This window comes from Onychostoma macrolepis, chromosome 24 (assembly GCF_012432095.1).
Source record: "Onychostoma macrolepis isolate SWU-2019 chromosome 24, ASM1243209v1, whole genome shotgun sequence".
NCBI lineage: Eukaryota > Metazoa > Chordata > Actinopteri > Cypriniformes > Cyprinidae > Onychostoma > Onychostoma macrolepis.
The window spans coordinates 1365471-1430685 of NC_081178.1; the positions used below are offsets into that span (position 1 = coordinate 1365471).

General features: G+C 39.9%; 2 protein-coding genes and 1 pseudogene across 2 annotated transcripts; all 3 read left to right on the forward strand.

The window, feature by feature from the left end:
- Nucleotides 1–5317, forward strand: part of LOC131533114 (tripartite motif-containing protein 16-like) — a 9743-nt pseudogene extending 4426 nt beyond the window's left edge.
- A 5764-nt stretch (nt 5318–11081) lies between these two features.
- Nucleotides 11082–30870, forward strand: LOC131532809 (uncharacterized). Its single transcript, XM_058764599.1, is given in 16 exon segments — nt 11082–11704; nt 12041–12136; nt 14434–14667; nt 17622–17781; nt 17921–17968; nt 19596–19700; nt 20327–20853; nt 22268–22372; nt 22556–22635; nt 23204–23320; nt 26435–27074; nt 27726–27821; nt 27902–28135; nt 28466–28625; nt 28762–28809; nt 29028–30870. Coding segments are annotated over 16 exon segments (3783 nt in total). The 5' UTR covers nt 11082–11131; the 3' UTR covers nt 29588–30870.
- Nucleotides 30871–36807: 5937 nt separating this feature from the next.
- Nucleotides 36808–59742, forward strand: LOC131532935 (tripartite motif-containing protein 16-like). Its single transcript, XM_058764822.1, has 6 exons — nt 36808–37425; nt 55688–55783; nt 55864–56097; nt 57537–57696; nt 57837–57884; nt 58110–59742. Exons 1-6 carry the CDS (start codon nt 36853–36855, stop codon nt 58625–58627), a joined length of 1629 nt encoding a protein of 542 aa, XP_058620805.1. The 5' UTR covers nt 36808–36852; the 3' UTR covers nt 58628–59742.
- Nucleotides 59743–65215: the final 5473 nt, after the last annotated feature.

Sequence of the window (65215 nt, forward strand, 5' to 3'; positions counted from 1 at the left end):
AATGTATACTTTCATAGATATTTTGGAGCACCTTACCCTGCCCCCACCCTAAACCTACCCACCTCTGAACAATATAAAACATGTAACAGGCAAATAAAAGTACAGTCACAGGTATTTATTCCAAAAAGTGACCATAAAAAAAAGTAGTACAAAAGTATTACAAACAAGTTGTGTTGCATTCCAAGTCTTCTGAAGCCATACAATGTTTATGAGAAGAACTCAATTGACATACATTCACAAAAATGGCATCTTCTCTCCTTCCCTGCATACCGACAAAGCTGCAGCGTTAATGTTATGGTTTTTTTTATTTTATTTTTTTTATTTTTTTATTACTAAAGGCAGCAGGCTTGCCTTTCAGTGGCATTGAACTTGCTTTAAAGACTCACAGACATGCCTGCTTTACACACGTGACTCAAACACAGAACCAGGAAATACATGAGTTCAGGGAAAGAGAAATTTAAGTGCAGTCGAGCTGTTGTGTGTTTGTGTCTCTGTATTCATGCAGTAAAATGGCAGAAGCCAGATTTTCTCAGAATAACTTCACATGTCCGCTGTGTGTGGATCTCCTGAAGGATCCAGTGACCATCCAGTGTGGACACAGTTACTGTAAGAGCTGTATTACAGGCTTCTGGGATCAGGAGGATCAGATGAGAGTCTACAGCTGCCCTCAGTGCAGACAGACCTTCAGGCCAAGACCTGATTTAGAGAAAAATACCATTCAGGTTGAACTGGTGGAGAAACTGAAGAAGACCAAACTACCTGCTGACTGTGACGCTGGAGCTGGAGATGTGCAGTGTGACGTCTGTACTGGAAGAAAATACAAAGCCGTCAAGTCCTGTCTGATGTGTCTGGAATCTTACTGTCAAACTCATTTTAAACATCATGAGGAATTTCATTCACGTAAGCCACACAAAGTGATTGATGCCACTGGACGACTGCAGGAGATGATCTGCCAGAAACATGAGAAGCTCCTTGAGGTTTTCTGTCTCACTGACCAACAATACATTTGTGTGCTGTGCACGATGGATGAACATAAAAACCACGACACTGTATCAGCTGCAGCACAGAGGACAGAGAAACAGGTATTTAAAACTAGCGATCAAGTTAATACTCAGTGTAGTGATGTAATAAGTACATTTGTTTTCTGTTTAGAGTCACAGCTTAATTACAGACACAGAAACACTGTCAGTGTGAAGCTCTACATCTGTCAGTTTCACTTTTACAATACTTAAACTTGAAGTGTTAGACAGTCCTTATACTTCACAATAATTAATGTACATTGTTTGTAACCGATTATCACTTCTGGAGTTTGAACCTACATTCATTGGTTATCAGATAAGTGACCTTTAAACTGCCTCACCCTACATTTACTGATTCATCTGGTCACATGATGATTTAGTGCCAGAAGTTTTCTGTGAGATTTACTATCATCTGTTTGTCCTGCAGAAGCAGCTGAAGGAGATGCAGAAGACGTTCCAGCAGAGAATCCAGCAGAGAGAGAAAGATCTTCAGCAGCTGAGAGAGGCTGTGGAGTCTCATAAGGTGAGTCTGGAGAAGAAGAGAAGTTTGTCTCAGTCTCAGTTCAGACTCACTGAAGTCTGAATCACTGTGTGTCCTAACAGCGAAGCTGCTCTGAGCTGATACGGCTGATCAGAGATCAGGAAAACGCTGCAGTGAGTCGAGCTGAAGGACGACTGGAGCGACTGGAGCAGGAGATCAGTGATCTGAGGAGGAGAGACGCTGAGCTGGAGCAGCTTTCACACACACAGGATCACATCCAGTTCCTGCAGGTAACAGAGATCTAGAAGAACAGGGTCATAGTGGACTTGAGCAGATCCTGCTGTGACACGAGACTCACAGAGAAACATTTCATGAGTGTCTTATTATATAATCATCAGTCAGACTCTGATCATCTTCATTTGAAAGAGATGCTGCTTACAAAATATCTCTGGAAATCTCTTAGGAATAATTTCTCTGAGCTCTTTCTTCAGGAAGATATATTTGGCTGTTAAAAACCATTTGTGTCACCAACAGTTCAAAACTTCACTAACATTTAAACGTTTTACCCAATGTTTTCATCATCATTTACTTAACACAATGATGAATTGAACCATCAAAATTGGTTCAAGTGATCTTCAAACCTGATGAACTTGATTTTTATTTGCCTGTAACACATTGATGAATTTGACCATGAAGACCCCGAACATGAAGTGAGACTGTATATTAGCAATCAGTCCCACCAGGATTGCAGTCAAAAATGCAAAATAATGCAGTGTTTGCTTGATTTTGCATTGAATTCTGCAATCGAAGATTTGTGAAATCCAGTAGTGACTGAGCAATGCTTCAGTGTATTCAAACCAAACCAAACCTGATTGTGTCTTAAGGGTCCTTGTGAATTTTCAGTGTCTCTAACTGCTCTAAGGTTATAAATAATGATCAATCAAATCATAGCCTTTGAGCTGCTTTTCCTGAGCAAATTTATTCAACCATACAATAAGACTCCATTGATGTTCTTGAGCTGTTAGATAGACATTTATGTTCTTAGCAGATGTTTTATCATCCAAACTATTTCCTAGAAAGTTCACATTTAGTGTAAGTGGCAAATACTAGAATCAGTAGTTGTAATCTGATATAATGAATATGAGAAGAATGAAGCTGCTGAGAAAGTGCTGGATTTGAGGTGATTAAATAAAGGTGATTTGTGACCCTGGACCACAAAACCAAAACTGAAATTTATACATAATCCATTGATGTATGGCTTGTTAGGATCGGACAATATTTGGCTGAGATACAACTATTTGAAAATCTGGAATCTGAGGGTGCAAAAAAATCTAAATATTGAGAAAATCACCTTTAAAGTTGCTCAAATGAAGTTCTTAGCAATGCATATTACTAATCCAAAAATAAGTTTTGATATTTATCTTGAGAAATTTACAAAATATCTTCATGGAACATGATCTTTATTTAATATCCTAATGATTTTTGGCATAAAAGAAAAATGGATAATTTTGACCCATACAATGTATTTTTGGCTATTGCTACAAATATACCCCAGCGACTTAAGACTGGTTTTGTGCTTCAGGGTCACATTTAATAAACTCAACAAAAGCCACACAAATCTGATGTTCCTGCAGGTTATTGGGTGAAGTGTGGAGCTGATGAGTTTGATTTGTGTTTTCTGTAGAGTTTCCAGTCTCTCTCAGCACCTCCTGAATCTACAGACATAAATGATGATTCCTTAATTTCTCTCGTCTCTTCTGACCTGAAAGAATCTGTCCATCAGCTGAGAGACAAACTGGAGGATTTTTGCAAAGAGGAGCTCAAGAAGATCTCAGACAGAGGTAAAGTCCTGGAGATTCATCTGCTCTCAGAAACCAGTCCATCATCATCTCATATCATGGAGAACATCATATTAGAATTGTCTTAGGAATGAATGCAGGATCATGAGAATCACATGTTCATGTCTGTTGATTTCCACAGCCATATTCACCAACATTGTTTCCAGGACCAGGAATGGCTTCCTACAATGTAAGTCAGTAAGAAAACAAGCAGAAAAACTCACTGAGTGTGTTCATGTTCTTCTGTAGAAGGTGAAAGAAGAGTTTTATAATTGATGATGTAAATGTTGATATCTGGTCATATGTACTGAGACACTGATGATACACTGAACATGAAGAGTTCAGCTGCATGAAAAGATCAAACAGATTCATAATTCCTGATTCTGATGTGTTTTATCTCCATCAGATTCCCATCAGCTCACTCTGGATCTGAACACAGTGAATAAACGCCTCCGTCTGTCTGAGAGCAACAGAGTGATTACTGACACTGACACAGTCCAGTCGTATCCTGATCCTGATCATCCAGACAGATTTGATTATTGGCGTCAGGTGTTGTGTAGAGAGAGTGTGTGTGGACGTTGTTACTGGGAGCTGGAGTGGAGTGGAAGAAAAGTGTATATATCAGTGTCATATAAGAGCATCAGCAGGAAGGGAGGAGGTAATGAGTGTTTGTTTGGAAATAATGATCAGTCCTGGAGTTTGTTCTGCTCTTCCTCCAGATACTCATTTAGACACAATAACAAAGGGGATCCTCTCCGTGTAAAGTCCATCATCAGGAGAATAGGAGTGTATGTGGATCACAGAGCAGGAACTCTGTCTTTCTACAGCGTCTCTGACACAATGAGCCTCATCCACACAGTCCAGACCACATTCACTCAGCCGCTCTATCCTGGGTTTTGGATTAGTTCTGGATCATCAGTGAAACTGTGTTGATGAAGTCCTGCTCAGTGACGATGTGTTTCTGTGCTTTTGTGTTGACTGAAATGTCACATCAGTTATTTTAATTATTACTATCATAATTATCTTTCAAATCAAATGATCACACACAGTAAATAAATCATTTTCATTATTCACCTTATGTAGCCCCGGCCCTTTTCAGCATTTTGTATTCATCTGTTTTCCGGTGTCACACGACACTGTTTTTACTGTCATGCATTTTTATTTGTGTGTGTGTGTTCAGTAGTTCAACAATCTTTTGTAGTATCTGATTATATGTCATCTGGATTGCATCATCAGATTCCAAAAATTCATTACACTCTATTTTAAGGTGTCCTTGTTATGGTGTAATTATATATTATTAATTATATATTACTTAGTAATATTAATAAACTACATGGTTAGGATTAGGATTTGGCTTAGGGTTACTTGTATATAATTATGCATAATTAATTGTTATTATAATAGTAAGTACATGTAACGTGTAACAAGGACACCTTAAAATAGAGTTTTACCCAAAAATTAAGTACTTGTAATTACAGTATATTACACTTTAAAATGGTAATAGTCAGTTTACAGCTACTTTTTTTATGGATTACATGATTATATATTATTCACACACAGGGAGTGAATTATTCATAGTTTATTGATTCTCCCTAATTATTCTTTTTCTCTTTTAAATGTTCCTCTCTAAGAATCCTATTGTGTGACATACCATTTAGCTTGGACTATATTCACCAATGTCATGTAAATAAATTTGCAAATCATGCTTCTGAATTTAAGGGATAAAGCACCTCTCAAGCAATTATGAAACATAATTATGCAAGTAACTAAACACGGGTGATGTCTAGCGGTCTTCATCATATCCAGTGACCTTCAGTAACTATTGATTCTGGAAGTCTGGACAAAAATATTTCAAACCGGGAAGACTTTGGGCATGTAATGTCATTGTTGTTTTCATGTTTATTAATGTTTGTTCACATAATGCAGGTATTATCGATTGTTTTTGTCAGCAAAACCCTTAAAATAAAATATTTACTTGAGATATCTCTGAGAAAGTTAATATTTCAATAATTTAACAACACATTTGCATGTTTATAGTTCTCTTATGTCAGTTTTTGCCTATTGCTTACACACTTTTTGCAGAATTTGGCTCATTATGTCAAAACTCTACACACAAGCCAATCAGACATAGCACTCGGAGATTAACAACTCACATCTATGCCAAAATGAAACACTGCAATCAAAACTTAATACTCCTTTCTAAAAATGAAATTCTTGCAAAAAAACCATACACACAAGCACCATTTGAATTACTCTTTCATATCACCAGAAACACACTGATGGGCTTTATATAAAACACTGCATTCTTTGTGTTTCTATTTTTATTGTCATTTTCTCAGACTCATTCTTCTGTAAAACTCCAAAAGTAGAATTTCTGCAGTAATCAAACAAGAGTTTATAAAAAAAAAAAAACATTCTTACAGAAATAAAGAAAAATATAATCACAAATCATCAAATTTAGCAACAAAAAAGTAAAGAAAACAAAAAAAAAAACAATTACTGGATAAATTGGTATTGGGGAAAAAAACTAACATTATCCCAGATGACAACAAACCTGGGCTGCTGTGGTCTGTCCTGCACAACTGCACGTAGTGCATCTAGAAATGCAATGATCTGTCCTGTATTGTAGGGACCTAGAGTGGCATGGTGATGCAGGACTCCTTGGACACTAATTGCAGCACACAAGGTGATATTTCCCCCACGCTGCCCAGGGACATTTACAACAGCCCTTTGTCCAACTACGTTACGGCCCTGACGCCTGGTTTTGGCCAGATTGAAGCCTGCCTGATCCACACAGATGAACTCATGTGGCAGTTCGCCGGCACCAAAATCCAGAACTGTCTGTAACATAAAATATTGAATAGCGTTACTGAAAACACATACAGTAACTACAATGTCTATATTTTCACACAAGTAGGGGCTGGGTTGGGTCAGTATAGACGAAAACTACAAGCTACAGGCAAGGCAGGTGGCAGCATAAACCCTCATTCCCACAACACAATATATAGTCTATAAAGTAAAGTGACACATACCTGCGCATAATCATGGCGCAGATCCTTGACCCTGACACTGTTGTGACCCTGTTTCTGTAGGATGCGACTTAGTGTAGAAATGCTGACCCTGTTGATATTGTTGAATACATTTCTATTTGCAATTATGGGTTGCATTATTTTCTCGCACCATTTCAATGATGGCAAGCTCTTGTTGTTGAGTGAAGAGCCGTTCCCTTCCACCTTGAGGAGGTCGGCCAACCATTCTGTAGAAAATGCCACCATAAGATGTTATTGGTTAGGTTCTTTTTCACATACTGTACTTTCAAACTGTACACAGTATTGTAACATCACAATGGTATTCCTTTACATATACTTCACAGCACTACCCATTTTTGTATAGAGTTAGTACGGTAATACTGTAATATGATCGTGTGACACATACAGTAGGTACAGTCTGGAGAAGAAACTTGAAGATATACCTGTTTTCCTGTCGGAATGTCCTTATTATCGATGCTACTGTGTAGCGACTAAGGTTAGGATGGACTCTTTGCCCAGCCTCCCTCATGGACAGGCCATGATTTTTCACATGGTCCACCAGAGTAGCCCTGATGTCATCTGATACACGTCTCCGCACTGGTCCTCGTCTTTGTCCATTGCCTGTATAAGAGGCATGCGTGCATGTGGTTGGCGGTCATATACGCGCCATCTCCAAGCGGAAAAAAATTATTCTATAGGGTTTAGAAATGGCAAGTAAGGGGGCAAGTATACAACTTCAAATTGATCATGGGTGGTGAACTAGTCCCGGACCACAGCAGCCCAGGTTTGTTGTTGTCTGGGATTATGTTAGTTTCCACCGGGCTGCTGTCCCGGGGCAGTGTGGTGTAGTAGCCCTCGAAGGCTTATGGCGGCACACATTGTGATATTTCCCCCACGCTGCCCTGGGACGTGCACAATTGCCCTTTGGCCAATTATATTACGACCCCGTCGTCTAGTTTTGCTGAGGTTGAAACCAGTCTCAATGTAAATCAATTCATGAGGCTGTGTAGCTCCATCAACATCCAAGATTTTCTGCAACAAAAAATACATAGCATGGATGGCTGGCATTACTCAAAACACACAACTACAGTACTACACATACAGACCCCCCCACCCCCCAACACACAGGTACCTGTGTCCCTCTCTGCATGTATCTATGTGGTACTGATACAATGGTACATATTCAGCTATTACTGTACTGGATTACATAAATACTGTATTGTAAATGTAAAGGACTGCAACACTTACCTGTACATATTCTTGTCGAAGTCTTTTGACCCTGATACAGTTCCTCTCAAAAGGGACCTTGTACAATTGTTTCAATGTGATTTTGTGCTTTACCAAGACACGTCTGATCGTGGCAATGCCTACTCGATTGATGTTGATGAATGTAAATCATGATGATGGCATGATGGTGTAGTAGCCCTTGAAGGCTTATGGCCTATCTGCAAGTATTTGTTACCATAGCTGGTGGAGACGGATTGCATTGTTTGCTCTGACCATTTCCACAATGGCAAGTCCTGCTGTTGGGTGAACAGGCGTTGCCGACCACCCCCAGAAGGTCTTCTAGTCATTCTGTAGAAAAATGCAACCACAAATTGTTATTGGTTTGGTTCTTTTTTACAGTACTGTATACTGTACACAGTACTGTAACATCTCAATGGTACACTGCTATGTACTATACTGTACTGCATGTTCCACAAAACTACCATTTTTTGTTACAAAAGGAGCACTAGCCAACTTGGAATACAGTATATGTGATACAGTAATGTGATATGGTACAGTACTGTAAATACTGTAGATACAGTCTGGAGTGGAGAGTTGAAGACATACCCGTTTTCCAGTCTGAATGTCCTTATGATGGATGCAACTGTGAACCGGCTTAGATGTGAGTGGACTCTCTGCCCAGCTTCCCTCATTGTCAGGCCATGATTTATCACATGATCCACCAACGTTGCTCTAATATCATCTGAAATATTGTTCCGTGCATAGCCTCTTCGGCCATGTCCTACTCCTCTCTCTCTTTGTCTTCCTCTTCCTCTTCCTCTCCCTGCCTCCATGCTTGCAAAGTTCTCAAAATGGCTCAACTGAGGCCTATTTGTGGTTGGCTGATTGGTGATCAGTTTTGTAAGTAAGTGTTTTCAGGTGTGTGTCTAAGTGTTAAGGTGTAGTAACAAAAGCTTCAAGTTTTGTTACTTTGGTCTAAGCATGTGTCTATAGTGTTCAAGCAATAGGCAAAAACTGCATATTTCATCAGCAACAAATGACCTTTCACCTCATCCCCTTCATTTTTCTTTTCTCCTCCTATTCCTCTTTGTCTCCCACTACCAGGATTCATTTTCCAAAACACATAATCAGCTGTGCTCTTGTTCATATCATCCTGAGATTCTGACTGCTGTGTCATCAGTTTTGCTACTGAATGTTCACACATCATGTGTGCTATTTGTGTTCATTTTGTGATTCTTGAAGTAGTTATATTGTGTGTTTGAGTTTTCCGAATGAGAACATGGTTAAATCTGTGCAAAATGATGCTGTTCTTGTGTAGAGTTTTGCAGAAAACACTGAGCAAATTGGAGCATGTGTGAAAACAGGTGAAATGTGTTCAAAGTTTTGAGAAACGTGTCTTTGTTTCAAGAACTGTATGAATGGTTTGGAAAATTGTGCCGAATGAATCAGTTACAGTGTGTTAGCAATCGAGAAACTGTAATGATGGCATAATTGTGAAATGACATGAATATGAACATGAAAGTTCAAGCTTTTGCACACAATGTACTGTGGACACAAAGGGACTTTGATCATAACTTTCTGCTTTATTCTTAAACAGTATAACCCAGTTAAATCAACAGCAATGCCTGGGAGGAGCTGAGAATGAATTCAGTACATGAACTATGAACTTTAAGTGCCTGTATATCTGAAAACTCTTTATAAAACCATAAAGCTGGTTTACAAAACCATAAAGGATTTACAAAAAAAAATATATATATGAATAATGAAACAAGGTTTCACAAACAGCTTGGTCTTTTTTAAGGTAAGGAGACAAGCTACTGATGTGGACTCCTCATTAAATATTTAATGTTGAACAAAAATAAACTGATCAAATAAATGGCACAAACATGGCAGTACATATACAAACTTGTCCTTTGTAGGGTATAGAGTGCAGAAAATGGATTTATATGTTAGTTGCAGGGGTTTTTGTGAGCAGGAGCCTACAGCTTCAGCTATCTTAAAGAAAAAACGTATGGTTTTGTTAAGAGTTTTCAGATATAAAGGCACTTAAAGTTCATGGTATATGAAGTTACCACTTTAGTTAAGGGGTCACACACATGATGAAGTCATGAGAGGCTAATGCTTAGTTAATAACTTCATTCATAAACATGGAATATGGAGTATTTTATGGGACGGTACCTATATATGTGTCCTTTTAATGCGCTATTTTGCTGGTCTTTGGTCCGTGTGCAGTTGTTGGCATTGGGGAAACGATCGACCCTGCTGGTACTCCAGTGGTAACTTCACCTTCATAGGTGTGGGGATCCTGTGTGGGGATCAATGATAACAGCCTTCTGAGCCTACCAGTAGGTGCAGCGGACCTCTTCTGGCCCATATTTATGACCTGATATCCACTGATAACGCTTATTCAATAGAGTGATAACATCCGAAGCGGGTAACAGATTACTTTTTTGGCACAGGTACAATAATGGAGGATTTAAGGCAAACAGGGACAACGCTGAGCTGCAGTGAAAGTTTAAAGATGTCCTGAAACACTCCTGCAAGTTGGTCTGCACATAATTTCAATGTCCGACCTGGCCCCACGGCCTTGGTGACGTTGATTTTCCTCAGTGCAGCCTTCACCTGATGACACTGAAGTACGAGGGTCTGCTGCCGCTGTTCTTCAAACTGGGACAGCTGGGCTGTCACTTCACCACCTTGTGAATCGAAGTGGGCAAAGAACTGATTCAGGGTGTCAGGGAGTGCCTGATTCTGACTGATCATCTGCTTGATGCCCCTGTAGTCTATTATGGCTTTAATACCTCTCCACAGGTGCCGGGGTTGTTGTTTTCAAAGTGTCCATCAATACGTAACTTGTACCTGTGTTTAGCCTCCCGTATGCCTTTCTTCAGATCTGTCCGGGCTCTCCTGTAGGCCAACAGGTCACCTGATCTATAGGCAAAATCTCGGGCTTTAAGCAAAGACCGCACCGTACTGTCCAGCCACGGTTTCTGGTTAGGAAATAAAGTAGTCAGAATACATTATCTAAAATGAGTAACCTAAACTTTGTTACTAACTAGTGTTTTCATCATGTAATCTGTAATCAGTAACAGACTACAATTTGTTAGTAATCTATCCAGCACTGCCTAACATTGGATGGTGGCAGGTCATGTGACTCATCAGTAGCGGCTCCTGCCAAGCAGCTGAAGATTAAACCCATATTCCTTTTAGAAAACAGATCCATCAGTGTGACCATGAAGGAACTGTAAATCTGGACACAGTTTTCAGTCCTGCAGTACAAGTGTAGTAATTAGGATGCAGCATTACTGCAGTGTTTAAGGCTGTTGTTCTGCTTCTCTGTAACTTGTATTCTTTGTGTGTTTGCTGAGACTGACATCTAGTACACATTTCATGCTGTACAGACTTACAGACATGCCTGCTTTACACACGTGACTCAAACACAAAAACAGGAAACAGGAATCACATGAGTTCAGGGAAACAGAAACTGAAGTGAGGTTGAGCTGCTGTGTGTTTGTGTCTCTGTATTCATGCAGTAAAATGGCAGAAGCCAGATTTTCTCAGGATGAGTTCACATGTCCAGTGTGTCTGGATCTCCTGAAGGATCCAGTGACCATCCAGTGTGGACACAGTTACTGTAAGAGCTGTATTACAGACTGCTGGGATAAGGAGGATCAGATGAGAGTCTACAGCTGCCCTCAGTGCAGACAGACCTTCAGTCCAAGACCTGCTTTAGCTAGAAACACCATGCTGAGTGAACTGGTGGAGAAACTGAAGAAGACCAAACTACCTGCTGACTGTTACGCTGGAGCTGGAGATGTGCAGTGTGACGTCTGTACTGGAAGAAAATACAAAGCCGTCAAGTCCTGTCTGATGTGTCTGAACTCTTACTGTCAGAATCACCTTGAACAGCATGAGAGTTTGTTTAAAGGAAAGAGACACAATTTCATCGACGCCACTGGACGACTGCAGGAGATGATCTGCCAGAAACATGAGAAGCTCCTCGAGGTTTTCTGTCGCACTGATCAGAAATGTATATGTGTGCTGTGTACGATGGATGAACATAAAAACCATGACACTGTATCAGCTGCAGCACAGAGGACAGAGAAACAGGTATTTATAACTAGTGATTAATGTTCAGTGCAGTGATCTAATAATCTGTTTGTTTTCTGAAAGTCCCTGCTTAATTACAGAAAACACAGAAACACTTTTAATTTAAAGCTCTACATCTGTGTCAGTTTCACATTTATAATACTTACACTTGTAGTGTGAAATAAGCCTTACAATTCATGTGAATTCATGTACAATGATTGTAACTGATCATCAGTTCTAGAGTTTGAACCTACTCTATTAGTCATCAGTTCCACTTTTACTGGAATCATCTGTTCACATGATGATTTAGCGACAGTAGTTTTCTGTGAGATTTACTATCATCTGTTTGTCCTGCAGAAGCAGCTGAAGGAGACGCAGAAGACGTTCCAGCAGAGAATCCAGCAGAGAGAGAAAGATCTCCAGCAGCTGAGAGAGGCTGTGGAGGCTCATAAGGTGAGTCTGGAGAAGAAGAGAAGTTTGTCTCAGTCTCAGTTCTGACTTATGGTGACCGGGAGGGGACGTCTTCGGTTCAGTTAGTTTTTTCGTGGCCATATTAACTCGTGGGAACGTGATATTATGTTGCGGCCATGACATAATTTTGTCATTTTGGTAAAGACATCCTTATGTCTTGGCCTTGAGATGTTATGTTTAGGGAACAACATCCATTTCTCGTGGCCACAACTTCTTATATTGAGGGAACGATATATTTTTCTTGTGGCTACGAGTTTAATGCATAAACAAACCTACGTGACCATAGCAACCCGGGATTATCAGAGATGGATTCATTAATATTTTATTTTGAATTAAGAAATTATTATATTAATTTTTATAGAAATTATTACATAATTAAATTATTATATTGACCATAGGCTCCTGGACTGTAGGCAATTGCACGCGATGTAAACAGCATTCAAATTAAGTTTATCACGAATAGGCTAAATGTTACATAAAGTACATAAAATAAAATAGACCTACAAGAAAACATTTGTGAGCCGTTCTGGTGAAAGGAGTCGGAAGTTGTTCCATTTTAAGATACGGGCAGATAATGTGGAAAAACAATCAAAAAATAGATTTTTCTTTTTTTAACTAATTTCAAAGAACAGACATTCAAAAATAATCTCCCAAAGTTTCGTAGTCCAGATAATTGAGTAAAGGTATTTAAATGACTATTAAAGTTGACTTAAAGTTTTACTAAATTCGCTGGAAATGAACAACTCCTCTCATCACTTCTGAGCATTTCCCTATATTCTGGGTATCCCCTGAAACGTCACTATCTCTGCTCTACAAATATGGTGTTAAACGTTGTATAAAACCAATCAAAAAGCTTAGAAATGTACACAAAGAGTAACATAAACGCGGATTATGGGAAGCCCCGTTTCGACTGACCGGCACGCGATTGGTCCAACCATCCTCCTGTCAGACTAGCATCGCTCTGTGTAAACAAGCTAGCAGATCTCCTCAGAAAGATAGTTCAATACTGTGTAGTGTAGTGTAGTATACTGTGTGTAGTTCTGTTAATTAATTTGAGAAATGTCGCTGTCAAAAGAGAGCAAAGTCATGTGTACGCGAGAGGTGACAGTCAAGGATGCAGACACACACACACACACACACACACACACACACTGACACACCCTCTCTCTCAAGCAAAAATGTAGCACCTCTGTTCAATCTTTCTGATTTTAGTAAATCTTTGTAAAAGTGCCTTTTAAAATATTTCTCAATTTTGAAATTTGGGTCACTGTGACTCATTTTGCTGGATCAGGTCACATTTTTATCTATCCCACAGTCTTGCTAGCTGTGTGTATCCATTAACTGATCGTCTTTTTCTGTAATATTTGTATATTATTATTATTACTATTATTATCATCATCATCATGATCATCATCATCATTATTATTAGCCTATTATTATATTCGTTTTTCCCCTTCATTTCGATCTCTTTACATAACGTTCTGACGTTATGAACAGTATAAGCCTACTGTAAATGCTCGACATGCCAATAAAGCTTTGATTATGCTGACTGGAATTTATAACCTATTGGAAATGCAGTTTAAAGGTTGAATTTAACATATATTTCATTTTTTTCTGCAAATTAATAATTATTAATATTATAGCCTACTGCCTAGTGTTTCGTTGAGGAGTGAATCATTCACATAGTTTCATTTGTAAATGAAAACACAGCACGCTCATTTATTATCATGCACTTGCATAAATAGACTACAATCATAAAGGATTGGCATAATTTTCAGGCGTTTGCAGTATTTGCAAAATATATGGTAGCAAATAGCATAATTATACAGAATGTTAATTAGGTAAAGTGATACACAAATTGAAAGGGCAAATAATAAAACATTATATTTATATGAAATAAATACAAAAATATAGCCCTCACAAGTTAATATAACCAAATAATAATAATAATAATAATAATATACAAATATTAAATGAAATGTTTAATATTAATAAAAATGTTTTATCCATCTCTGATAATCCTGGGTTGCTATTGTCACGTAGGTTTGTTTATGCATTATGTTCCCTCAACATAACATCTCAAGGCCACGACATAAGGATGTCATTACCTCGACAAAACAATCTTGTGGCCATGACATAATATCACGTTCCCACAAGTTAAAATGACATTTCCACGACTAAATATGTTGTGGCCACGACAAAACTAACTGAAACGAAGACGTCCCCTCCTGGTCACCATATAGACTCACTGAAGCCTGAATCACTGTGTGTCCTAACAGCGCTCTGCACAGACAGCAGTGGAGGACAGTGAGAGGATCTTTAATGAGCTCATCCGCTCCATTGAGAAAAGCCGCTCTGAGCTGATACGGCTGATCAGAGATCAGGAAAAGCAAGCAGTGAGTCGAGCTGAAGAACAACTGGATCGACTGGAGCAGGAGATCAATGATCTGAGGAGGAGAGACGCTGAGCTGGAGCAGCTTTCACACACACAGGATCACATCCAGTTCCTGCAGGTAACACAGATCTAGAAGAACAGGGTCATAGTGGACTTGAGCAGATCCTGCTGTGACACCAGACTCACAGAGAAACATTTCATGAGTGTCTTATTATATAATCATCAGTCAGATTCTCATCTGATCATCTTCTTTTGAAACAGACTGTGCTTACAAATGGCTTTGAGCTGTGGAAATCTCTTAGGAATCATTTCTCTGAGCTCTTTCTTCTGGAAGATATATTTAGCTGTCAAACACCTCTAGCGCCACCAACAGTTCAAAACTTTTCAACTTTTTACATCATTTTTCCTCCTGGTTTATTACGTCATGATGAAATCAGTGAACTCAATAGTACCGATTCTGAGTAATGTTCATCAAGATTGAGTCAGGTGATCTTCAAACCTGATCAAATTGATTTTTATTTGCCTGCAACATGTTTTATATGTAAATTTAACCAAGAAGACCAGAAACATGAAGTAAAGCTGTATATTAGCAATCAGTCACAAAAGGATTTCACTGGACTTTTTTTTTTTTTTTTTTAGATTTTTGCAGCATAAAATGACAAAATTTGTTGCAGGTTTTCTTAAAAACGGTGGCGAATTGTGCAGCATTTGTTCAGAAGTCAGAAGACAGAAAGATCTTTATTACCAAGTATGTTTGCACATTCAAGGAATTTGTTTTAGTGTCACAAGCTTCCAGTACACAGTTACAACAACAACACACAGATAATAAAAATAAGATATGAATAAAATATACATATGCATAAATATAAATAAAAACATTTTTAAAAAATAAATATGTACAGGTGTGCTATAGATAAAATAGAATATGAACAGAACAAAAAATAAAGTTGTAGGGTGATAAATAAGTACAAGGTTATTGCACATATTTTTTATTACACAATGGGAGAACATTTAACAGTTTATGAGGTAGATTGCCTGGGGGAAAAAAAACTGTTCTTGTTCCTGGCTGTCCTGGTATTCGGTGCTCTTTAGCGCCGACCAGATGGCAAAAGTTAAAAAAGTAGATGGCTTGGATGTGAAGGATCCAAAGTGATTTTCTGTGCCCTTTTCCTCACTCTGGATGTATACAGTTCTTGGAGGGTGGGCAGGGGAGCACCAATAATCCTCTCAGCAGTCCGAATTGTTCTCTGTAGTCTTCTGATGTCTGATATTGTAGCGGAGCCAAACCAGACAGTTATTGAAATGCACAGGACAGACTCAATGACGGCTGAGTAGAACTGTTTCAGCAGTTCCCGTGGCAGGTTGAATTTCCTCAGCTGGGAAGTACAACCTTTGTTGGGCCTTTTTAACAATGGAGTCAATGTGAGTGTGCCACTTCAGGTCCTGAGAGATGGTGGTGGCATCACGGAATCGCCGAAAATTCCGTGATGGGCTCACAGAAGGCATCAGCCGTGGTCCATGCACGGATTCACTGGTTCAACACCAGTACCATGTAAAAAGAGTGACTCCGATGCAGTTATGCTTTCACTGGAGTACCTGACCCCACCCCTACCCTAAACCTACCCAGTTCTGAACAATAATGATGACGATAAATTATCGCGTCGGCATATTGATGCTAAGGGTTTCCTATTTAAAGTGTTGAACCAGTGGATCCGTGCGTGGAGCACGGCTGATGCCTGTCACTGACTTACATTGGTATCACTTCTGTGAGCCCATCACGGATTTTTTTTTTGTGAGCCCATCACGGAATTTTCGGCGATTCCGTGATGCCACCACAGATTCGGGGTTAATTAAGTCCGTGAACATTACACGGAATTCTGTGAGATCATGTTGGTTTCGCTGGTCCATCTCTTTACAGTCTTTACTACAGGTTTAGCAGATTTAAGTTTTTGTAAGTTGGTATAAGACTTACAGGCAAACTGGGCATTACAAGCCTGATCGAATGCACTGAACCAGGCAGTGAATCAGAGAGTCCTACAGCTGCTCTGGGGATGGAGCGAAATGCATGCCGGCTCACTTCCCCAGTCTGCGCTTCCTAAAGCACTTGATCAGTGCCGCTGCTCCGCCAAGTACAACGTTCAGCAAAACATCTGAATAAATGAAATCCGGTAGAAGATTGTTTGGTGTGTTCTGCCAAATGTTCAGCAGTTCATCCCTAGTAAAACCGATCGTGTTTGAGAAACAAAAAACAGGAAAAACTAACAAAAACAGTACAAAAACTGGAGAACCAAACACAGAGGCTGCCGTCTGCGGTGCCGTCTTGTACAGTCTTTGTGTTGTAACGCCATCTTTGTTTTGTTTTGCAGTGAAAACTCAATAATCATCAGTAATCATGATGTATTTATGTAATTGATGTCAGTGACAGCAAGAATACAATTACCTTGAGCATAATTACTGAAATTATGTTTGTCAATGGTCACACCAGCATAGAAATACTCAAAATTCTGCTTTGCTGAAAATACATAAATAAGACACAATAATTTGCACATTCTCTCTGAATCAGTATGTAATCAGTCAAATTATTTCATGTTTTTACAATTTAACAATTGTATTGTCTATTGTGTAATATTGTTTTTCGTTTTTATAGTGATGATTAGTGATTGCATTGTGAATATCCAGTAAAATAATGTACTTATTTAAATCTAATGTCGGCTACTGATCAGGTATTATGGGGACTAGCAAATAAAAAATGCTATTCATTAATTTATTTAAATCATTAAAGCTCTAGTCTAGAAATGTTCATTTCGTCCCATGTGCTGAAAACGAAAATATAAACAAGATGTTTGATCGTTTGCATCTCTCACTCATTTCAAAAACCAACAGATTAAAAAGAAAATAGATGTGTACGTTGTGAATGAATGACTGGAAGAGATTACTTGGAAATATTAAAAATTATTACCCTGTCCATCACTCAAATGGCTCTCATGTCAGAACTTTTCTTTCCTTTTAAATCACTCGTATTAGCGATGTCCCCGTGTGGAGCTGATGAGTTTTGATTTGTGTTTTCTGTAGAGTTTCCAGTCTCTCTCAGCACCTCCTGAATCTACAGACGTAAATGATGATCCCTTCAGTTCTCTCTTCTCTTTTGATGACCTGAGAGAATCTGTCCATCAGCTGAGAGAACAACTGGAGGATTTCTGCAAAGAGGAGCTCAAGAAGATTTCAAACAGAGGTAAAGCTCTGGAGATTCATCTGCTGTCAGAAACCAGTCCATCATCATCTCATATCATGGAGAACATCATATTAGAAATGTCTTAGGAATGAATGCAGGATCATAAGAATCACATGTTCATGTCTGTTGATTTCCACAGTCACATTCACCAACAGTGTTCCCAGGACCAGGAACGACTTCCTACAATGTAAGTCAGTAAGAAAACAAGCAGAAAAAGTCACTGAATATGTTCATGTTCTCAGTGGCGGATTTAGCAAATTGGGGGCCCAAGGCGAAGGTATGGGGGGCCCCCCCCCCATCCAATCTTTAAAAAGAAAGTACTGACTAAATGGTGGATAGGCAGGTAAAGCTAATCTACGGGGAAGTAAAGGTTGGAGAGGAGAAAAAAAACCTTCCCCTTTAAACCCTGCATACACTTTACTCCAAAATGAAGATGGAAAGCAGAGAACACAGTGTAGCACAATACAAACTAACAGTCACGATGGAACCCAACAGAGAATAAGGTTTCAGATAACACGTCTTTGCCAAAATGCCAGGAAACCAGCACTGTTTATTCTTTTTTTTAAGATCAAATCAATATAACCAGCAAGAAAAGTTAGGGTAAACCCCCACAAACAGTCATATACTTAACAAATACTGTCAAGACGAATAATTTACTTTGTATGTGTGAGTGAGTGAGTGAGGTTGCAGTTGGTATTACTTGAGATTGACATTTCAAACATTCTACAAACAAACCTATGTACAAGATACATGATATTTTAAGTGAATTGACATTACATTTGAGATTGAACATTTCAAACATTCTACAAACAAACCTATGTACATGATAGTGTGTGTGTGTGAGGGAGAGAGGGCTGAAGTTGCAATTGCCATTGCATAAGCAGACCCATGTACAGGATGCAGGGTATGACAGAAAGTGTGTGTGTGTGTGTGTGTGTGTCTGTCTGTCTGAGTGAGTGAGTGAATGAGTAGTGAGTGAGAGGGGGTAAGAGGGGCGAACTGGGGAGAGGTGAGGTTGCATTTGGCTCCAAGCAAATCCATGTATATCCACGTGAGTGTATGTGAGTGAGTGAGAGAATGAGACCGTTTACATGTAGAAATTACATGTTTTTCTGTAGTATTTACTTCACCACAAAATAATTTTTATTAGGGTATGGCTAGGGCTATTACTAGCAGAAGTAGGCATTTGACTCACCAAAGCCCCATCATCGTCATCATCGGTGTCAAAATGGCCATCACTGGACAACTCTTCCACCTCATCTGTGTCAAAGTCGATAACACTGTCGGTGACGGCGGGCGGCAACAACGTGATGTCCTTTTCATTGATTTCTTGGTTAATGTTATCCTCAACTACAACTAGCGCCACTTCACAGCTAGCTGTTGCTGATGCTGCTGTAGCGGCATGTTCAACGCTTTGGGCTGTCTGCATCCCCAACCCCAACAACAGTAGCCGTAAAAAAGTGTGTCATCTTCGGCAGCGTTGCCAAATACTTATCTGTGTCTTTTCGTTTTTTTCTCTTATTTGAGCCGCTTGGGTAACATCGTTTCATTTTCGCGTCTTGCTTCGTCTCTGTTTGTGTACTTCCCAGTCCTCCTGTCACTGTGTGTTTATCTTTCGCGCCGCGCACCGTCACGGACTGGTCCATTTCATTATGAAAGTAGGGGGTGTATATGTGTAGGGACAGATAACCATGAACTGGACATTTTAACTACTACTTCAATGTTTCAACGTATTTCTTAAGAATCTTAATACAATTCACCATGCTTTTGAAGCGTTCATGATGATAAGGTTTTTTTGTTTTGTTTTTTTTTAGGTTGGTTGGGGGCCCCCCTACTTCGACCGCCGGTAGGGGGCCCCAAGCAACCTCCTACCTATGCCTCTATGTTAAGACCGCCACTGCATGTTCTTCCTGTAGAAGGTGAAAGAAGAATTTTATAATTGATGATATAAATGATGATTTTCTCAGGATATCTGGTCATCTGTACTGAGACACTGATCATACACTGAACATGAAGAGTTCAGCTACATTAAGGCCCTGTTTACACTAGTGCGTTTTTGTTTTAAAAAGCTTAACTTTTGCTATGGTTACGCCTGTCGTTTACATTACTCCGGCATTTTCAACCCTCGAAAACAGAGAATTTTGAAAACGCTGCAGACCCCGTTTTAGTTTGAAAACTCTGGGGTTACGTTTCAGTGTAAGCGGAGCAAAACAGAGACTTTTGAAAATGATATCCTTGACGACAGTGTAAACGATAACATCATGCTCATTCTTGTACCCATAGATACAGTATGTATAGGTAGATTCCCCATTCGACCGCTTCAAGCACGCAGACGCATCCAGCATCTAAATAATAGGGAATCTACCTATTCCTATCTATGGTTGTACCTGCATGAATGGTCATGTGACATGCATTTTTGGGTGTAGACGATGATCATTTTCATTTTAAAACGCTGCTTTAAAACGAAAACACACTAGTGTAAACAGGGCCTAAAAGATCAAACAGATTCATAATTTCTGATTCTGATGTGTTTTATCTCCAACAGATTCCCGTCAGCTCACTCTGGATCTGAACACAGTGAATAAATACCTCCATCTGTCTGAGAACAACAGAGTGATTACTAACACTAGCACAGTCCAGCCGTATCCTCATCATCCAGACAGATTTGATGTGTGTCGTCAGGTGTTGTGTAGAGAGAATGTGTGTGGACGCTGTTACTGGGAGCTGGAGTGGAGTGGACGTAATAATGGTTTGCGTATATCAGTGTCATATAAGAACATTAGCGGGAATGGACAAGGTTTTGAGTGTTTGTTTGGATTCAATGATCAGTCCTGGTGTTTGTTCTGCACTCCCTCCAGATACTCATTCATTCACAATAACATACGGACTGATCTCCCTGTAAAGCCCATCAGCAGTAGAATAGGAGTGTTTGTGGATCACAGAGCAGGAACTCTGTCCTTCTACAGCGTCTCTGACACAATGAGCCTCATCTACACAGTCCAGACCACATTCACTCAGCCGCTCTATCCTGGGTTTGCTTTTGGTTCTGGATCATCAGTGAAACTGTGTTGAATCAGAAGAGACTGACGAGAGATTTTACCCATAATGAATTGAGCTATATGATAAATCAGTAACAAAGATGTTATAGAGTCTCTTTTTTCTCATCATTACATTAATTCTGCAGCTGAATTTCTGTCACTTAAACAACATATCCAAATAAATGTGTGTAATAAATCCTCATATAGACAGTAAGATCAGTGTCTGAGTCCTGCTGACTGACCATGTGTTCCTGTGCTTTTCTCAATCTTTGTTTGTGTTGACTGTAATGTGTTACGTCACTTATTTTAATTATTACTATCATAATTATCTTTCAACTCAAATGATCACACAGAGTCAATAAATAATTTTCATTATTCACCTTATGTAGCCCTTTTCAGCATTTTGCAGGGGTTAAAGCAAAAAAAAAAAAACTTTTTCCTCAGCCAAACTCCTAACCATAGCCATACGTCGCACACCCAGTATAAGATCAGTTTTTTTCTTCTTGTAATTAGAGCACTTATTCTGATCAAAAATTAGCCTTCCTAATACGAGGTGACATTTTACTCAAAGTGATTTAGAGGGGCATTTTCTTTTTACCTTTGTAAGTGCATTTTTCTAATTTATTAAATGTATGCAGTGTTTCCTCTAGGATTTTTTCCAGCTGTGGTGGCAGGACTATTTCTCATGGACTTACGCCCCTGTCACGGATCTGTCTGTCTTTCCTCACCACGTCATCACATAAGCATCCTCACCTGAATGCAAAGTCTTAGATCTTTGAATTCAGCTCATGAAAAATGGGGGAAAAAACAAAAGTGTTGCGTTTATAATTTTGTTCAGTGTATGTAATCTGGATTGTGTCATCAGATTCCAAAAATTGGTTACACTCTATTTTAAGGTGTCCTTGTTACAGTGTAATTATATATTTAAGTACTAGATATAAGCATAGGTGAGGCTACCTGCTAGGCATTTCTGCCAGACGCACTTCCGCCAGTGCCGTTTGGGCAGCTGCAGGGTCGTCAGCCGGGAGCCACCCTTCCTTGATGTTTTGCACCTTTTATCCCCGAACATCTCCAGGTGGTGGAGCAGCAGCAGGGACATGGGATCGGTCTCTTCCCCCAAGCCTTGTCTTTTCTGCATAGCCAGAGCTGAAAGCTCTGAAATGCCAGCAATGCCTCTGAATTGGCTGATGTCACGGGAGTCTCTCTTTCGAGATGAATATGGTAACTGCCCTTCACCATGCTGCTGGAATGGTTTAGATGTGGTTTTCCAACTCCTGCTTGGTGGTATACAGTGTTCCATTTTTCTTCTCTTCCAATAGGCTGCGGGCATACTTGAACGGGTCCCGAAGGAAGCTCGACCTTGCTTTTTCCTTTCAGCTTCTTCGTTTCCTGATCCTCTGTGCTCTCCTCAAAAGATGTGTGAGCCTAATTCTGATCTGGTTCCACAGGTTCTTCAGGCCCTTCGTTTCGTGGTCCTTGGCTTTTCTCCACGACTTTCAGAGGAAGCAACTAGCTTAACAGGATCTCCTCCCGTCTCCTACTCTATTTGGAAGGTGCCTTTCTCTGCTGCAGCTCTCCAAATCTCTCCGCCTTCATTGTAGATGATGTCTCTGATGTTTAGTTTGGTGATTATGCTGCCTCTCAGGGAGTTCTGAAGCATTGTTTGTAGGCTCTGGTAGAAGCTTCTTCATTCTTCCTTCTCACTGACTTTTGGCAATTTGATCTTGGCTTTCCAGCTTGGCATCTCGGCTGTGGGTCTTGCGGGTTCCCTGCTCACTGTTTCATTGGAAAGAACCTGTTACGGGGCTGACGAGACGTGAGACGTGCGGATCCATCTGCAGACTTTTATTGACAAGAGACGTGGTCATAACAGGCAGGGTCAAACAGTGGCAAACAGGTATAACATTGGCGAGACAAAGAGTAAACCGAGACAAGCGTGGGTCGACGATCGGCAAACAGTATCCAAAGGGGCGAGACAGGAGAGGTAATCCAAAACGTCAGCGATAGTCCAGGCAGGGGAAAACACAATCCGACAAAGGCTAGGCGAGACAAGGCAAGACTAGGAAAACTAACGGGGCTCTGTAGGGCAGCGATAATGCATACAATACTCGGCCCCGACGGAAGGAAAGTGCAGGGTTTAAATAGAGTGTGCGTAGGATCGGGTGTGATTAGTGCAATGAGTGATTGGTGACAGCTGTGATCAGTAATGGGTGATGGGAGTTGGAGTCCATTGTGATGTGTGGTGTGAAAGTCAATGTGGTGAGCGAGTGACCTCTGGTGGTGAATGAACGGAAGTGCAGACCAGATTCGTGACAGGACCAGCTGCAAGGTTCGGGATTGATGCAACACCTCTTGTAGGGGCTACTCTTGCTCCTTTCCGCTAGGTGCAATGGTGGGCTAAGTAGCACTGTGGTGCTAAACCTGGATACAGTTCCTCCAGAGCAAGTTTGCACCTGGGTGTTGCAAAATTTTGCTTTCCCCTGGTGGATTCGCAAGCCCTGGTATGTTGTAATTTTAGTAATATTAGTAGTAATATTAATAAACTACATGGTTAGGATTAGGATTTGGCTTAGGGTTACTTGTATGTAATTATGCATAATTAATTGTTATTATAATAGTAAGTATGTGTAACAAGGACACCTTAAAATAAAGTGCTACCCAAAAATTAAGTACTTGTAATTACTGTATATTACACTTTAAAATGCTAATAGTCAGTTTACAGCTACTTTTGTATGGATTACATGATTGCATATTATTCACACACAGGGAGTGAATTATTCATAATTTATTGATTCTCCCTAATTATTCTTTTTCACTTTTGAATGTTCCTCTCTAAGAATCCTATTGTGTGACATACCATTTATTAAACAGACAGTTTTCAGTTAAAGGCAAGTTTAGTAATAACAAAGTAATCAAAAATAATTGAAATGGTTGTCAAAATAAATTACCTTAAATGAGTAAACATTACCTTACTAACTACCATTTTCATCATATAATCTGTAATCAGTAATGGACTACAATTTGTTAGTAATCTACCCAACACTGTCTATCATTGGATAGTGGCTGGTCACGTGACCTGTAGTAATTATATGCGGCATTACTGCAGTTTTTAAAGTTTAAAGGCATGGCTTCGACCCAATGTGGTAATCAATATATGAATTTACTTCATTACGTAATAAAATAAGTTATTAGGTAACTAATACATTATGACACATTTAACTAATAAGAATTCGTAGTGGAACTAACTGTGCCTTGGGAGGATACAGTTGGTGAAGCGAATGAAAGTAAAAGGCTGAATTATTCAGATCTAGCAGCTGAAGCAGTACAACAGGGTTGGCAAACCCAGCTGTTCCCCGTAGCGGTTGGTTGCAGAGGTTTCGTAGCCACAGCAACATCCAGGCTACTGAAGGGGTTGGGATCAGAGGACAGGCCTTCTGACAAGCCGTTAGGATGCTGTCAGAAGCTGCTGAGCAAAGCAGCAATTGGCTCTGGCTAAATCGGAAGGATCCCATTTGGCACCAAGGAGGCAGGTTGGCCACCTGAAGATGTCAATGAAGTAATTACCCCTACTCCCACTCAAGATCCCAAGAAAATGATTATTTGAAAGGGCTGGGATATCAAGTTCAATACACTCAACAGTCATTTAGTTTTTAATGTCGAGTCACATCAGTCATTTTTATTATCAAAATTCTTTCAATTCAATAAATCATTTTCATTATTCACCTTATGTAGCTCTGGCCCTTTCCAGTGTGGTTTTTTTTTTTTTTGAGCCACTGTTTTTATTGTCGTATATCAGCACGATCACGCATGCTGTGCAGAGCAAGAATGGCAGACAAACATCAACAACCTGATCTTCCTTCCTGGTATTGTAGTACTTTTACTAACTGTACTATAAAATTTTCTCATCGGTGAATGACATATGATTTATTGTAGTAATGTTGTCTCTGGCCATCTGCTCGGTGTGCGTTCATGCATTCAGGGGGCATGACTTTGGACATTGATTTGCAGGGAGGGTGGGACGTACGCTTTCAGTGCTTTTCAGTGCCCAGTTGGAGAAACTATATAATGTAATGTTTAATGCATTTTATAATATTGATATTTATATCCATATGGTATGTTTAATGTTTAAAGTTTTAAACAATTTTGATTTAAAAAAAAAAAGAAATCTAAAAAGTCGGTAGTAAATGACCTTGTTACGGTTTTCATTCAGTTTGGTCTTTGTCTTCGTTTGCCCCATTCCCCTGCCCGCATTTGTCATTATGGTTACTGATTTGATTTTTTTCAGATTTTCAGCTGTCACCTCATTATCCTGTGTATTTATGTTCCTGTGTTTTCAGTTCTAGATGTCCGGTCTTGTCGATGTTACTTCAGTGTTGTGGTCTATCTACCCTGTGTTTGGCTTGCCTGTGTTTTGGATTAAAGACTTTTGAGACCTTCATCTTCCTCAAGCTGAGCTCACACTGTGCGTTTTTTTTTTTTTTTTTTAAATAGTACTTTACGATTGATGATTGTCTGATTCTACAAACATGATGATCATGTCACACTGTGGGATCTCAGTTGTCATTAATGTCACTGTACGACAGTCAAGATGTGTTAAAAAATGGGTGCTCGCAAGAAAACTTGTCTGGAGGATTACATAATCAGCCCATACATGTTCAGTGACTGTGGGCTGCATTGCACACAGGGCTGAAAATCATGAAAAGTACATGAATGGGGGCAATAGCGGCGTATTTAAGAAGAATAGTGTAAGCAGCACCATACCCACATAAAAACAGCGGTGCAACCGGTGTTTATCATTGCAAAGGAAATATATCATATGAATTCCGTGACCGGAGGATGGGAGTGCCAGAGTTTATGGCGGTAGAAGAAATCTCTAGCATTAATTTTGATCATAATTGTCTTGAAAAACGGAGACAATTTGATGTTCATCATAGAAGTCACACTGCAGGACAGTGTGCCAAATCTTCTGACACTGCCAGAATTTCACCTGAGGTAAAATTTGGATTTGGAAAATGGATTTTTTTCCCTTTTTCTGTCACCATGTATGTCATTGTTTTAGTTCAGTTTGGACTTCATTTGTGCCATTCCCCTGCCCACATTTGTCACTATGGTTACTGATTTGATTTGCTATCACGTTCAGCTGTGTCCCCTCGTTAGCCTGTGTATTTAAGTTCCTATGTTTTCAGTTCTAATTGTCTTGTCTATGTTCCTTAAGCTCTATCTACCCGGTGTTTGGATTAAAGAAACTTTCATCTTCCTCCTAGTGAGTTTGTATACAGTGCAGTTGTGACAGGCCTAAAATGAGTAACCTAAATGTTACTAACTACAGTTTTCATCATATAATCAGTAACAGACTACAACTTGTTCGTAATCTACCCAGCACTGCTTAACAGTAGTGGCAGGTCAGTTGACTTGTAGTAATCCTGTAGTTATCTGGATGCAATATTACTGCAGATTTTAAGGCTGTTTCCCTGCTTCACCGTAACTTGTATTCTTTGAGTGTTTGTCTGAGACTGACATCTAGTAGACATTTCATGATTTAGACTCACAGAAATGCTTGTTTTACACACGTCACTCAAACACAGAACCAGGAAACAGGAAACACGTGACTTAAGGGAAAAAGAAAGTGACAAGGTAGTTGAGCTGTCAAGTGTGTTTGTGTCTCTGTATTCATGCATTAAAATGGCAGAAGTCAGATTTTCTCAGGATGAGTTCATGTGTCCAGTGTGTCTGGATCTCCTGAAGGATCCAGTGACCATCCAGTGTGGACACAGTTACTGTAAGAGCTGTATTACAGGGTTCTGGGATCAGGAGGATCAGACGAGAGTCTACAGCTGCCCTCAGTGCAGACAGACCTTCAGTCCAAGACCTGCTTTAGCTAGAAACACCATGCTGACTGAACTGGTGGAGAAACTGAAGAAGACCAAACTTTCTGCTGACTGTTACGCTGGAGCTGGAGATGTGCAGTGTGACGTCTGTACTGGAAGAAAATACAAAGCCATCAAGTCCTGTCTGATGTGTCAGGAATCTTACTGTCAAACTCATTTTGACCATCATGAGGAATTTCATTCATATAAGCCACACAAAGTGATTGATGCCACTGAACGACTACAGGAGATGATCTGCCAGAAACATGAGAAACATCTGGAAATGTACTGTATTCCTGACCAACAATACATTTGTGAGCTGTGTACAAAATATGAACACAAAAACCACGACACTGTATCAGCTGCAGCACAGAGGACAGAGAAACAGGTATTTAAAACTAGCGATCAAGTTAATACTCAGTGTAGTGATCCAATAGTCCATTTATTTTGTGTAGAGCCACAGATTAATGATGCAGAAACATTATTTGAAGCTCCCCAGCTAACAGGGAACGTTCCCAGAACATTCTTTAAAAGTTGTGTTAATGTTAGTACAAAACGTTATTAAAATAATGTTTTTGGAACGTTCTTATAACGTTGTTAACGTTCTTGTAACGTTGATAGAAAATGTTCTTAGAACAACGTTCTTGGAATGTGTTTAGGACGTTATTTGTACTTAATGAACGTTCTCATAATGTTGATAGAAAACGTTCTAAAATCAGCATTCTTGGAATGTGTTTAGGACGTTATTTGTACTTAATGAATGTTCTTATAACTCTGATAGAAAACGTTCTTTAGTTTTGTTAACGTTCTCTACGTCTGTGTTAGTGTCACTTTTATAATACTTACTCTTAGTGTGAAACAGGCCTGAATCTTTATATTAGTTCATGTACAATGATGGTAAATGATCAATAATCCCTTCTAGAGTTTGAAAATACAGCCATTAGTTATCAGTTCCACTTTTACTGGATTCATCTGTTCGCATGATGATTTAGTTCCAGTAGTTTTCTGTAATATTCACTATCATCCATTTGTCCTGCAGAAGCAGCTGAAGGAGATGCAGAAGATGTTCCAGCAGAGAATCCAGCAGAGAGAGAAAGCTCTCCAGCAGCTGAGAGAGGCTGTGGAGTCTCATAAGGTGAGTCTGGAGAAGAAGAGAAGTTTGTCTCAGTCTCAGTTCAGACTCACTGAAGCCTGAATCACTGTGTGTCCTAACAGCGCTCTGCACAGACAGCAGTGGAGGACAGTGAGAGGATCTTTACTGAGCTCATCCGCTCCATTGAGAGAAGCCGCTCTGAGCTGATACGGCTGATAAGAGATCAGGAAAAGACTGCAGTGAGTCAAGCTGAAGAACGACTGGAGCGACTGGAGCAGGAGATCAATGATCTGAGGAGGAGAGACGCTGAGCTGGAGCAGCTTTCACACACACAGGATCACATCCAGTTCCTGCAGGTAACACAGATCTAGAAGAACAGGATCATAGTGGACTTGAGCAGATCCTGCTGTGACACGAGACTCACAGAGAAACATTTCATGAGTGTCTTATTATATAATCATCAGTCAGACTCTGATCACTTACAGACACCACTTACAAATGACTTTCAGCTCTGGAAATCTCTTAAGAATGATTTCTCTTTCTTCTTTCTTGGAAAAAATGCAATATTATTTCCCTGTCCATCACCCAGATGAGTCTCATGTCAGAACTTTTCTTTCACTTTAAATCACTTCTATAAGCAGTGTCCCCGTGTGGAACTGATAAGTTTTGATTTCTGTTTTCTGTAGAGTTTCCAGTCTCTCTCAGCACCTCCTGAATCTACAGACGTAAATGACGATCCCATCAGATCTCTCTTCTCTTCTGATGACCTGAGAGAATCTGTCCGTCAACTGAGAGACAAACTGGAGGATTCCTGCAAAGAGCAGCTCAAGAAGATCTCAGACCGAGGTAAAGTCCTGGAGATTCATCTGCTCTCAGAAACGAGTCCATCATCTCATATCATGGAGAACATCATATTAGAAATGTCTTAGGAATGAATGCAGGATCATGAGAATCACATGTTCATCTCTGTTGATTTCCACAGTCATATTCACCAACAGTGTTCCCAGTACCAGGAACGACTTCCTTCAATGTAAGTCAGTAAGAAAACAAGCAGAAAAACTCACTGAATGTGTTCATGTTCTTCCTGTAGAAGCTGAAAGAAGGGTTAATTGATGATGTAAATAATTTGCACAGGATATCTGGTGATTTGTACTGAGACACTGATACATTTAACATGAAGACTTCAGCTACATGAAAAGATCAAACAGATTCATAATTCCTGATTCTGATGTGTTTTATCTCCATCAGATTCCCATCAGCTCACTCTGGATCTGAACACAATGAATAAACACCTCCATCTGTCTGAGAGCAACAGTGTGATTACCAACACTGGCACAGTCCAACCGTATCCTGATCATCCAGACAGATTTAGTTATTGGCCTCAGGTGTTGTGTAGAGAGAGTGTTTGTGGACGCTGTTACTGGGAGCTGGAGTGGAGTGGAGATAATGGTGTGCATATATCAGTGTCATATAAGAGAATCAGCAGGAAGGGATCGGGTACAGTGTTTGTGTTTGGATTTAATGATCAGTCCTGGAGTTTCATCTGCTCTCCCTCCAGATACTCATTCATACACGATAAGCTAGAGACTGTTCTCCGTGTAAAGCCCATCAGCAGTAGAATAGGAGTGTATGTGGATCTCAGTGCAGGAACTCTGTCCTTCTACAGCGTCTCTGACACAATGAGCCTCATCTACACAGTCCAGACCACATTCACTCAGCCGCTCTATCCTGGGTTTTGGGTTTCTAGAGGATCATCAATGAAACTGTTGATAAATCAGAATAGAACTGAGCAGAGATTCTACCCATAATGATTTGAGCTGCATGATAAATCAGTAACAGTGAGATGTATAGAGTTCTCTTCATGACATTAATACGACAGCTGAACTTCCTGTCTGTGAAACATGTCAGTATACATGTGTGTAATAAATTCTCATATAGACAGTAAGATTATTTTGTGAGTTGTTTTCCTTGTTCAAAATAAACTGCTCTAAGGAGGTTTTGAATTCAGATAGACCTTTATTAAGTTAACAAAAGGCCGAGTGGATGTTCGAACAGCACTACTGAGTCTTGTCTCAAACTCGCATATATACATCCTGAAGTTTTCACAGCATTCCATATATGCACCGTTGTATATTTGGACAGTTATCTTTTACCATATATGAGTTCTTGAAGTATGATCAATCAGTCATGTATGCATTTCTAGGTCCTGATCAGATTCTTTCCATATATGAGTGACTCTCCAGACCCAAATTGTTTACTCTATTCTAGGCTCACTGCAACCCTTTATACACAGTTGCTTCACACAATCAAACTAGATAATAGTAGATAATAGTAGGCATAATTCTATTAATTGTATTAATTCAAGATTAATGAAAATCTTCTACAGAGTCCTGCTGAGTGATGATGTGTTTCTGTGCTTTACTCAACCACTGTGTTGATTGAAATCATTAAAGAGTACAAATGCCACAAAGTGAGACTGGACACGACCCTGGTTGAGTCTCAGGAAGCTATAATCAAGCGGCTGCTCCCAGACTGGTAACTGGGAGGAATTGGACTCCAACTGAGGCCATACAGCAAACAAAATCTGCTCTCAGGCACAGATATGCTGAAGGGCAGGTCCAGCAGGGAAGACCCAAAGCAAATCTGCCCAGAGAAAAAAGCTGGTAGAAGCCAAAGTCTGGCAGCAAGAGGAGGCAGTCCAGACAGGGACAATGGAGTAACAGAAAATGGAGAAACGTAAGCTCACCTGGAAGGATCTTTTGGAGATGGAGGGAAGTACAGTTTCATAATCAGAGCCACCTATGATTTTCTTCCCACACCCAAAACACTAAGCCAGTGGATTTGAGAAGATCCATCGTGTCCTCTTTGTCAAACCCTTGCAATGTTAACCCCCTGAGGTCGAAGCCCACACTGGTGCGGTCTGTCTCATATTTTCTTAATGACCGTGAAAATAATTAAATTACTCAGTTTTGATCGTACAGATAAGAATAATGTATCAAACTGCAAAGGGTCTACTTTTATTTGTGTATAGTCATCATGACAACAAAACAATGTTCTTTTGTAAAATAAAGAAAATATACAGAGTGTGTTCTCTGCCGGCTCAGTCTCTGTCACCTCTCTTCACAGACACGTAAATAAAACAACATGAATTTCCGCGAATACTTGCCTCAAAGACATGAGAAATATATGTATAGAAAGCTTGAAATGACTACTTTTAAATGAAGTCACGTCTAAAAAAAATATTCTCTTTTAAAGTAATCCATAAGAAACCAACGCAATGTCCAGTTTTCCCAACTCATATCTAATGTGGGCACGAGCTCAGCAGCTTGCGCTTTTCAGATTGTAAACATCCATGTGAGACGCATGCGCGTGTAAATGCCCACATCACCTCCGCATAAACAAACAAGTTCATCATGGCTACTTTTTGTTTCTGGAAGAAGATGCACTGAGTGGAATAACTGAGAATTTACCTCAAAAGAAGAAGAAGAAGGATCCAGTGGAGGATATCACTCTGATGAGTAGCCTAAGATTACTTTCATCTTTTGTTATCAGAGTTTTCCCAAACTATAATTCCCGATTTCATGAATGAAATCAAGTGAAACATTTTGAAATATGTGTCATTTCATTGTCTAAATGTCTCACAATGCCCGGATGCTTGTTTAATGTTTTATAACATATAAAACCACAAGATATAAAAGTAGTGTGAGTGTTAACACTATGAATGAATGTTTGGCACAAAGGTGTGTTACTTTTCAAGTCTCAGTGTTCAGATCAGTATGCTCAATCACGTGTCCTTGATCTTCACTGTGTATATTTTTATTATATTGTATTGCAAATAAAATACAAATAATAATCAAAATCCCACATTATTTCACTCTCCTCACACTCTTTCTTATCAGCCTCGGCTCAGTCACATTCATATTGATGGCCCATTATGGGAGGCCCTTCGTCTCTCACGTGTGAATCACTAAATATTCATGGTCATTGTCACTCCCTCGCATAAGGGCATTCTATCACAAAACATGTTTTGCAAATGTTAAATCAATATATTGTTTTCTGTGAAGGAGTAAACAGGATAATTTTCACATCATTTTGTAGCAAAAACTCTAGTCTACCACATTCAGTTCTCAAAAGTGTTGTGAACAAATATTCTGTATGTGTTTTATGGCCTTATTTCAGTGACTTAAAAAAATTAGTTTTTCACTAACCACGCATAAACATTGTTTTCTCAAACAAACATGCACTTTCATGCTGCTCACATATTATTGTAGCCCAGTTTGTGCTAAATGCAGTGTTATCAGACTTTAGCCATTAATATTTTTTAAGATACTGAAAAAAACACAAATGTCAGGGCATATCAAAACTTCTCCAGGGCCCCAAAACACCCTCAGACCCCAGAGGGTTAAGGTTCATCCTTGTCGGGTGCAAAACCAGTCTTTCCCAAGTCTTTACACCTGGAGGCTCAATCAGTTCCTGAGACAAGTGGTGATTATCCTCGATGGAAGGAGAACCACCACCAATGTCCTCTGTCCTCCAAAGCCTGGAGTCTTCTGACCTATCAGAAGCAGTGACAGCGCTACACCAGGGCTAAGGGGGGCTATAGCCCCGTCAGAATTTTGAATAGCCCCAGTTTAGCGCCCCCAATTAGGTGATCAGATGTCCCATTTTTTCCAGGACAGGCCCATATTTCAGCTCTATTTTTAGTGTCCCCTGAGAACAGCCTAACCAAAGGCAAGCAAGCTCGTCGTAGAATGAAATTACCATCCAATCCACAATTCGTTATAGATTAACTTGCAGTAAGTGAAGCCGGGATAGGCGGAATCACGCTGAATGACACAAGTGTAAAGCCTAACCCTAACTATCTCACGTAAATACAGTCGGTTATGGCTTAAGTTAAAGTAAACAGGTGGGCGAAATTCGTTTAATGTTTAATTTAAGTGTAAAGTATGCACAGTTCTGATAATGCATACATCTGAGTTTTTGTTTTGTTTTGTTAATGCTGAGTGCATGGTTTCTGTCCAGTTCTGAAGTCTTTCACCTTTGAATGACCTTCAGTAACTGTTGATTCTGGAATTTTAGACAAATATATTTCAAACCTGTAAAGGCCCATTCCGTCTTGCGCACTGCGTGATGAAGCTCATTAGTATGCAGTTAGAATACCCTTATAATTCCAGCAATGAAACAAAAAATATCCATGTATGAGTTTTTACGTTTTTATATTCATTGCACAAGCAATGTACTAGAATCGTTCAAGAATGACCCATCACTAATAGGGAGCGGCGATACTGAGGGAAAGACAGATACATCCCATATATACACATTTGTAGAATGAGACGGGATACTCATATTGTTAGACCGGAGACTGGATCCGGTGGGTTGAGAATTAGACAAAAATATGTACTGTTCAGGGACATGATAGCGCCAGCGTAGACGAGGAATGACATCCCTTGTTCTGAAATTGAAACATTTCTTTGTTTGCCTAAACAACAAGAGGTGAAACTTAAAATTGGAATACCATCATCCAAATTATATTCTGGTACTCAACAGTCATAAATTAGAACGTAAAGTTTTAATCTGCAAACTGCCTTCTCTATTGTTTTATTTGCTTCATTGCAACAAATGAGCAACATTTTAATGAGAATGAACAAACAGAATACAAATTCCAAATTAATACAAAATTGGAAAACTTGTGATTGGATAAATAGGAGGCAATTTAAAGGGATAGTTCACCCAAAAATTTAATTAATTTGTTTCTTCATTTGAACACAAACAAAGATTTTTAACTCAAACCGTTGCAGTCTGTCAGTCATATAATGGCAGTCAATGGTACTCACGGCTTTGAGAGACAAAAAACATACACAGACAAAACCAAATTAAACCCTGTGGCTCGTGACGATACATTGAGGTCTTAAGACAAGAAACAATCGGACTGTGCAAGAAACTGCACAGTATTTATATCATTTTTACCTCTGATCCACCGCACTGTCCAACTGTCCTGAGCGCATTCACAACATCTGGCGCGTGACGCGTCAACGTGCTCTGGCATAGTAGACGCATGCGAGGAAGCGATCTTCTTCTTCTTCTTCCTTGATGTTTAATGGCAGTTGGCATCCAACTTCAGTGGTGCATTACCACGACCTACTGTACTGGAGTGTGAACCGGAGCTAAACAGAGATAAACTATAACTAGAAGGGAGACTTCCATCTCTCTTCTTCCCCTTTAATTAATAATAATGATGTCCAAAACTGTATTCTATATCCTATCTGCTATATCAGTGTCCTTCAGGAAACTAAATAAATGCGGAAGCGATCTAAACAATGAGTGACGTATACGAGCAACAGATCGCTTCCACGCATGCATCTACTATGCCAGAGCACGTTGACGCGTCACATGCCGAATGTTGTGAATACTCTCTCTCTCACCTTTTTGGTCACAGCTCTCACAGGACCTGTTATGTTTGTTGGGTACTGAGATATGTTTGACTCCACGCCATTTTTTCATGAATGACTTTTGGGACTTCACCTTGTCCATCCAACAAAGTTTCACAGCAGCAAAAAAATTGTTAGTCAACCGTTGGAATCCTCCGCACACAATGGACAGATTGTGTATTTGTTGGACATCATCTCGATGGAACTCTCAACTTCTCGTATACATGGATCTAATGTGGAAACTGTAAATTTATGGCATTCAGCTTTTAATGTTGTGTCATCTTTTCTAATAACCCTTGTAAAAATAACACTTTACAATAAGGTTTATTAGTTAACAACATTAGTAAACATGAACTAAGAATGAACAATACTTCTACAGCATTTATTAATCTTAGTTAATGTTAATTTCAGCATTTACTTATGCATTATTAAAATCATTAACACACACAAGTTGTGTGTGTTAACATTAGTTAATGCACTGTGAACTAACATGAATAAACAATGAACAACTGTATTTTCATTAACTAACATTAACAAAGATTAATAAATAGTGTAATAAATGCATTGTTCATTGTTTGTTCGTGATAGTTAATACATTAACTAATGTTAACAAATTACACCTTATTGTAAAGTGTTACCAATTATTTTATTGTGGGTTCTAAATTTGCACAGTTGCTTTTTGTTTTTTACTGTTCTCAGATGAAAATTGAATAAAAAGTTAAAATAAAAACAAAACAAAAATCTTAATTTGTGTTCTACTGAAGAAGCAAATTCACCTACATCTTGGATGCCCGGGGGGTAAGCAGATAAACATCAAATTTTCATTTTTGGGTGAACTATCCCTTTAAGTTGATACATTTGTATATGAAAAGCAAGTTGGGCAAAACAGTTTGATACAGAGTGATATAATCACAACACAGATAAAAGAGTCTTAAAGGAGAGCTTCATTTAGGCCAAAATTATACCTCAACTTTTGAGGACTACTGCTACAAAGCAGAACTCCTCTTGACTGAAGTTAAACAAGAGATGCTGAACTCCAACTGATACACAGAATGAAAGTGATGATGTTGCTATATTTCATTAAATAAAACAAATGACTTCTGAGGGTGGCTCAAAACTGAGTCCGAGGGTACACCCACTCAGAAGACATGCTTTTCCAGTCAATGTCCGTGTCCAGGGTCTTGAACTTGGCATATCTGACTATAAACTCATTGACTTTAGTTTCTGTCTCCCCCTTACTAAACTTAAAGTCAAATCTACAATATCTTATCGAAATCTGAAAAACATAAACACTCACAATTTCTCTAGTGCTATAGCTGCTTCCTCTTTGCCTCTCTCTGTTAATTTATCCAGTCCTGGTGAGATAGTATCATTATATAATGATATTACATCTAACGTCTTAGAGGCTTTGGCCCCATTAAAGTCCAGAACTGTCCCCTCAGCCCATTGGTTTACACCGGAGCCCAGATTAATGAAAGTGAAGGGTAGATGTCTTGAACGGCTATATAAGAAGACACGTATTCTCGTTTGTGCTACCCTCTACTCAGAATTCATATCACAATATAAAAAAGCACTTAACCCTGCACGCTTTTGCTACCTGTCCACTATTATTGACAGAGCAAAGTGCAAGCCCAAGACCCTATTCTCTGAGATCAACAAACTTGTTAAACCACCAACACCCCTTCTTAACGGTTCTTCTGACCTTTGTGATGATTTTCTGAAATTTTTTTACACACAAAATTGACAATATCTATCAATCCTTCTCTTCTGTTGTTCTTCCAGAAACTGCTACTTTCCAGATACTTTACCCACTCTCAAACTTTTCACTCACTAATACATCTGTGGTTGAACAGCTGATTATGAACTCTAACTTCTGCACCAATCCTGGATTTTAAGTACCGTGAAAGTGGCTTGGCTTTTAGCTGCATTCATTGCCATAGTAACTTACACTCCACAGCTAACCTGCTCCAGGTCAGGTTATGTTCTGAGTTAGAGATCTCAAACTGAAATTGGACCAATCAGATGTGAGCAAAGTGACACATGTCTGACACAAAAAAGTCACTCTCCCAGTGACTGCACTGATAATTTATTTATTTGTCTTCTTTCATGAACAAGTACTTTTTTCATTGTAAATGCATTTAAATTCATCATATTCTTCAATCTCTTAACCTTTAGCAAAACCTTTAACCTTTAACCAAGGCTCGTGATTGGCTATTTGCCAGTGATGTCACACATGTGCTCCAAAAACTCAGGATCAAAGCCTGAGTTGACAAAGAAAGTTGATGATCAGCATCATGGTACCAACAAAGCCGGATTGGAGTGGTTTGGTTTAGTTCCTGGAGGGCAACAGCCCTGCAGAGTTTAGATTCAACCCTAATTAAACAAACCTGATCCAACTATTCAAGTCATTTAGGCTTATTTGAAAACTACATGGTTGGTGTGTTGGAGCAGGGTTGGAACTAAACTCTGCAGGGCTGCGGCCCTCCAGGAACTGAGTTTGACACCCCTGTAGTAAACATTTGATGATTTGAAACACATCACTCAAACACGGAAACAGCAAACAGGAAACACATGACTTAAGGGAAAAAGAAACTGAAGTGTAGTCGAGGTGTTGTGTGTTTCTGTCTCTGTATTCACGCAGTAAAATGGCAGAAGTCAGATTTTCTCAGGATGAGTTCACGTGTCCACTGTGTCTGGATCTCCTGAAGGATCCAGTGACCATCCAGTGTGGACACAGTTACTGTAAGAGCTGTATTACAGGGTTCTGGGATAAGGAGGATCAGATGAGAGTCTACAGCTGCCCTCAGTGCAGACAGACCTTCAGTCCAAGACCTGCTTTAGCTAGAAACACCATGCTGGCTGAACTGGTGGAGAAACTGAAGAAGACCAAACTACCTGCTGACTGTTACGCTGGAGCTGGAGATGTGCAGTGTGATGTCTGTACTGGAAGAAAATACAAAGCCGTCAAGTCCTGTCTGATGTGTCAGCAATCATATTGTCAAACTCATTTTGGCCGTCATGAGAAATTTCATTCACGTAAGCCACACAAAGTGATCGATGCCACTGAACGACTGCAGGAGATGATCTGCCAGAAACATGAGAAACATCTGGAAATGTACTGTATTACTGACCAACAATGCATTTGTGAGCTCTGTACAAAATATGAACATAAAAGCCACAACACTGTATCAGCTGCAGCACAGAGGACAGAGAAACAGGTATTTATAACTAGCGATCAAGTTAATACTCAGTGTAGTGATCCAATAATCTGTTTGTTTGCTGTGTAGAGCCACATATTAATGATGCAGAAACACTTTAGTAGTCATTATGCTGTTGCTTATGACAAAATGATTGATTACTTTGACCTTTCGTGACCTCATAATAATATTAATAATATCCATATGTGACCTTTGATCTCATAATGAGTTTCAGATGTGGAAATCGGGCAAGTGTGAAACTCCGACGTCATCCGGGATGAGATATGTTGTCCGGCCGGTGGTAAAAACCATAAATGAGCTGTCGAGTAACGTTTTTGAAGATTTTATGGTGCGTTTTGAATCTTCCACATAGGAACATCTGTGGTGTGCCCCTTCCAAAAAGTTATCTGGCTCACCTATTTTTGCAATGTCTATTTGGGTGTTAGCGTGGAGACGGACCTTTTGCTACACGCATGTTTCGGTTCTAGCTGTGACAAAGTAAATATTTCTAATTAGACATGATTGTCCTGGTTATTTTCACAGACTTTCAGGTTCTGTTTATGTTTACCCATGTGCTAGTAATTTGGAAATGTATCTTCTTTTTTCAGTTACAAAAGTTCTCTCTCTCTCTCTCTCTCACACACACACACACACACACGTTTGTTTAGCCATCTAAAATGGTAATATTACACAGAATCCTGATGTTTTTATCTACAGATAATTATACATGTTACAACTCATCACAGAAAACTTGACATAAATATAAGGCCAAGCATGATATTACAAAAGAACCATGTTGACAAATGTGTTACAACTCATCACAGAAAACTTGACATCTTAGAAAATAAATAAATAATTAATGTGCTTTATAAGTAATTTACTCATGGGCTCAATAAAATGTTCCCTCTCTCTGAGAGGACACTTGCCCCACACCATAGATTAAACAAGCACACAGACACACATTCAATTGTCAGAGTCTTATTCTCGTCTTTTAAATGAATTGAATATAAATAAATTATGCGATCACACACGATATAAAACAAAGCAAAACATTGACACTAGTTTTAGGTAAAAAAATGTTGTAATGAGAAACCAGCAACGTCGAAATAAGTAAAGGGAAAAAAATATATATATTTTAACAGGCCAAGTGCTACTGGGGGCCCTGACATGTCCGTTCATGTTTTATGGAGGCTTTCCATAGACATATTTCAATTCAGTTCACGTTTATTTGTATTTGTATCACAGAAAATTAAAGTTTCTACATTACTGTGTACCTTTAATATTTATATTTACATTATATTAATTAATTTTAAACAGTATCATCCCCTAAACCTTCCCATCACAGTAAACTTTCGACATTTTATATTTTCATAAACATCATTTAGTTTAATTTATAATGTAAAAGTTGTTATGATCATGGGACAATTATTTATAATTGTAGTATTACTATACTATATCCATAGATACTCCACTGTGACACTCCATAGACATAATGATTTTTTACTGTACAAGCTGTACACCTACCAAAATTCTGCATACAACCATTTTTAATAAAATATTGTTTTTATGTGATCTGAATTATGAGGACTCAAGATATTTTATCACAAACCACATTTACGTTGTTATAGCAGAGTAATACCCACATCATTATTACAATTTGTGTTCTGATAAATCATATAAACACACATACATAAACAGTCATGCTACTCACATATTATTGTAGCACAGTATAATCAGACTTTGGCCATTAATATGTTTTACAAACTTATAAATAAATAAGATCTTACAAACTTAAGGCTGTTTAAATGAAATCTTAAAAGTTTTAAATAACATCTTATACTGTTTTATTTGCAAATTTAACCTAAATTATGATTTTTATTCAACAGTACCTGTTCAAAACTTAGTTTATCATTTTAAAAGAAAATTGTACTTGGTTTATTTTATTTCAAAGCATTGTCCCACTTAAAAGGCTAAACAAAAAAAGTGTCCATATCTTAGATTATTACTAGGGTGAGCCTGTGATATAGTTCTACACTTATATAGTTGTATATGATCATACTTTTTTTTCTGAACCAACCTTTATCAGCGTCATAAATATCTGGGTGAAACATAGCCTTTGCTGAAAATATAATACATGTAGACAGACCATATGTTGATGTAACCGCTTGTCTGCTGGTCTTTGAAGAGTGAGTTTATGACTTCACCAGGATTCTACCTCATAACTTTCTGAGTCATTTAAAACAAATGTTTAAAGAACCACTTCTGGGGCAAAAGACTGCTACAGACAAAAAGGCATTCCAGTTGCATTCCATGATGCACATTCTTTGGATAACCACTTGTTGTAGTATTATATTTACAAGTAAATATAAGGCCAAGCATGATATTACAAAAGAACCATGTTGACAAATGTGGTTGTTGCAGTGTTTTTAAAAATAGGTAATGCCAACTCCAAACAGATCCTCACACCCACACACATACACACTCAAGGCCACCGTCTGTGGTGAAGTCAAGGCCGCTGTTCACGGGGAAATCCAGGCTGCCTTTCGCGGCTCACTCAAGACCACCATCTGTGGCTCACCCAAGCCCGCCGTTCACGGGGAAATCCAGGCCGCCGTTCGCGGGGAAATACAGGCCTGGCGCCGTCCGCGGGGAAAGCAAGCCCGCTGTTAGCGCCTCACTCAAGCCCGCTGTCCGCGGGGAAATCCAGGCCGCCATCCGCGGCCCACCCAGGCCTGCCGCCGTCCGTGGCCAACCTCAAGCCCGCCGGTAGACGCAGATGTGCCCCTGGGATTACTGGTAGCATACGAGGATATGAGTTGGAGCCCAGCTCCAGAGCCTGCTCCTCGACAGCGCACTCCAGAACACCCCCCGGACTCCTTAGACTTCCCCAAGAAAATTTTGGGAAAAGTTCCGCCATGGCCTATTGGGAGGTGGGGATAAGGTCAGGGTTCTGGATTCCGTGTTCTTTGTGTTTCCCCTGTCCTTCCTGAGTTTCCTTATTTGGTTATTTTCCTGTTCTTCTTAAGTTGATTATTGAATTGAATTGAATTGAATTAAATTGATTATTCCTAGCACCTGTTTCAGTTTTCCTTGATCACCTCCCATGTGTTTAAGTCCTGAGTTCTCCCTCAGTCTTTGTTCGTTCACTCATCATTTTATGTTGTATATGCCTTCTAAGTTGATTTATTAAAACAAAGAACATTTACTCACCTGCTGTCTCCTTCATCCTTCCCGCAACACACCCCTACCCGTGACAATAGTATAGTAATACTACAATTATAAATAATTGTCCCATGATCATAACAGCTTTTACATTATAAATTATACTAAATGATGTTTATGAAAATATAAAATGTCAAAAGTTTACTGTGATGGGAAGGTTTAGGGGATGATACTGTATAAAATTCATTAATATAATGTAAATATAAATATTAAAGGTTCTAAATATAATGTAGAAATTAAAATGTTCTGTGATACAAATACAAATATACAAATAAACGTGAACTGAATTGAGATATGTCTATGGAAAGCCTCCATAAAACATGACCGGACATGTCAGGGCCCCCAATAGCACTTATCGTTTGGCCTGTTAAAATATACAGGTGCTGGTCATATAATTAGAATATCAACAAAAAGTTGATTTATTTCACTAATTCCATTCAAAAAGTGAAACTTGTATATTATATTCATTCATTACACACAGACTGATATATTTCAAATGTTTATTTCTTTTAATTTTGATGATTAGAGCTTACAGCTCATGAAAGTCAAAAATCAGTATCTCAAAATATTAGAATATTAATTAAGACCAATACTGTAACATGGCTGACGAGACGTGAGACGTGTGGATCCATTCGCAAGCTTTTATTAGGCAGAGACGTGGTCGTACAGGCAGGGTCGAAACAATGGCAAACAGGCATGGCAGGGACAAGACAAAGAGCAATCCTAGAGCAAGCAAAGGTCGACGATCGGCGAACAGTGTCCAGAGGGCAAGGCAGAGAGATAATCCAGGGAACGCGGGCTAGAAATCAACACGGGAAACCAGGCAGGGAAAACTATCCAGGGCTTTGTAGAGTAGCTACTACTAGGAGAGCGGTAAATGCATACAATACTCGGCAGTGTGGCAGAGAAGGTCCAGGGTTTAAATAAGGTGTGTGATCAGTGTGTGCGTGGGATCAGGTGTGCGTGTGATTAGTGCCTGCAGCTGTGTGCTCAATTAGTGCAATGGATGATGGGAAATTGAGTCCAGTGTGCTGTGTGCTGTGAGAGTCCATGTGGTGTGTGGTGACCTCTAGTGGTGAATGAATGGGAGTGCAGACCAGATTCGTGACAAATACAAAGAAAGGATTTTTAGAAATCTTGGCCAACTGAAAAGTATGAAAATGAAAAGTATGAGCATGTACATCACTCAGTACTTAGTTGGGGCTCCTTTTGCCTGAATTACTGCAGCAATGCGGCGTGGCATGGAGTCGATCAGTCTGTGGCACTGCTCAGGTGTTATGAGAGCCCAGGTTGCTCTGATAGTGGCCTTCAGCTCATCTGCATTGTTGGGTCTGGTGTCTCTCATCTTCCTCTTGACAATACCCCATAGATTCTCTATGGGGTTCAGGTCAGGCGAGTTTGCTGGCCAATCAAGCACAGTAACACTATGGTCATTGAACCAGCTTTTGGTACCTTTGGCAGTGTGGGCAGGTGCCAAGTCCTGCTGGAAAATGAAATCAGCATCTTCATAAAGCTTGTCAACAGAAGGAAGCATGAAGTGCTCTAAAATTCCCTGGTAGATGGCTGCGTTGACTGTGGATTTCAGAAAACACAGTGGACCAACACCAGCAGATGACATGGCAGCAAATCATCACTGACTGTGGAAACTTCACACTGGACTTCAAGCAACATGGATTCTGTGCCTCTCCACTCTTCCTTCAGACTCTGGGACCTTGATTTCCAAATGAAATGTAAAATTTACTTTCATCTGAAAAGAGGACTTTGGACCATTGAGCAACAGTCCAGTCAACATGATCTCACAGAATTCCGTGTAATGTTCACAGACTTAATTAACCTCCGAATCTGTGGTGGCATCACGGAATCGCCGAAAATTCCGTGATGGGCTCACAGAAAAAATTCCGTGATGGGCTCACAGAAGTGATAGCAATGTAAGTCAGTGACAGGCATCAGCCGTGCTCCACGCACGGAAACCCTTAGCATCAATATGCCGACGCGATACTGGGAAATTTATCGTCATCATTATTGTTCAGAACTGGGTAGGTTTAGGGTAGGGGTGGGGTCAGGTACTCCAGTGAAAGTATAACTGCATCGGCGTCACTCTTTTTACGTGGTCTGATGCAGCGCTGGTGTTGAACCAGTGAATCCGTGCATGGACCACGGCTGATGCCTTCTGTGAGCCCATCACGGAATTTTCGGCGATTCCGTGATGCCACCACAGATTCGGAGGTTAATTAAGTCTGTGAACATTACACGGAATTCTGTGAGATCAGGTTGGTCCAGTTCTTTTTCTCCACAGCCCAGTTAAGATGCTTCTGACGTTGTCTCTGGTTCAGAAGTGGCTTGGTAGCCCTTTTCCTGAAGACGTCTGAGCGTGGTGACTCTTGATGCACTGACTCCAGCTTCAGTTCTCTCCTTGTGAAGCTCTCACAAGTGTTTGAATCGGCTTTGCTTGACTGTATTCTCAAGCTTGCGGTCAACCCTGTTGCTTGTGCACCTTTTCCTACCCAAATTCTTCCTTCCAGTCAACTTTGCATTTAATATGCTTTGATACAGCACTCTGAGAGAGAGAGAATTGTTTTTTTACTTTTTAAGACTACTTTATTTAATAATTTTAACAATCATCCATACAATGGATCTTAATTAAAATCCACACAAACCACCAAATATATTATTCAATACAACTTGAAAAGAATAAATCATCATCTATAACAGTACACAAAACATCTTCATAACTCCATACATCTTTAAAGCCTTGAATATTATTCACTAATTTATAAAACATGTCTTATTCTTGCTTTACCTAGACTTCTGAAAGTGCCATCAACATCATTTCCTTCCTTCCCTTCTACTTTTTTCCTTCTAGTTAGAACAATTGCAGTCTTTGCTTGGCCAACAATAAAATTTAATAAACGTCCCTTTCTTCTACTTTCTTTCCAATATTTAAAACCATAAATAAAAACAACATTTGAAAAAACAACCTTGAAACCTACAAAAATGTCTTGAAGTCTTAAGAACAGAAGACTCAATCTATTACAATATAAAAAACAATTAAATATTGTTTCTGTATTTTCACAAAAAGGGCACTTACTTTCAACAGATCGATTAATAATGCTTACAAACGCATTTACAGCAACAATTCCATGTATTAGTTTCCATTGTAAATCTCCAGTAATTTTGATCAATGGTGGTTTATATAATATTCTCCATTCAGGCTTACAATTCTCATCAACCCCAAAATGTAATTTCCAAGGGATATCTGTTTTACTCTTAAGCTTTTCTTTATTCAAAACTTTATCACTCATTTCATAAAGTTTTTTTCCCGCAGCTGAGCATATTTCCAAACCCTTTACTCCCATATCATTAAGAAAAGGGTGAACAAGCTCTTCTTCTACAAAACCTAATGAAATCTCCATATTTGGGAAAGAGTCATTGTTATCAAGTACACATCCATTGTTGTCTCTTGTTATTAGACTCATCTCCTCTTCAGTTAAGAGTCTTTTAACTCTGTCCAAGAAAGCTCCAACTATCCTCCTTGATTTTATTCCCAGACGCTGGGCCGTTGTATCCACTTTATCAAAATCACATCCACAAATATCCAACAATTGTCCCAAGGTGATCACTTTCACATTTTTCAAGCTTTGGGTTATTGCAACGAAAGACTTTTCACCAATGTCCAATCTTGCTCCTCCCACTAAAGGTTCCTTCAGGAGCCAGAACAATGACAAAACAGGTGTCTTCCTTGATATTTTCATAAGACCCCATGCTTTCAAAACACTATAATAATACAAGGGTAACTCTTTCAACTCTTTGTCCACACACTTTGTCAAAAAAAAGATTTTTAGCAAGTCCCATTCCCCCCACTCTCTCCTATATGAGACTTGTTCCAGCCTTCCGTACATTATTTTCACCATAAAGAAACTTTCGTACAAACTGTAATCTGAAGGCTGTTTTTCTGCTTTCTAGGTGAACAAGCCCTTGCCACCCTTCATCTCTTGGTAAAAGCAAAATACATTGTGGAACCCAATGCAACTTATTCCAAAAAAAATCAACAATTAATGCTTGTATCTTTGATAACAAACCCATAGGTGGTTCAAGTGATGCCAAACGATGCCACAGCGTAGAAGCCACCAAATTATTAATTATAAGTGTACGCCCCCTGTAAGACACTCTAGGTAGTAGCCATTTCCACCTTCTTCATTTTCCTTCAATAATTTCTACTACCCCCTCCCAATTTTTTTAATATGCTACTCATCACCCAAGAAAACTCCTAAATACTTGATTCCACCTGAAACCCACTTTAAACCTCCTGGCAACTGGGGTTTCCCCTCCTTCCACCCACCTATCTCTAAAGCAGTACATTTACTCCAATTTACTTTGGCTGATGACATATTTCCATACCTGTCAACCACCATTCCCATTCTTTTAACATCCTCTTTTCCAGTAACAGCCACCATTACATCATCTGCATATGCAGACAAATATCATTTTTGTTCACCATACAAAGTGACACCCATTCAAACCTTTTTCAGTTTGAGTAAAAAAGGCTCAATTGCTATAGAATATAACATCCCTGATAGGGAACACCCCTGTCTTATCCCTCTATTAGCTCCAAAAGGAGCACTTAAACCACCATTAACCTTTACAATACTTTTCATGTCACTATATAGCATCTTAATCAACTTAATAAATCCATAGGGAAAACCAAAACATTCCATAAATACTTGTGCTCTACTTGATCGAAGGCTTTCTCCTGGTACAAGGAAATGAGACCAAAATTCTGACCCATCAATTTTGCCACTTCAAAAACATCTCTGATTACAGCTATGTTGTCAATTATCGATCTTTCAGGCACACAATATGACTGATCATTATGTATTATTTGCCCCATCATTTTCTTTAGACGATTGGCCAAAGCTTTTGACAGTATTTTAAAATCAACACACAAAAGGGATACTGGTCTCCAATTCTTAATTACCTTCAAGTCACCCTTCTTCGGTAACAAAGTTAACACTGCACGCCTACGACTCAAAGGTAACTTCTCCCTTAATATACTATCACAAACAACCTTCAAAAGATCACCGCCTAAGATGCCCCAGTATGCTTTATAAAAGCCTACTGTAAGGCCATCAATTCCTGGAGCTCTTCCATTATCCATACTTCGCAGAGCTTCATATAATTCATTCTTAGTTAACTGTGCCACTAATTCTGCCTTAGCATTTTCCTCTACTTGTGGTAAATCACTCAGGAAATCTTCACACAATTTTTTGTCTTCCACATATTCACTTTTATATAGCTCCCCATAGAACTCAACAATTCTCCTACGTATATCTGATGCTTCACTTAACTCCTGTCCATTAATGTCTTTTAGGCAATGAATAGATCTATTTTGGCCATTCTTCTTTTCTAAACCAAAAAAAAAAAAACTTTGAAGGAGCATCCATCTCAGAAAAATCCTGGAAACGAGATCTAATTAAGGCCCCTTGTACTTTATATCCCAACAGGTTTTCCAAGACCTTCTTTTTCTCTTTTAAAATCTTAAAATGCTCATTTTTCCCTGTTACTTCAGACCTTGAATTTCAATATCATTTTCAATTACTTTGATCTTTTTGGCCATGCTCCTAGTGACATTGAAATGGTATTGTTTACACAACTGTTGTATTTGTTTTTTCCCAATTTCCCACCATTGTTGCATACTTGAAAACATACTCTTTTTACCCCTCCATTTTTCCAAAAAAACTCAAAACACTCTTTAAAATGTGAATCTTCCAACAAGACACTGTTAAAAACCCGTCTGGAGTCTAGCAGTTCATGCACTCGATACGCCTCCTCGCCGTCGACCAGAATGGGTGGGGGAGTCTGCGGCTCAGCTCCCTCCTCCGGTACCCCTCTCGGACCACCAGCGGGTTTAAGCAGAGATACATGAAAAGTGGGAGAAATGCGGTAGTTAGAAGGCAGTTCTAACCGAAATGATACAGGGGTAATTTGTCTGGAAATCTTGAAGGGCCCTACATACCTGGGACTGAGTTTCTTGCATGGAAGTCGGAGGCGAAGATCCCGGGTCGAGAGCCAAACCCATTGCCCCGGCTGGTAGACGGGACCTGATCGTCGATGGGTGTGAGCTCGGTCCCAGACCTCCTCACTGCGTTGAAGCCATTCAGTAACAGAAGGCAACTCGGTGGGTTCTCCTGACCAGGGGAACATTGGTGGTTGGAATCCGAGGATGCATTTGAAAGGGGTCATGCCTGTTGCTGGTTTGGTCAGGGAGTTTTGAGCGTATTCCGCCCACATCAAATATCGACTCCACTCTGTCTGTTGCTGTTGGCAGTAAGAGCGAAGGAAGTGAATGACCTCTTGGTTGAGACGCTCGGTTTGACCGTTAGATTGTGGATGGTAGCCTGAAGTGAGACTGATATTGACATTTAGATTTTTAAAGAAACTTGACCATACCCTTGAGGTGAATTGAGGGCCTCGATCGGAGACGATGTCGTCGGGCAGACCATAATAGTGAAACACCTGGTTGCACAGTAATTCGGCTGTCTCAAGAGATGTAGGCAGTTTAGGCAATGGTATGAGGCGGCAGGCTTTGGAAAATCGATCCACAATGGTGAGAATGGTGGTGTTACCGTGGGAGTTGGGTAGATCCGTGATGAAGTCAATAGCAACATGAGACCAGGGACGCCGAGGCGTGGGCAGTGGCTGCAACAGGCCGGCTGGAAGTTGTCTGAGTGATTTAGTGGTGTTTCAGATATCGCAATTGTGAATGTAATTGGCTGTATCAGTCAAAAGCGTGGCCCACCAGAAGCGGTTCCGCAGGAGTTGTTCCGTAGCCGAGATCCCAGGGTGGCCTGAACTGGGGTTTGTGAGCAATGAACTTGAGTGAGCAATTGCTGACGGAAGGGTTCTGGAACGAATACACGGTCGACAGGGCATTCTGGAGGAGGTTGAATCTGTTGATTTGTGTGGCTGATCTCGGCCATTATATCCCACTGAACGGGAGCTAGTAGAATTTTTTCAGGAATGATATTCTCAAAGGGGCCTGAGAGATCTCCACCTTCAGCTTGACGGGAGAGTGCATCTGCTTTGGTATTCTTGGTACCAGGTCGATAGGTTACTGTGAAGTGGAAACATGTGAAGTACAGCGCCCATCTGGCCTGCCTGGGGTTTAAACGTTTGGCTGAGCGCAGGTATTCGAGGTTTTTGTGATCGGTGAGAACGAGAAATGGGAGTGTAGTCCCCTCCAGCCAATGCCGCCACTCCTCCAATGCTAATTTCATGGCCAGTAGTTCGCGATTGCCCACATCATAATTCCGTTCGGCAGGAGAGAGTTTGCGTGAAAAGAAGGCACAAGGGTATCATTTAGAGGGCTCACCATGGCGTTGGAATAATACAGCTCCCACACCCGTACTTGAAGCATCGACCTCAACGGTGAATTGGTGTTCTGGGTCAGGGTGTCGAAGGATGGGAGCGGAGGTAAAGCGAGTCTTTAGATCTTTAAATGATTGGAGGGCCTCAGGTGTCCATACTAGGCGAGAGGTGTTGCGTTTGGTCATAGCGGTGAGCGGGGAAGCGATGGAGCTGAAGTTTCTGATGAAGCGTCGGTAGAAGTTAGCAAACCCCAGGAAGCGTTGCAGTTCCTTTACCGTCTGAGGCTGTGGCCAGTCGAGTACTGCCTGGACCTTTTTGTCATCCATAGCGACCCCGTCTTGACTGATTACGTAACCGAGGAAAGAGGTGTTGGTCTGGTGGAACTTACATTTCTCTGCCTTTACGTAAAGCTGGTGTTGGAGTAATCGCTTGAGAACTGATCGGACGTGTTGTACGTGTTCCTCTTGGGTATCTGAGTAGATCAGTATGTCGTCAATATATACGATTACCCCTCTGTCTAACATGTCACGGAAGATGTCATTCATGAAGGCTTGGAAGACTGAGGGACTGTTAGTGAGCCCGAAGGGCATAACCAAGTACTCATAGTGCCCACTAGTGGTAGAGAAGGCTGTTTTCCACTCGTCCCCTTCACGGATGCGAATCAGATTGTAGGCATTCCGTAGGTCGAGCTTGGTGTAGTATTTTGCCTGCCGCAGTTGTTCGAGGGCTGAAGGGACGAGTGGTAGTGGGTAACGGAATTTCACAGTGATTTCATTCAAACCTCGATAGTCAATGCATGGTCTTAGGCCCCCGTCCTTCTTCTTCACAAAGAAGAACCCGGCGGATGCAGAAGAGGTGGACGGTCTGATGAATCCCTTGGCTAATTCCTCCTGTATGTAGGTCTTCATGGACTCTGATTCTGGTTGGGACAGAGGGAAAATCCTTACCTTGGGTGGAATAGTGCCAGGCAGGAGATTGATTGCGCAATCGACTGAGCGGTGAGCGGGGAGCTGGGAGGCTTTCCTTTTGTTGAAGACTTCTATGAGATCTGCATACTCAGGGGGTAAGTTGAGAGTGTCGGCGAGGGGAGTCGTGGTTGTGTTGGGTTGTCTGGTGATTTTGGAGAGACAACGTTCTTGACACGTTGGTCCCCATTCTGTAATCTGTCCCTCCCTCCAGGATACTTGTGGATCATGGGTTAGAAGCCAGGGAAGACCGAGAATCAACGGATGGTTAGGTGACTGTATAACATAGAATTGAATCTGTTCAGAGTGCAGGGTTCCGATGTGCAGTGTGACAGGTTCAGTGAGGCGGAGAATCTTTCCTTTGCCCAGGGGGCGACCATCTAGCGCCTCCACTGCCAGGGAGGAATTACAGGGGTTTAGTTTCAAGTGATGTTGACTGACAAACCCACTGTCTATGAAATTTCCAGCTGCTCCCGAATCTAGAAGTGCCGTTGTCTGAATTACTTGGTTCAGAGAGATTAGTTCAACAGGTAGTTTAATACTAGAGGCTGAATTGATCTAGCGAGTAATGTCAATCACCAAGCACTGATCCGATGATGGCCGAACGGGACAAGTGTTCTTCATATGGCCTGCTTGACCGCAGTACAGACAGAGTTGATTTTGTATGCGGCGTTCCCTCTCCTCAGGAGTGAGGTGAGTGAACCCGAGTTGCATAGGCTCAACAGCATTGTGAGGTTTGGGTGGTGAGCGAGGCGCAGATCGTACGGTGCGTCGAGAATGAATCAGATTGTCTATGTGGATGGAAAGTTCAATGAATTGACTCAGGGTCCTCCCTTCGTCTCGACACGCCAGCTCAGATTGCAATTCAGTGTTCAGGCCTTTCCGAAACAGCAGTTTCAGGGTATCCTCTACCCACGTCGTTTGCGCCGCCAGAGTGCGAAATGACAGGGCATACTCAGCCGCCGTTCTCCTGCCCTGTGAAAGTGTTAGAAGCTGCTCACCCGCGTCTCCTTTCTCAGCTGGATGTTGAAACACCTCCTTGAAGTGTTGGAGGAATGAGTCAAAGGTAGGGAAGGCTGAACCATCGGTCCTCCATACCGCAGTCACCCAGTCCAGAGCTTTGCCGGTGAGTAACGAACACACAAAGGCGATGCGACTGGATTCAGTGGGGTAAAGTGAAGGTTGTTGGCTGACGAAGAGCGAGCATTGCAACAGGAAGCCTTTGCATTTAGCGGTGTCACCGTCAAATTTCTCAGGAAGGGCGAGTCGTCGGTTGACAGAGGAAGTTTGCATGGCTGGAGGGTTGCTTGGAACGGGTGGCGGGTTGGCAGCGGCTTGTGCTTGAGCCACGCGCAGACCTTGCAACGCTGCAAGAAGCTCATCGGTGAGAGTGGTGAGTCGATGCAGCTGATGTTGGTGCAGAGCGAGTTGCGAGGCTTGAGCCGTGAGTTCAGTTGTCAGCTGCGTCAATGCTGCTGGATCGCTGTTTGGCGAAGTCTTCTGTTGTGAATCATCAGACAGGTCGGGATCCATTTGCAGCTTTCTTTATTGGAATAGTCAGACGGAACAGGGTAGTTGACCAGCAATGGGAACAGAGTAGGCAAGGCAGAGACGTAATCGGGAGAACAGGCAGAATAATCAAGGCAGGCAGCTTACAATCAGAGTCCAGAGAAACAGTCCAAATCAGGGCAACCAGAGAGGGATCACAGAGTCGATAATCAAGGCAGAGATAACAACAGTAAAGCAAACACGGGTAGAAACACTCAGAAGTGACAGCCGGGGCAAATCAAGACTTCGCAATGAGTGCATGGAAGTGTGCTGCTTAAGTATGGGTGTGTGAATGAGGTGCAGATGTGGCAAGGTGATTAGGCCCAGGTATGAGGGACGATGGGAAACTGAGTCCGAATGGAAGTTAATATTCAGGGGATGGTTCCCTCTGGTGGCGGAGAGGGAGTGGTGCGGGAGCTTCGATTGTGACAGTCAGGTTCTACATGATTTCTATCAATTTCATTCGCCGTACAATTAAAATCCCCTGCCATGATGAGATAAGGTTCAGGATCACACTCTTGTAACACATCAGTTAAGGTCTCTAAAAAAAACATTCTCTCAGCTGGTACTACAGGAGCATAAACATTTACTAAAGTAAATGAGATTTTATCATACCTTGCAACAACCTTTAAAAGCCTTCCTTTCACAACCTCTTCTACTTCATAACATGTCGGAGAACAATTCCTTGCAAACAAAATTTCAACACCAGCACTCATATTAGTTTTATGACTTAGAACTACAGTTCCATCCCATTCTTTCTTCCAATCAACTTCATTCACAATCAACTTCCAATCACAAGAGTCACTGTGTGTCTCTTGTGCAAATACTATATCAATATTTTTAATTTGCAACATTTGAAAAAACTGGCTTCTTTTCCTTATATCTCTTGCTTCATTTAAGTTTATTGTAGTTACTTTTAAATCAATAATTAGAAAAAGACACCAACTTAAAACCAGACAAGCTGAACAAAACCTAGTTGCCTTCCATTTACTTTACACCATCACACAATTGTTCTGTATGCAACTTTTGTACTATCTTTTTAAAACGATGTATATCCTGATTTGATAAACAACCCTCACCTCTCTGCTTCATCAAGAACTTAGCTGAATCAATAAAAAGCTCACAATCAGGAAAAAACTCTGTTACTACCACATTCCTTTTACCTTTTGTACTACTCAAAAATTTCTGTACTCTTTCTAAACTATATCCACTCTCTTTTCCTATTTCCTGTCCCATTGATTCCAAAACTTCTACCTCCCCATAACTAAGAACCAACGAATCATCAGCGGAAGAGTCATCTGACACTTCATCTGCATCGTCTTTATCTTTTACTACTTCCTGATTTTTCCTAAATGCTTTAGACTTTGAACCCTTCTCACTCTTACCAGCCTTCCTTTTTACCACTGAGATTTTAAACATGCCAGTTTCCTCATTCATTATTATCTCTTCCTCATCTAACTCTATTTCCATACTTCCATTTGCTTCCCTGCTTTGTGACGTTTCAACCTCTATAATATCACTATCTTTAACCTCACCTCTCCTTCCATCCACACTTCCAATTTCCTCACTTTCTCTAAGATTTCCAAACATTGGCTCCTGATTACTTTGATGCGCTGGACTTTTCAGACTCTAGCGCATTAACAGCCCTCTCATCTTTGGCGCTACTTGTTTGTGCTCTGTCCTGTACATTACTCTCCAAAGAAACGCTACTTGTTTGCGCCCTGTCCTGTACATCACTCTCCAAAGAAGCACTACTTATTTGCGCCCTGTCCTGTACATTACTTTGTGAAGAAGCATTATTTGTTTGCTCTCTGTAATGTACATCACTCTCCAAAGAAGCGCTACTTATTTGCGCTCTGTCCTGTACATACCTCTGCAAAGGAACAATCTTTTCAGGACACGCACAAGCTAAATGCCCCTGATTTCCACATCTAAAGCATTTCATCGTTTCAGTTGTAGCAAAAAATGGTATAATCAAAACCTTCAATCCTGAACTTCAGCGCAATGTTCAGTTCCTCCATATCATTTTTCAAAATCATATGAAGTTGTCTTCGAAAAGAAACAACATGTTTCAGGAGAGGAGACTTACAACCTAGTGGTATCTTTTTAATTGTCGAGACAATTTGTCCATGTCTTTTTAATTCACGCTCAATTATCTCATCACTTATGAACAGAGGCACGTTAGAAAGAACAACTTTCCTCTCTGGATTACCAAGCGGAAAAACTTGAATATACTCCTCTCTAATGACTACCCCTCGTTCAACAATCAAATCAACCTTCTCAACCGTTTCCAAACAGCACTATTCATCCTTGCTGCGGACTTTATACTGCTATGTCCCACTACCTTTCCCGCAGCTAAACTACAATCCTCAACTGAACATTCCACGCCGACCGGTATTTTAATACCATGTCGCCTGGTCAACTTCTCAAGCGCCATGCCTCAGAAGAGAGGCACTGGCCGAAGCCCGAAGAAACCCTTCAAACACAACTCCTAAATAAGTCTTTTTTTCCACAAACACAAACCGAGAAACCATCCACTGCAAGATAGACAAAGTTTTGAAAGAAAGAAAAGTAGCACTCACCACGCTCTCAACCATGCACCTCACCTCAAACACTCACCACACTCGCGCACGCACAGAGAGAGAGAGAGAGAGAGAGAGAGGACGAGGGAGATAGATACAGAGGTGAAGGGGAGAAAGAGAGACAGGGGATCTTAAAAAAAAATTCTTCTTCCAACTTACACTAAGCACAGCTTTTGTAAACCTCTCATTTGAAGAATGGTCATGCTAGTACAAGGAAAACTTTTTTCTCCTGGAAAAATGTAAGGGACTTTATTTTTTTCCTTATTGTTTTATTCCCATTTCATTTTTATGAGTGTTATTTAATTTATTTGTATACAGTCATCAGGTGCATATACAGGTGCATCTCAATGAATTAGAATCTCGTAGAAAAGTTCATTTATTTCAGTAATTCAACTCAAATTGTGAAACTTGTGTATTAAATAAATTCAGTGCACACAGACTGAAGTAGTTTAAGTCTTTGGTTCTTTTAATTGTGATGATTTTGGCTCAAATTTAACAAAAACAAATTCACTATCTCAACAAATTAGAATATGGTGACATGCCAATCAGCTAATCAACTCAAAACACTTGCAAAGGTTTCCTGAGCCTTCAAAATGGTCTCACAGTTTGGTTCACTAGGCTACACAATCATGGGGAAGACTGCTGATCTGACAGTTGTCCAGAAGACAATCATTGACACCCTTCACAAGGAGGGTAAGCCACAAACATTCATTGCCAAAAAAGCTGGCTGTTCACAGAGTGCTGTATCCAAGCATGTTAACAGAAAGTTGAGGGGAAGGAAAAAGTGTGGAAGAAAAGGATGCACAACCAACCGAGAGAACCGCAGCCTTATGAGGATTGTCAAGCAAAATCGATTCAAGAATTTGGGTGAAGGAATGGACTGAGGCTGGGGTCAAGGCATAAAGAGCCACCACACACAGACGTGTCAAGGAATTTGGCTACAGTTGTCTTGTATTGTATTCCTCTTGTTAAGCCACTCCTGAACCACAGACAACGTCAGAGGCATCTTACCTGGGCTAAGGAGAAGAAGAACTGGACTGTTGCCCAGTGGTCCAAAGTCCTCTTTTCAGATGAGAGCAAGTTTTGTATTTTATTTGGAAACCAAGGTCCTAGAGTCTGGAGGAAGGGTGAAGAAGCTCATGGCCCAAGTTGCTTTAAGTCTAGTGTTAAGTTTCCACAGTCTGTGATGATTTGGGGTGCAATGTCATCTGCTGGTGTTGGTCCATTGTGTTTTTTGAAAACCAAAGTCACTGCACCCATTTACCAAGAAATATTGGAGCACTTCATGCTTCCTTCTGCTGACCAGCTTTTTGAATATGCTGATTTCATTTTCCAGCAGGATTTGGCACCTGCCCACACTGCCAAAAGCACCAAAAGTTGATTAAATGACCATGGTGTTGATGTGCTTGACTGGCCAGCAAACTCACCAGACCTCAACCCCATAGATTCTCCCCATAGATGTTATTGTCAAGAGGAAAATGAGAAACAAGAGACCAAAAAATGCAGATGAGCTGAAGGCCACTGTCAAAGAAACCTGGGCTTCCATACCACCTCAGCATTGCCACAAACTGATCACCTCCATGCCATGCCGAAATTGAGGTAGTAATTAAAGCAAAATGAACCCCTACCAAGTATTGAATACATATACAGTAAATGAACATACTTTCCAGAAGGCCAACAATTCACTAAAAATGTTGTTTTTATTGGTCTTATGAAGTATTCTAATTTGTTGAGGTTTTTCTTAAATGTGAGCCAAAATCATCACAATTAAAAGAACCAAAGACTTAAACTACTTCAGTCTGTGTGCATTGAATTTATTTAATACACGAGTTTCACAATTTGAGTTGAATTATTGAAATAAATGAACTTTTCCACGACATTCTAATTTATTGAGATGCACCTGTATGTGTGAATACGCATATTGTGATATGTTCTCATGATCTTTTAAAAATTGTTTATTTATTCTGTTACTGTCCTTAAATCCAATATCTTTTTCTCACACACCCATAGAAAAGAGTCCATAACACACCATGCCTCGGAATGCAACCGGATAGCACTGCCATGTGGTCTGCAGATGGGCAAACCCTCCGGATGCGCATAAAATCTTCAAAAGCATTACTTGACAGCTCATTTATGGTTTTGCCACTGAACAGACACGTACAAACAACACATCTCATCCCCAGATAATGTTGGAATTTCACACATGTCTATCCCCACATCTGGATCTCATTAATGGGTCACGAGGTCAACATGACATGGGTGGTTGCGATGTAGGTGGGCCGTGTGGGGGAGGGGGAAAGGTCAAAAGGTCAAAGTAATTAATCATTTTGTCATAAGCAACAGCATAATGGCTACTCACTTTCTATTTCAGGCTCTCCGTCTGAGTCAATTTAACTTTTATATGATACTTACACTTGTAGTGTGATAGTTTCACTTTATATTAATGCATGTACAATGGTGGTAAACAATCAGTCATCCTTTTAGAGTTTGAATCTACAGCCATTAGTTATCAGTTCCACTTTTACGGAATTCATCTATTCACATGATGATTTAGTGAAAGTAGTTTTCTGTAATATTCACTGTCATCCATTTGTCCTGCAGAAGCAACTGAAGGAGACACAGAAGACATTCCAGCAGACAATCCAGCAGAGAGAGAAAGATCTTCAGCAGCTGAGAGAGGCTGTGGAGTCTCATAAGGTGAGTCTGGAGAAGAAGAGAAGTTTGTCTCAGTCTTAGTTCAGACTCACTGAAGCCTGAATCACTGTGTGTCCTAACAGCGCTCTGCACAGACAGCAGTGGAGGACAGTGAGAGGATCTTTACTGAGCTCATCCGCTCCATTGAGAGACGCCGCTCTGAGATGATACAGCTGATCAGAGATCAGGAAAAGACTGCATTGAGTCAAGCTGAAGGACGACTGGAGCGACTGGAGCAGGAGATCAATGATCTGAGGAGGAGAGACGCTGAGCTGGAGCAGCTTTCACACACACAGGATCACATCCAGTTCCTGCAGGTAACAGAGATCTAGAAGAACGGGATCATAATGGACTTGAGCAGATCCTGCTGTGACACGAGGCTCACAGAGAAACATTTCATGAGTGTATTATATAATCATCAGACTCTCATTTGATCATCTTCTTTTGAAAGAGACAACATTTAAAAAAAAAAAAATGGCTTTCAGCTCTGGAAATCTCTTATGAATCATTTCTCTGAGCTCTTTCCTCTGAAATATATATTTATCTGTCAAACAGCACCACCAATACTTCAAAAATGTTCAACTTTTTAAAAACTGGATCAGGTGATCTTCAAAGCTGACAAAATTTATTTTTATTTGGCTGCATGCTAAATTTGACCATGAAGACCCCAAACATGCAGGTAACATGCTGTATATTTGCAATCAGTCCTATAAGGATGTCAGACAAAAATGCAAAGAGCCACAAAATTGAGTGTTTTTCTTGATTTTGCAATAAATTCTGAAATCACAGAATCAGGAAATCCTGGATTGACTGAGCAATGCTTTAGCATATTGAAACCAAACCAAACCTAATCGAGTCTTAAAGGGTTAAACAAAACAGCACTCATTAAGTATGTACAGTTCTGTAATGTGAAGAAGACACTTTTGTGTCCATTTTGTGTGAATACATGTGAAGATCTGTTCTTCCTTTGTGGCTCTGGCCACATGGCAAAACTTGTTTCTGCTGTGAGGGGGCTTTACGATCAGCCACACTTTAATGAGTAAGGGAGAACAAAGCAGTTCCTGCATAGGGGTTACTGTGTGTTAATGTTAACCCCCCTCTCCGCAAGAGGTAGTGTTGTTTATCTGAAGGCAAAAGTCATTCCTTTGTTGTCCACAAATCTTGATCTCATCAAAATATAACGTTGTTTGTCTTGACCGCAGTTCACTACAACACTCGGGTTCTGTTTGGTTTCAATTCACTCAAGCACTGATTGCAGAATTTATTGCAAAAACAAACATTACACTTCTTTGTGGCGCCTTGTATTTTTTCTGAAATCCTGATGAGACTGATTGCTAATATACAGCGTCATGTTTGTGAAGTTTCAGTGTCTTTAACTGTTATAAAGTTATAAATAATTGTCATAGCCTTTGAACTGCTTTTATTTATTTATTTTTTTTAACAAATCTTCTCAGCCCTACAATGAGACTCCATTGATGTGCTTGAGCTATTGGATGTACTTTTACATTCTTAGTAGATGTTTTATCATCCAAACTATTTCCTAGAATGTTCACATATAGTGCAAGTAGCAAATGCTCAAATCTGTAGCTCTAATGTGAAATAACGAATATGAGATGAAGCTGATGCTGTGAAAGTGCTGGATTGAGGTGAGTAACTAAAGATCAGTCAAGTCAACAAGAGCCACACAAATCTGATGTTCCTGAAGGTTATTGGGTGAAGTGCGGAGCTGATGCGTTTTGATTTCTGTTTTCTGTAGAGTTTCCAGTCTCTCTCAGCACCTCCTGAATCTACAGACGTAAATGATGTTCCTTTTATTACTCTCATCTCTTTTGATGGCCTAAAAGAATCTGTCCATCAGCTGAGAGACAAATTGGAGGATTTTTGCAAAGAGGAGGTCAAGAAGATCTCAGACAGAGGTAAAGTCCTGGAGATTCATCTGCTCTCAGAAACGAGTCCATCATCATCTCATATCATGGAGAACATCATATTACAAATGTCTTAGGAATGGATGCAGGATCATGAGAATAACACTGTTCATGTCTGTTAATTTCCACAGTCACATTCACCAACGTTGTTCTCTGGACCAGGAACAACTTCCTACAATGTAAGTCAATAAGAAAACAAGCAGAAAAACTTGCTGAGTGTGTTCATGTTCTTCCTGTAGAAGGTGAAATAAGAGTTTTATAATTGATGTAAATGATTATTTGCACAGGATATCCTGTTATCTGTACTGAGACACTGATGATACACTGAACATGAAGAGTTCTTCTACATGAAAAGATCAAACAGATTCATAATTCCTAATTCTGATGTGTTTTATCTCCATCAGATTCCCATCAGTTCACTCTGGATCAGAACACAGCACATAAACTCCTCCGTCTGACTGAGAGCAACAGAGTGATTACTAACACTGGCACACTTCAGTCATATCCTGATCATCCAGACAGATTTGATAGTTATTCTCAGGTGTTGTGTAGAGAGAGTGTGTGTGGACGCTGTTATTGGGAGCTGGAGTGGAGTGGACGTGTGTTTATATCAGTGTCATATAACAGCATCAGCAGGAAGGGATTGGGTTATGAGTGTTTGTTTGGATATAATGATCAGTCCTGGAGTTTGGACTGCTCTCCCTCCAGATACTCATTTGGACACAATAACATATGGACTGTTCTCCCTGTAAAATCTATCAGCAGTAGAATAGGAGTGTTTGTGGATCACAGTACAGGAACTCTGACTTTCTACAATGTCTCTGACACAATGAGCCTCATCCTAATAGTCCGGACCACATTCGCTCAGCCGCTCTATCCTGGGTTTGCTTTTGGTTCTGGATCATCAATGAAACTGTGTTGATGAATCAGAATAAATTTAAGAGATTCTCCCCATAATGCTTTCAGCTGCATGATAAATCAGTAACAGTGAGATGTTATAGATTCTCTTTTCTCTTTCTGACCTTAATTTTTCCGCTGAACGTCTGTTACTTAAATAACATGTCAGAATAAATTTAATAAATCCTCATATAGACAGTAGGATCAGTGTGTGAGAGTCCTGCAGATTGACAATGAGTTTCTGTGCTTCTCTCAACCTCTGTTTGTGTTGATTGAAATCAATGAAGAGTACAAATGCACCAAAGTGAGACTGAACATGACCCTGACCAAGTCTTAGGATGCTACAATACAAGTGTTTGCTCCCAGACTGGCAACTGGAAGGAACTGGACCCCAACTGAGGCCATACAGCAAGCAAATTCTGCTCTCAGGCATAGTGACATTGTAGGGAAATTGCAGCAGGGAAGAGGGTTTTGGACTCAGGGCAAGCCAAACCAAATGGTACAAGGCAACATCTGCCCAGGAAAAGTCTGATAGTAGCCAAAGTCCGACAGCAAGAGGAGGCAAAGATATGTACAAAGGCAGTCTCACAGTCCAGACAGGGTCAATGGACTAACTGGGAAAGACTGGAGAAACGTAAACTCACCTGGAATGATCTTTGGGAGATGGGGGGAAGCAGACTGAGTCTCATCATCAGAGCCACCTACGATGTTCTTCACAACCCAAAACACTAAACCAGTGGTTTGGAGAAGATTCATCATGTCCTCTTTGTCAAACCCTAGCAATGTTAAGGTACATCCTGTTGGACAATGCCCAGGACTGAAAAGTGCAGGTTGACTTAAGACCAGAAGCTGAGCTTTCTGCATGAGATCATCACAACTAACCTTAAGCCAGACCTAATCCTGTGGTCAACCTTGCAAAAGTCCCTGTTCATTGTGGAACTAACTGCGTAATGCAGGTATTTCCAATTGTTTTTGTCAGTCAAACCCATGAAAATAAAATATTTACTTGAAATATCTCTGAGGAAATTAATATTTCAATAATTTAACACATTTGCAATGTTTTTTGTTATTTGCAAGTTTACAGTTTTCTAATGTTCATATTGACGTGCAGGTAAACAAATAAAAATTTTATTTTTGTGTTCAAGTGTTAAGCCTTAATTATTTTTATTTTATGTTTTTATGATTTATTATTATCTTCTTATCAACACCATAAGCAAACAACACCACCTCTTGCTCATTTACGACCCCCTTCTCCCCTCTGTCCTCTCTGCCTCTGTCCTCTCTGCCAAAGCCCCAAGAAGAGGCTCCAGAAAAGAGGCAGCAAAAGGAAAAAGAGCCAGATCTTCTTTTATCCCCTTCCTTGACCATGTGACTAAAACCCAAATGTGAGACATTCAAACTGACCAATCAGCAGATTACAGCTTCACCCACTGGGCAAAAGGTGTAGAGCCCCAATGTATACACATCTTGGCCTACAGGCCTGGATCACTATCAGCACTTCTGTGCCTTCAGAAATGGCCCTTTTGTTACTCAAGGTAGGTTTGGGACAGGAAAACAGAAGTCTTTGATTATTTTTAACCTTACACTGTCTTCTCCCATCATCAGTTTGAAATAATACAATCTCCCTCAATCTCTCTTTCCCCCTTCTCCTCTTACTGTCTCTCCCCAATTTCCTGTCCATCTTTCATTTTTCGTTTTCTCTCTCTCCTCATTATTTCTCTCCCTATTAAAGATCTTCTTGTTTTCTGGCTATTCACCTTTTTAATTTAATCAGATTAATTATTATTATTATTTGTTTGTTTTGTTTTTTTGTTGTTGTTTTGTTTTTTTAGTATAAGCTATATTTTCAAGATGGCAGTGGTGACAGCAATGGTAACAAAAGAAAGGAAATCCAATACAATCTTTTTCTTCACACATGTATTAGAATGCTGGGGAGTATTGTTTGTCCATATGTCTTTGGTTTTGGTGTATGTCTCTTGTTTTTCTACTGTCTTCTGTTATGTCCACTTTCAATAAATAAATAAATAAATAAATAAAAAGTGTTGTAAATACTATAATACATACAGTATAATACACTTTACTATAGTATGGTTCAAAAACAGTATAGTATTTACTATAAATTAGGCCTACTATTGTATTTTTTCATGTGGGATGGTACATAGTGTTTGAAGGAGTAACAAGTTTAGTCATAAAGCCTTCTAGGCGGCAGGCTAAAACTTTTGCATAAATTTTAACATCTGTACCAATTAGAGAAAGTGGACGGTAACTAGAACATAAAGTAGAATCTTTATCTTTTTTTAGTAGGAGAGATATAACGGCCATGTTCATATTTTGTGGAAAGGATCCTTGAACCTGTTTCGGATTGTGTTTTCCCCTGCCTGGACTATTGCTTACGTTTTCGGATACCCCTCTCTTTTCAAGCCCCTTTGGATATTGTTCGCTGTCGACTGACTCATGCCTGTTTTGGATGACTCTTTGCCTTGCCTGTGATATACCTGTTTGCCATTGTTTGACCCTTGCTCGTTTCCTGACCACGCCTTGGTAAATAAAGCTTGCACATGGATCCACATGTCTCTCGTCCTGTTGGCTCCGTAACAATAAACGCATGAATTAGTATTTCTGCATTTGACATTGAGAGCATAGGTTGCAATTTAGATATGTTTTTGAGATGGATAAACGCAGTATTACAGATGCTAGAAACATGGATTTCAAATGAAAGATTGCTATTAAACAGCACACCTAGGTTCCTAACTGATGAAAAAGAATTGACAGAGCAGCCTTCAAGTGTTAGATAGTGTTCTAGGTTATTACATGTGGGGTTTTTAGGTCCGATAATTAACACCTTTGTTTTTTTCAGAATTTAGCAGTAAGAAATTACTCGTCATCCAGTTTTTTTATATCGACTATGCATTCTGCATTCTACGCATTCCGCAAAGAAATATAGAGCTGAGTATCATCAGCATAACTGTAACGTGGCTGACGAGACGTGAGACGTGCGGATCCATGTGCAAGCTTTTATTTAAAGGCATGGTCATAAATACAGGCAGGGTCGAAAAAATGACAAACAGGTATGGCAGGGACAAGACAAGAGTAATCCTAGGGCAAGTGTGGGTCGACGATCGGCGAACAGTATCCAATGGGGCAAGGCAGATAGATAATCCAGGTACACGAGCAAGAATCCAAGAGAGGTGCAAACAGTGTCCAAACGGCAAGGCAAGGGTTAATCCAGGGAACACGGGCTAGAAAACAAACACAGGAAAACAGGCAAGACTAAGACAACTAAGTGGGCTCCGTAGTAGTTATCGCTAGGAGAGAGATAAGTGCATACAATACTCGGCAGTGAGGGAGAGAAAGTCCATAGCTTAAGTAGGGTGTGTGCTCAGTGCAATCAGCAGTGTGATCATGCAATCAGCTGTGTGTGCAATCAATGCAATGGATGTTGGGAAATTGAGTCCAGTGTGATGTGTGCGTCAATGTGGTGAGCGAGTGACCTCTGGTGGTGAGTGAACGGAAGTTCATAGATCGGATTCGTGACAATAACAGTGAAAGCTAACACCATGTCTCCTGATAATATCTCCCAAGGGTAACATATAAAGCGTAGAGCCTTGAGGTACTCCATACTGCACTTGTGATTGATATGATACCTCTTCATTCACTGCTACGAACTGATGGCGGTCAGATAAGTGCGATTTGAACCATGCTAAGGCACTTCCACTAATGCCAACAAAGTTTTCTAGTCTGTTCAAAAGAATATTGTGGTCGATTGTGTCGAACGCAGCACTAAGATCCAGTAGAACTAATAAAGAGATACAACCACAATCAGATGATAGAAGCAGGTAATTTGTAACTCTAATGAGAGCAGTCTCAGTATACGGTCTAAATCCTGACTGGAATTCCTCACAGATACCATTTTTCTCTAAGAAGGAATATAATTGTGAGGATACTACCTTTTCTAGTATCTTTGACATAAAAGGGAGATTTGTGATCGGTCTGTAATTAACTAGATCATTGGGGTCAAGGTTTTTTAATGAGAGGCTTAATAACAGCCGATTTGAAGGTTTTGGGGACATATCCTAATGACAATGATGAATTAATAATAGTCAAAAGAAGATCTATTAGTAGTTTAGATAATAGGGTCTAACATACATGTTGTTGGTTTAGATGATTTAACAAGTTTATACAATTCTTCCTCTCCTACAGTAGAGAATGAGTGGAATTGTTCCTCAGGGGATCTATAGTACACTATCTGATGCGATACTGTAGCTGACAGCTGCATGGTTACAATTTTATCTCTGATAGTATCGATCTTGAAAGTAAAGTAGTTCATAAAGTCATTACTGCTGTGCTGTTGGGAAATGCCAACACCTATTGATGCTTTATTTTTCGTTAATTTAGTCACTGTATTGAATAAATACCGGGGGTTACATTTGTTTTCTTCTAGAAGAGACGAAAAGTAATCAGATCTAGCAGTTTTTAATGCTTTTCTGTAGGATAGGGTACTCTCCCGCCAAGCTAAACGAAATACCTCTAGTTTTGTTTTCCTCCAGTTGCGCTCCATTTTCCGGGCTGCTCTCTTTAGGGTGCGAGTGTGCTCATTATACCACAGTGTTGGACTCTTATCCGTCATCTTCCTTAAGCGTAAAGGAGCAACCGTATCTAAAGTGCTAGAGATGAGAGAGTCCACAGTTTCAGTTACATCATCAAGTTGTTCTGAGCTATTGGATATGCTGAGGAACTGAGATAAGTCAGGAAGATTATTTATAAAGCAGTCTTTTGTGGTAGAAGTGATGGTTCTACCATATCTGTAACAAGGAGTTGGCTTTACAGATTTAGCTATATGGAATATACAGGAGACTAGATAATGATCTGAGATATCATCGCTCTGCTGCAAAATTTCAATGCCACTGACATCAATTCCATGTGACAGTATTAAATCTAGAGTATGATTTCGACAATGAGTAGGTCCTGACATGTGTTGTTTAACACCAATAGAGTTTAGAATGTCTATAAATGCTTATCCCAACAAATCTTTTTCATTATAAACATGGATATTAAAATCACAAACAATTAGGACTTTATCTGCAGCCAGCACTAACTCCGATAGAAAATCAGCAAATTCTTTAATAAAGTCTGTATGGTGCCTGCGTTTTACTTACTATTTTGTATCTAAATCTGTTTTATCATCCTCATTTGCACAAACAAGTTCTGACAAGTGAATGGTCATATTAACATGCATACAAATCAAATACTTATATTAGGGGTGTGCAGCGAAGCCAGTATTTGTATCTGTATTTACGATCACAAAATTATTCGGATTTGTATTCGGATAAAACGAATTCGGAAGTAGGCGGAGCTTGAACCAGAACTTCGTACAGATAAACTTGATAAGACCGTTATTATGTTCATGGTATTACAGCCTATCTTTTTTCGTAGTTATCACTGAACAAATATGCTGTGTTTAACTAATATAATTATTTTTATGATCATAAATTCTTTTTAAATATCTTTAAAAACAGTCGGAGCCGGTACCCTTGTATTGTATAGGCAGTGCTTCGAGATGCAGTGCGGTTGTGCTTCGGGCAAGGTGAGTTCGAGTCCCAGCTTGTGGATCTTTTGTGATCCGATAAATACATATTTAAATATCTTCTAATTAAAACAGTAAGGGTTCCTACGCAGTTTGTAAATATGGAAATTGATTTAAGTAATTTCCAGGAAATGCATGGAAGGCAACTGCAACACTGCTATTTTATTTGCGCTTATTTAATTCATAGTATTTTAAACTCACTTCACACACTTCTTACTGTGTTTTAGGGGTTTCTGTAAAACAACATGATCTCCTTTGGCTCACCGGTTCCTGTGCAGTTTAAAAAGTATTTTACTTAAGTAATTTGCAGGTTTGGAAAAACAGGCTATGGAAAAATATTTGTTTCGACTATTTGCCCTATTCAGTGTTCTAAAATTGAAAATGTAAAATTTCTACAAATAAATTTATCATACAAGTAGAGAAATTTCATGACAAATGTTTAGTGATAATTTGAACACGACTGAATTAATTCAAGGTGCACATTTTCATTATACGCGGGACTCTTTAAACAAGTCTCAGTTTTGAACTTCACTAAACAAATGTGCGTGTGCCACGCAAACCAGCAAAAGATAAAGAAGCAAACATGTAGGCCTAGTAGAAAATGTATCTGTATCTAAGTTCATTATCCTACTCTTGACAGAGAGCTGGTTTGGTTTTTGAGAGATGGCAACACAGCTGTTTGATTGGTAATCACATTGTGCTTATTCCATTCATTCGTGTAGCCTATCATATTGTAGCCTATATGGTTTAAATCATTGCCTTTGAAATATACACAAATACTAGAACGTGTATGATGTATTATTTTAGGTAATATTACTTTTGCTAAGCTCTGATTTATGAGAGATGCACGGAGAGGCAACAGCAAGCTGTGTTTGATTTGTGCTATTTTCTTCCATAAAGTTTACATTCATTCACTTCACACACTCACCATTCCGTGAATTTAGAGGTTTGTGTAAATATCGCGCTGATCCCCTGGCTCACCTGTGGATCTATCAAACACATGCTGCATCCTCAGCCGAATATTCGGGC

What these genes read in the sequence shown, in the direction of transcription:
- LOC131532935 (XM_058764822.1), top strand. Translation starts at nt 36,853, where the DNA reads ATGGCAGAAGTCAGATTTTCTCAGGATGAGTTCACGTGTCCACTGTGT. An exon ending in AGGCTGTGGAGTCTCATAAG is followed by an intron (nt 55,784 to 55,863) that starts GTGAGTCTGGAG and finishes GTGTCCTAACAG; the next exon opens with CGCTCTGCACAGACAGCAGT. An exon ending in ATCACATCCAGTTCCTGCAG is followed by an intron (nt 56,098 to 57,536) that starts GTAACAGAGATC and finishes TGTTTTCTGTAG; the next exon opens with AGTTTCCAGTCTCTCTCAGC.